This window comes from Rhinoderma darwinii, unplaced genomic scaffold (genome assembly GCF_050947455.1).
Source record: "Rhinoderma darwinii isolate aRhiDar2 unplaced genomic scaffold, aRhiDar2.hap1 Scaffold_70, whole genome shotgun sequence".
Taxonomy (NCBI): Eukaryota; Metazoa; Chordata; class Amphibia; order Anura; family Rhinodermatidae; genus Rhinoderma; species Rhinoderma darwinii.
Genome location: NW_027464260.1, coordinates 1,336,513 through 1,408,601, shown reverse-complemented (window position 1 = coordinate 1,408,601; position 72,089 = coordinate 1,336,513). Strand labels below are relative to the sequence as shown.

At 42.7% G+C, this 72,089-nt stretch overlaps 2 long non-coding RNA genes across 2 annotated transcripts; one reads left to right on the top strand and one right to left on the bottom strand.

Moving 5' to 3' along the window:
- Positions 1–32,722: 32,722 nt before the first annotated feature.
- Positions 32,723–54,811, bottom strand: LOC142728953 (uncharacterized). Its single transcript, XR_012877884.1, has 6 exons — positions 54,554–54,811; positions 43,416–43,561; positions 40,989–41,981; positions 37,618–37,754; positions 36,683–36,974; positions 32,723–34,421 (listed from the first exon to the last, which is right to left on the bottom strand). It is a non-coding gene; the product is annotated as an uncharacterized LOC142728953 (long non-coding RNA).
- Positions 54,812–58,057: 3,246 nt separating this feature from the next.
- LOC142728947 (uncharacterized) lies at positions 58,058–67,246 on the top strand. The gene is made up of 3 exons (XR_012877882.1): positions 58,058–58,090; positions 66,327–66,461; positions 66,986–67,246. It is a non-coding gene; the product is annotated as an uncharacterized LOC142728947 (long non-coding RNA).
- Positions 67,247–72,089: the final 4,843 nt, after the last annotated feature.

Below are 72,089 nucleotides of genomic sequence, written 5' to 3'. Positions count from 1 at the left end.
AAAGATATAATTTACTTGAATGTCCAGAAAATAATATATCATAAGCTAATACTGATTACACCCAAAAAATTGATGGCAGCTACACTTTAAAATGAGGCACGATAGAAGTGTTGTGCACAGCTGATAGCGTACGGGATATTCATCTGAAATGTCGGTTCCCGTTTGGGTAAAGGAACAAAGAGCTGTAATTAATATTGAGTTTGTGCTTGGCGCCCTTGGGTAGGTGTGGGCGGCTGAGGGTAATGGTGGTTGAGACCAGTTGAACTGGAGAAGTACGTTTAACAGAGGTGAATGAAAAGGTTTACAACTTTTTTTTTTTTTTTCCCGTTGACTACATTTGAATAATAAAGAATATGCTTATCTACTTGCCAACTTTTGGAAATGACTTTTAGTGAGATTTTGTACTTTGGTGGGCAATGTTACAACAGTTCAGCTGCCAGAAAGACATTTGTGATATCACAGCATCTTACCCAGCTAAAACATTTTTGGTGATGTCACAGCAGCTTAGATGACAGAAACACATGTGTTACGTTATAGATGCTTACCTGGCAGGAAGATATTTGTGATGTCACAGTAGCTTACCTAACTAAAACCCACTTGTGATGTCACAGCAGCTTATCTAATTCAAAGTTGTATCTGATGTCACTACAACTTGCCTGACAGGAAGATATTTGTGAAGTGACAGGAGCTTACCTGACTGAAACTCACTTGTGAAGTTATAGCAGCTACCTAACAAAAAAACATTGCTGAAGTCACAATAGTTTATGTGACTGAAACCCTCTTGTGATGTCACAGCAGCTTCCCTGATGGAAACACTGACAAATGACACCGTCATAGCAGCTATTTGCACAAGCCACTAAGGGACGATCACAACATAAAGATGTACAATTACACCCCTTGAGTCAAACACTAGCTATATAAATACATATGTAGTGAGCTCCCCCTAGTGGCTGCTGTATACACCCAGAGATATACTGTATATCACAAGTCAGAAAACAGAGCTCCCCAGATATATTATGAAATTTATTGGCACAGAATTTTGGATCCAAAAACATAATAAAGGATGTTACCTTTAATAAAGGTGTAGTACACTTGCTGGAGATCTCAGTTGGACGTGGGACCCATTCTGAGTTTTGCTTTAGGGCCTTAGGATTTTTGCACATGATCCTGGTCACAAGTGTATAACAACCAAGGTAGAAGGCTAAGGGCAGACATATTATTGGTGTTGGGCCCATATACTGTTCAGCTGTCTGTGTCTGCCGCTGTATCAGACATAGCAGCTCTTATAGAATCCAGCATCTAAGGGGTCATCTCCATATTATTAAAGGGGAGGAATAGCTGGGATTCACTGTGCATGATGGAGGGGTGCCAGAATTTTTTTTTTGTGCACCTACAGGGACTGAAAACCATACAAATCATAACTCTCAATTTCCTGGACACACTTGCTGCTGGTGATGATCATCTTTGCAGTGAGGCCCGTTCTGTTTTTCTCCTGCGCCCCATGGCTCCTTGTTACACCCCTGCTTAGGGAGCCACATTTTATACAGTTAGGTCCAGAATTATTTGGACAGTGACACAGTCTTCATGATTTGGGCTCTATTTGAAATGAAACAACTGAGATGCAATTGAAGTGTAGACTTTCAAGTTTAATTCCAGGGGTTCAACAAAAATAACCTGTGAAACGTTTAGGAATTGCAACCATTTTTCTACACAACCTCCTCATTTCAAGGGCTCAAAAGTAATTGGACAAATTAACATTACCATAAATAAAATGTTTTTTTGTAATACTTTGTAGCGAATCCTTTGCAGGCAATGACTGCCTGAAGTCTGGAACCCATGGACATCACCACACGCTGGGTTTCCTCCTTTGTGATGCTTTGCCCGGCCTTTACTGCAGCGTCTTCAGTTGTTGCTTGTTTGTGGGTCTTTCTGCCTTAAATTTTGTCTTAAGCAAGTGAAATGCAGCTCGATCAGGTTGAGATCTGGTGATTTACTTGGCCATTGCAGAATATTCCCCTTCTTTGCCTTAAAGAACTCCTGGGTTTCTTTCGCAATATGTTTTGGGTCATTGTCCATCTGTACTGTGAAGCGACGTCCTTGCTGCATTTGGATGAATCTGAGCAGAAAGTAAATCCCTGAACACTTCAGAATTCATCCGGCTGCTTTTGTCTTCAGTCACATCATCAATAAACACTAGTGACCCAGTGCCTTTGGCAGCCATGCATGCCCATGCCATCACACTGCCTCCACCATGTTTTACAGAGGATGTTTTGTGCTTTGGATCATAAGCCGTTCCAAGCCTTCTCCATACTTTCTTCCTCCCATCATTCTGGTACAGGTTGATCTTAGTTTCATGCTGTTCCAGAACTGGGCGGCTTCTTTACATGTTGTTTGGCAAAGTCTAATCTGGCCTTTCTATTTTTGAGGCTGATTAATGGTTTGCACCTTGTGGTGAACCATCTGTATTTGCTCTCATGAAGTCTTCTCTTTATGGTAGACTTAGATACTGTTACTCCTACTTCCAGGAGAGTGTTCTTCACTTGGGTAAATATTGTGAAAGGGTTTTTCTTCACCATGGAAAGGATTCTGTGATCATCCACCACTGTTTTCATTCGTGGACGTCCAGGCCTTTTGGAGTTCACGAGATTACCAGTGCGCTCTTTCTTTTCAAGAATGTATCAAACAGTTTATTTGGCCACTCCTAACATTTGTGCTATCTCTCTGATGGATTTCTTCATTTTTTTCAGCCTAACGATGGTCTGTTTCACTTACATTGAGAGCTCCTTTGACCTCATGTTGTGGGTTCACAGCAACAGCTTCCAAATGCAAATGCCACATCTGGAATCAACGCCAGACCCTTTACATGCTTAATTGATGATGGATTAACGAGGGGAATAGCCCATGCAGCCCATTAAATAGACAATGAGATAATTGTTCAATTACCTTTGGTCCCTTGAAAAAGAGGCAGCTACATATTAAAGAGCTATAATTCCTAAGACATTCCTCAAATTAGGATGTGAATACCCTCAAAGTAAAGATGAGAGTCTGCACTTTAAGCCCATGTTGATTATATAATTGTATATTCAATGTTTTAAAAAAAAACGCTAAAATGCCAAAACTTGTGTCACTGTCCAAATAATTCCGGACCTAACTGTAACGTAAGACTTGTTAACGAATTGGAGCTCCCGTAAAGCTTGGTTCTTTATCCGAGTGCAGTATTATTCTGTAAATCCAACATTAGTGGGATCTGACAGATCCCAGATTATCAGACATTCTGTACGATTAGATGAAAAATAAACAAGTTTATAAAATGTCCTTGTAGAAGTAGAAATCCGGGAGTCTCATCATAGCTTCTCCCTCCTAGGTCTTCTGCTTCTTGTTTTCTCAGATTCCAGATTATTTTACAATTTGGGGTCGGTTTATCAGAATTTCCAGAATACTGAATTCCAGATTAAAAGAACTTTACTCTTTTTTTGTATTACACACATAAACCAACACTCAATCACCGGTATAAAAAAAGACAAAGACGACAAGAAACAGCGGAACCGTTTATTATAACAAATATCCACAAAAGCAGCAGAAACAGATTCAAAGATCTTACAAATATTTTATAAAGGTCCAAACATGTAGAGAATTGTTATATTTCATACATTACAGGGGTTCTCTGGCCCTACTACAGCATTGTTATATGGGGACACTCATACAGGACCCTTATTAGTCAGCGGGAGCCCAGAGCAGCTACAAAAGACGTCTCTATAGATAGATTATAGTAACTCACATCAGTCCCTGTCCCCAGAGGGGCTCACAATCTAATTTCCTCATCGCACTCACACACCAGGGACCCTTTCACTTCCAGCACATGGGAAGGATGCACCATTTTATAAAAAAGCGACACCCCACCCCATTGTGGCACCAAAAACTAGAAAGAACATAAAATTACTCTATTAATAAAAAATACAATTTCTTTCTTATTTCTGGATAAAGCTAATTTTTCAAATACTAAATTGACCAATCCCTATCAAATCTACACTAATTTCCTTCTTAACAGGTCAACTAGATCACTGCGGACATTGTATAAAGAGGTCTATGAAGAAGAAATTTCAGAAAGATTTGTATAATTCTTCACTGATAGGAATATATTTGAGAATTTCTGTAATTTGCCTTTTCTGTTTATCAGATTCATATCATTTTGATTATTTTTATTGCTTTGTATTTTTGATTTGGATCTGAATAAGGAGCTTTGTTCCTTTCTTACAGTCAGGTAGCTGCTGTAAAGGCCCATTTACATGAGGAGATTATCAGGATAATGTACTTTATATAAAGCATTCTTATAAAAAAAATATTATTATTTGTATCTGAATGTAAATATAACTGGGATAGAATTGTCCCTTATAAATGGGCCTTTACTGATCTGCTCTTTCACTCCATGACTAAAATTATATTCACTACTGGACTTCACATATGGGTTTAAGCTTATAGAAATATATAACAAATCATAAGGTGCTTTTCTCACTATAGGAATATGTATCATCATCATCATCATCATTATCAGAAGTGCATGGTATTAACCCCTTCAGGACACAGCCTGTTTTGGCCTTGTGGACGCAGGCAATTTTTTCAAATCTGACATGTGTCACTTTATGTGGTAATAACTCCGGAATGCTTTTACCTATCCAAGCGATTCTGAGATTATTTTCTCGTGACATATTGTACGTTACGTCTGTGAAAAAATTTGGTCGATAAATTCAATATTTATTTGTGAAAAACACCAAAATGTATAGAAAATTTGCAAAATATTGCATTTTTCTAAATTTGAATGTATCTGCTTGCAAAACAGATATTAATACCACACACAATAGTTACTAGTTAACATTCCCCATATGTCTACTTTATGTTGGCATAGTTTTTTGAACATCCTTTTATTTTTCTAGGACGTTACAAGGCTTAGATTTTTAGCAGCAATTTCTCACATTTTCAAGAAATTTCCAAAACCTATTTTTTCATGGACCAGTTCGGTTCTGAAGTGGGTTTGAGGGCCTTATATATTAGAAACTCCCCATAATTCACCCCATTTTAAAAACTTCACCCCTCAAAGTATTCAAAACAGCATTTAGAAAGTTTCTTAACCCTTTAGGCATTTCACAGGAATTAAAGCAAAGTAGAAGTGAAATTTACAAATGTAATTTTTTTTGCAGAAATTCATTTGTAATAGAAAAATTTCTGTAACACAGAAGGTTTTACCAGAGAAACGCAACTCAATATTTATTGCCCAGATTCTGCAGTATTTAGAAATATCCCACATGTGGCTCTAGTGTCATAATGGACTGAAACACCGGCCTCAGAAGCAAAGGAGCACCTAGTGGATTTTGAAGCCTCCTTTTTATTACAATATATTTTAGGCTCCATGTCTGATTTGAAGAGGTCTTGTGGTACCTAAACAGTAGAAACCACCAAAAAGTGACCCCAATTTGGAAACTACACCCCTCAAGGAATTTATCTAGTTGTATAGTGAGCATTTTAACCCCACAGGTTTTTTGCTGAATTTATTGGCGTTAGTCGGTGAAAATGAAAATCTACATTTCTTCTGAAGAAACATAGACATTTTTAATTTTTGCAAAGAATAAAGGAGAAAAAGCGCCCCAACATTTGTAAAGAAATTTATCCTGATTACGGCAATACCCCATATGTGGTCATAAACTTATATTTGAACACATTACAGCCCTCAGAAGGGAAGGAGCACCATTTGGGTTTTGGAGCTCAACGCCGTGGAGGGACCAAAACAGCGAAAACCCCCCAAAAGTGACCCCATTCACTATCAGAATCCAAGAGAGCAAATGCCTCTTCAGTGGTATATAACTTGCGTGCCATTTTTTACATATTTTTTTTTTTACTTATTTTTTGTAACAGTTTTAATAAAAGTAACAAAGAAAAAGTCCACTAATCTATTGATCAATACATTTATGAACAACCCTAAGGCCCTGTTCACACAGAGTTTATTTAACGAGTTTTTCGGCGCGGAAACCGCTCCGCAAAACTCGTCAAAAACCGCCCGAAAATGTCTCCCATTGATTTCAATGGGAGTTGGACGAGCTTTTTTACCGTGAGCAAAAAAAACGCATCGCGGTAAAAAGAAGCGTCATGACCTATCTTGAGGCGGTTTCCTCCTCCAAAACTCCATTTCAATCAGTCAGAAGGGTAAAAAAAACACCTCGACGAGTGTTTTGACGAGTTTTTGGCAAACCACTGTGCAAAAAATGTCTGGAGCAGTTTTTGCAGGAGGAATTTTCCTCCTGCAAAAAATTCTGTGTGAACACAGCCTAACAATGAATCAATGTATTTAGAATTTACAGACGTGTCAAATATATGAAGAGATTTATATAAGTATATGTGTGTATACATGTACGTATATATCTATTTGATGATATAGATATATAACATCCCTAATTATAAATTTTTAGTATTAACAAATTTCAAATATACGTCTATATATAATATATATTACGTGTGTGTGTGTGTATGTATATATATATATATATATATATATAGAGAGAGAGACAGAGATATATATATATATACACACACACACACACACACACACACACACACACACACACACACACACACACACACACACACATTCTAAGCCCTAATTGATTATTAATTAACTAATTAATTGTCCTAGTCTGAGTACTATCTACCTAAACTATAACTAGCTGCCTACACTAAACTATCTATGTGGAGGTGGTTTTTGTGTGTTTCACAGTCATTGTGTCTTTATACGAGACACACAGCAGCTGCTCGGCACAGCTTCTTCTGCCCCACTGTCTCAGAACGATCTGACAGGGAGGGAGGAGAAACCTTGTAACAAACAGCACGAAAGTTTCTTGCTGCAACAAACTTTGCTGTGATCATCATGATAAGTTTATCATGGTGATCATGTCATCAGGACCGACACCAATCCGGTCCTGATGTCTTCTCTCAGCACTTAGGCTGCTAGTAGCAGCGTGTGCTGAGAGATTCAGAGCACAGGGAGAGCGCTGTGCACGCTGTTCTGACAGCACGTGAATTAACGGGCTGCAGGAGAAAAGCCCAGCACGGCAGCCCGTTAATCTACGTGGGCTGGTCGTGAAGGGGTTAAACACAAGCACAATTCTCAGCAGTGACAGAATACAGCAGGAGAGAGGCAGCGGTGCAGCTGTGGGGGATACAGAGGTCACATTCACAACTGGGCCCTGACATCTTGTGGGCCTATAGTTCACCCAACATAAAGAGGCAGAATTATTAGCAGGAGGAGCGATGATTTCCATTCACATAGTTATATAGTTACATCGCTGGGAAAAGACACATGTACATCAAGTTCAACCAAAGCATCAGAGAGGATGTGGATGAAGGTAAGGGGTAGCGGTACATTTTAGACCATTGTTTCCTCCTACTGATCAAGAGGAAGGAATAAAACAAACTCATATCTGCCCAAAAGGGAAACATTTCCATCCTGATCCTATGTGGTGATCAGACTGGAGAATTGTTCATACAAGAATTCTATACATTTAAGTAAGTGTGGATTTTGTTTGCCGTAAGAAATGATCTTTGCCTTTTTTGAAGCCATCACCTGTCCCTGCTGTGACCAGCTCCTCAGGTGACTATTCCCCACATTCACCGCTCTTACAGTAAAGAAGGCTTGTCACATCTGGAGACTGAACCTTATTTTCTCCAGATGGAGGGAGTTGCCCCTGGTCTTTTAAGGGGATTTTAAAGGGAACAGCTTTTCACCATAATTTTTTATACAGGCTATTTATATACTGATATAGATTTATTATGTCACCCTTAGACATCTCTTCCCAAGACTATAAGGCACAACTTCACACTTATCCACATGAAATCTCATTTGCCAAGTGGATGCCCAAACACTGATCAGGAGGTGATGTGCAGGCAAGCTGTGGACTGCGTACTGCTACTGAAGCTGGCAACTCTGCACTTACTTTGTACGCCACTTTGGCTGGCGGCTCCGGCACATGTAAGACCCCTTACAGAACAGCATTGTAGAACGCATCTAAACCCTGGAGGGCGCCGACTACAAACAAGGAACTCTTCTCCTGTTTTAGGGGTGGCTGCTGGAGGAAATCGTTTACTACTGGAAGGGGTGTCATTGAACCTTTCTTTTTTACCTAATAAGTATTGAGAACCAGTGCAACAAAGAAACTTCTCCATTCCAAAATGCAAGTTACAACTTTAAGGGAGGTTTCACTTTCTTGCTTTAAATCAGTTTACTTTCAGAATTCTCTGATGGGTGGTGGAGGGGTAAAGAAGAAGAACAATTGGGGATTTAACTAAAATAACTGATCCCACACAGAAAGTAAGTTTACAGGAGAGCACAATTTCACAGATGGCGGAAGTAATGGTGGCCTCTAGTACGGACACTCTGCAGATACCGCCAGCGCTAATAAAAAAAAACAATGGAGGTCGTGATGCAAAGGATGATGCCTGAGAAGCGCAAACAAATGAAAATGGATTTTAAAGAAGTAAAAGATGATTTGATCAGTTTGAACACTAGATCTAACCAATTGGAATATCAGACTACATGCATTACTCACAACCTTAATGTCCTTCTAGGCCGTAACCTATTCATGGAGGAAGAGATAAGGCTATATAATAATAATAAACTTCTGGACCTAGAGAATAGGTCTTGTTAGATAACATCCGTCTATTTGGAATACCAGAAAGTAATAAAAATGATCAGCTTGAACGATATATTTGGGAATGACCTTTGCTTTTCTAACAGAGGCAAGTTTTTCGGAATAGACTTTTGAACACACTCATAAAGTGTGGAGATCTCCAGGAGCCCCGGAGTAATCACATATCTGTATGTGTGTAATGTGTATATATGTATGTGTGTAATGTGGATATATGTGTGTGTGTAATGTGGATATATGTATGTGTGTAATGTGGATATATGTAAGTGTGTAATGTGGATATATGTGTAAGTGTGTAATGTGGATATATGTATGTGTGTAATGTGGATATATATGTGTGTAATGTGAATATATGTATGTGTGTAATGTGGATATATGTGTAAGTGTGTAATGTGGATATATGTAAGTGTGTAATGTGTATATATGTATTTGTGTAATGTAGATATATATGTAAGTGTGTAATGTGGATATATGTATGTGTGTAATGTGTATATATGTGTAAGTGTGTAATGTGGATATATGTGTAAGTGTGTAATGTGTATATATGTATGTGTGTAATGTGGATATATATGTGTGTAATGTGGATATATGTAAGTGTGTAATGTGGATATATGTAAGTGTGTAATGTGGATATATATGTAAGTGTGTAATGTGGATATATGTGTAAGTGTGTAATGTGGATATATGTGTAAGTGTGTAATGTGTATATATGTGTAAGTGTGTAATGTGGATATATGTATGTGTGTAATGTGGATATATATAAGTGTGTAATGTGGATATATGTAAGTGTGTAATGTGGATATATGTATGTGTGTAATGTGGATATATATAAGTGTGTAATGTGGATATATGTAAGTGTGTAATGTGGATATATGTGTACGTGTGTAATGTGGATATATGTAAGTGTATAATGTGGATATATGTATGTGTGTAATGTGGATATATGTAAGTGTGTAATGTGGATATATGTAAGTGTGTAATGTGGATATATATGTAAGTGTGTAATGTGTATATATGTATGTGTGTAATGTGGATATATGTGTATGTGTGTAATGTGGATATATATGTGTGTAATGTGAATATATGTATGTGTGTAATGTGGATATATGTGTAAGTGTGTAATGTGTATATATGTATTTGTGTAATGTGGATATATATGTAAGTGTGTAATGTGTATATATGTATGTGTGTAATGTGTATATATGTGTAAGTGTGTAATGTGTATATATGTATGTGTGTAATGTGTATATATGTGTAAGTGTGTAATGTGGATATATGTAAGTGTGTAATGTGTATATATGTATTTGTGTAATGTGGATATATATGTAAGTGTGTAATGTGTATATATGTATGTGTGTAATGTGTATATATGTGTAAGTGTGTAATGTGTATATATGTGTAAGTGTGTAATGTGGATATATGTAAGTGTGTAATGTGAATATATGTAAGTGTGTAATGCGTATATATGTGTAAGTGTGTAATGTGGATATATGTATGTGTGTAATGTGTATATATGTGTAAGTGTGTAATGTGTATATATGTATGTGTGTAATGTGGATATATGTATGTGTGTAATGTGAATATATGTGTAAGTGTGTAATGTGTATATATGTATGTGTGTAATGTGTATATATGTGTAAATGTGTAATGTGGATATATGTAAGTGTGTAATGTGAATATATGTGTAAGTGTGTAATGTGTATATATGTATGTGTGTAATGTGTATATATGTGTAAATGTGTAATGTGGAAATATGTAAGTGTGTAATGTGAATATATGTGTAAGTGTGTAATGTGGATATATGTATGTGTGTAATGTGTATATATGTGTAATGTGGAAATATGTAAGTGTGTAATGTGGATATATGTAAGTGTGTAATGTGGATATATGTATGTGTGTAATGTGTATATATGTGTAAGTGTGTAATGCGTATATATGTGTAAGTGTGTAATGTGGATATATGTAAGTGTGTAATATGTATATATGTGTAAGTGTGTAATGTGAATATATGTAAGTGTGTAATGTGTATATATGTGTAAGTGTGTAAGTGTGTAATGTGGATATATGTGTAAGGTGGATATATGTATGTGTGTAATGTGGATATATGTATGTGTGTAATGTGGATATATGTAAGTGTGTAATGTGGATATATGTATGTGTGTAATGTGGATATATGTAAGTGTGTAATGTGGATATATGTGTAAGTGTGTAATGTGGATATATATGTAAGTGTGTAATGTGGATATATGTATGTGTGTAATGTGGATATATGTATGTGTGTAATGTGGATATATGTATGTGTGTAATGTGGATATATGTAAGTGTGTAATGTGGATATATGTGTAAGTGTGTAATGTGGATATATGTATGTGTGTAATGTGGATATATGTAAGTGTGTAATGTGGATATATGTGTAAGGTGGATATATGTATGTGTGTAATGTGGATATATCTATGTGTATAATGTGGATATATGTAAGTGTGTAATGTGGATATATGTATGTGTGTAATGTGGATATATGTGTAAGTGTGTAATGTGGATATATATGTAAGTGTGTAATGTGGATATATGTATGTGTGTAATGTGGATATATGTAAGTGTGTAATGTGTATATATGTGTAAGTGTGTAATGTGTATATATGTGTAAGTGTGTAATGTGGATATATGTATGTGTGTAATGTGGATATATGTATGTGTGTAATGTGTATATATGTGTAAGTGTGTAATGTGGATATATGTAAGTGTGTAATGTGGATATATGTATGTGTGTAATGTGGATATATGTAAGTGTGTAATGTGGATATATGTGTAAGTGTGTAATGTGGATATGTGTAAGTGTGTAATGTGTATATATGTATGTGTGTAATGTGTATATATGTGTAAGTGTGTAATGTGGATATATATGTAAGTGTGTAATGTGGATATATGTATGTGTGTAATGTGGATATATGTAAGTGTGTAATGTGGATACATGTGTAAGTGTGTAATGTGGATATATGTATGTGTGTAATGTGGATATATGTATGTGTGTAATGTGGATATATGTAAGTGTAATGTGGATATATGTATGTGTGTAATGTGTATATATGTGTAAGTGTGTAATGTGTATATATGTGTAAGTGTGTAATGTGTATATATGTGTAAGTGTGTAATGTGGATATATGTATGTGTGTAATGTGGATATATGTAAGTGTGTAATGTGGATATATGTGTAAGTGTGTAATGTGGATATATGTATGTGTGTAATGTGTATATATGTGTAAGTGTGTAATGTGGATATATGTATGTGTGTAATGTGTATATATGTGTAAGTGTGTAATGTGTATATATGTGTAAGTGTGTAATGTGGATATATGTATGTGTGTAATGTGGATATATGTAAGTGTGTAATGTGGATATATGTATGTGTGTAATGTGTATATATGTGTAAGTGTGTAATGTGTATATATGTGTAAGTGTGTAATGTGGATATATGTAAGTGTGTAATGTGGATATATGTATGTGTGTAATGTGGATATATGTAAGTGTGTAATGTGGATATATGTGTAAGTGTGTAATGTGGATATATATGTAAGTGTGTAATGTGGATATATGTATGTGTGTAATGTGGATATATGTAAGTGTGTAATGTGGATATATGTGTAAGTGTGTAATGTGTATATATGTGTAAGTGTGTAATGTGGATATATGTATGTGTGTAATGTGGATATATGTATGTGTGTAATGTGGATATATGTGTAAGTGTGTAATGTGTATATATGTATGTGTGTAATGTGGATATGTGTAAGTGTGTAATGTGGATATATGTATGTGTGTAATGTGGATATATGTGTAAGTGTGTAATGTGGATATATGTAAGTGTGTAATATGGATATATGTGTAAGTGTGTAATGTGTATATATGTGTAAGTGTGTAATGTGGATATATGTATGTGTGTAATGTGGATATATGTAAGTGTGTAATGTGGATATATGTGTAAGTGTGTAATGTGGATATATGTATGTGTGTAATGTGTATATATGTGTAAGTGTGTAATGTGTATATATGTGTAAGTGTGTAATGTGGATATATGTATGTGTGTAATGTGGATATATGTAAGTGTGTAATGTGTATATATGTATGTGTGTAATGTGTATATATGTGTAAGTGTGTAATGTGTATATATGTGTAAGTGTGTAATGTGGATATATGTAAGTGTGTAATGTGGATATATGTGTATGTGTGTAATGTGGATATATGTATGTGTGTAATGTGGATATATGTAAGTGTGTAATGTGGATATATGTATGTGTGTAATGTGGATATATGTATGTGTGTAATGTGGATATATGTAAGTGTGTAATGTGGATATATGTGTAAGTGTGTAATGTGGATATATATGTAAGTGTGTAATGTGGATATATGTATGTGTGTAATGTGGATATATGTAAGTGTGTAATGTGGATATATGTGTAAGTGTGTAATGTGTATATATGTGTAAGTGTGTAATGTGGATATATGTATGTGTGTAATGTGGATATATGTAAGTGTGTAATGTGGATATATGTATGTGTGTAATGTGGATATATGTAAGTGTGTAATGTGGATATATGTGTAAGTGTGTAATGTGGATATATATGTAAGTGTGTAATGTGGATATATGTATGTGTGTAATGTGGATATATGTGTAAGTGTGTAATGTGTATATATGTATGTGTGTAATGTGGATATGTGTAAGTGTGTAATGTGGATATATGTATGTGTGTAATGTGGATATATGTGTAAGTGTGTAATGTGGATAAATGTATGTGTGTAATGTGTATATATGTGTAAGTGTGTAATGTAGATATATGTGTAAGTGTGTAATGTGGATATATGTATGTGTGTAATGTGGATATATGTATGTGTGTAATGTGGATATATGTATGTGTGTAATGTGGATATATGTATTTCTGTAATGTGGATACATGTATGTGTATAATGTTGATATATGTATCTGTGTAATGTGTATATATGTATGTGTATGTATGTAAAATGTTTAAAGTTTATATACTTCTGCCAATGTCTGTGTAATGTGTATATATGTATGTGTATAATTGTAGATATATGTATATATATATATATATATATATATATATATATATATGTATCTATGTGTAACATGTATGTGTATGTAATATGTATACATATGCATATGTATAGTGTGTATATGCGTGTCTATGTGTGTAATGTATATATATGTATGTATCTATGTGCAACGTGTATGTGTATATATGTAGGTGTGTGTAATATGTGTATATATGTATGTATAAGTGTGTATGTTTGTTATGTAAATATCTTTATAATGTGTATATATGTATGTGTGTATGTGTGTACAATGTGTATATATCTATGTTTATGTGAGTAATGATGGATACGTCTCCCGTAGCCCCTGGGCACAGCGCTACTTTAAGCGCTGAGCCCGGTGAATCCCCTGATGTCACTGTGCATATAAGGACAGTGACGTCAGGGGCTTTAAAATGAATGTAAGGTGCTCTGGCCTGAGACTCTTTACCCTAACTTTAACCCCTTAAGCTTAACACCTTAACCCCGTAATTCTAATCATAACTCTTACCCTAAGCCACCAACCTTCGAACCCTAACCCCCTAACCCTATTGCCTCACCTTAACCTCAACCCCTAACACCCTAAGCCGCTAATCCAAACCCTAACCCCCTAACACTAACCTAAACTTAACCCCAACACCTAACCCAATCCCCTAATACTAGCCCCCTAAACCATAACGTTAACTCCCTAAATTTCTAACTCTAACCTGCTAACCCGCTAACACCTTACTCCAACCCTACCCCTAACCTTCACCCTATTCTTAACCCCCTAAACCTAACATCCCAACCCCCTGAACCAAAAACCATAACACTCTAACCCAAATTCCCTAGCCCTAACCCAATAACTCAAACCCCTAACCACTTAACCCTCACATTCTAACCTTAACTCTTACTCTAACCCTATTCTTAACCCTAACCCCCAACCCTATTGCCTAACCCTAACCTCAACCCCTAACTCCCTAAGCCACTAACCCTAACACTAACCTAAACATAACCCCCTAAACCCAACCCATAAAACCTTGATGCCAAACCTAACCCTATCCCCTAATACTAAACCCCAACCCAAACCCATAATGTTAACTCCCTAACTTTCTAACCCTAACCTGCTAAACCTAACCGCAAGCCCCTAACCCTATACTAAAACCCCCTAAACCTAAGTCCAACCCTAACACTCTCACCCTAACCCTATTCCTAACCCCAAACCCTAACCTCAAAACCTTAACGCTAACTCCCTAACCCCGACCTTTACCACAACACTACCCACTCACCCTCACGTTAACCCTATTCATAATCCCCTACCCTATTTCTAACCCCTAACAATCTAAACCCTTCTCCCAATTCCTAACCCTAACACTAAAACCCTAACACTATTCTAAATCCCCAAACCTAACTTCTAAATCCCAGCCCCTAACTCTAACCCCAATCCTACCCCCCTCATCCTAACCTTTTCCTAACCCCAAACGCTAACACCCTAACCCCCTAACCCTATTCCTAACCCATTATGGCTCTGGCTGGGGATTTTGCTCCTGGAAAAGCCTTAACCCCCATCTCTCTAACCCTAATTCTACCCAAACTCTAACCCTAAACCCCAAACCTAACCCTTTGACCTTAACCCTATGCCTAACTCTAACCCCTAACCCTAACCTCTTAACCCTAACCATATCCCCTAACCCTATTTCTAACCCCAACCCCCTTTCCAAAACCCTAACCACTTACCCTCAACCTATTCCTAACCCCAAACCCTAATCTCAATGCCTTAACTCCCTAACCCCAACCCTAAACCCTAACACTATTCCTAAACCCATAATACTAACCCCAACCCATAACACCCTAACCCTATTCCTAACCAATTACGGCTCTGGCCGGGGATTTTGTTCCCCGAAAAGCCTTAACCCACTATACCCTAACCATAATTCTAAACCAAACTCTAACCATAAATCCCTAACTACAACCCTAACAACCCAACCCTAACCCCCATCCCTAACCTCTAAACCCTAACCATTTTCCTAACCCCCTAACCGTATCACCTAACTCTAAACCATTAATCCAAACTCCAACCCCCTAACCCTCTAACTCTAATCCCAACCCAACCCTTTAGCCTTAACCCTATTCCTAACCCCCAACCCTAACCTCTAAACCCATTCCCATAACACCAACCCTATTCCTAAAACTAATCCTAGCCCTAACCACTTACCCTCGCCCTATTCCTAACCCCCTAAACCTAACACCCCAACCACCTAAAGCAAAAACCCTAACACTCTAACCCTAATGCCCTAACCCCATAACCAAACCCCTAACCCCAGAACCCTAATTCTAACACTTACCCTAACCCTCTAACCCTATTCTTAACCCTAACCTCACAACCCTATCGCCTACCCCTAACCTCAACCCCTAACTCTCTAAACCGCTAACTCAGACCCTAACACTAATACAAACATAACCCCCTAAACCCAACCCCTAACACCTTAACTCCAAATCTAACCCTATCTCCTAATACTAAACCCCTAACCCAAACCCATAATGTTAACTCCCTAACTTTCTAACTCTAACCTGCTACCCCTAACTTCAACCCTACTCGCTAAACTTCACCCTATAACTAACCCCCTAAACCAAAAACTCTAACTCTAGTCCTACTCCTAATCCCCTAACCGTATCCCTTAACTTTAACCCGTTAATCCAAACTCCAACCCCAACCCCCTATCCCTTTTGCCTTAACCCTATTCCTAACCCCGAACCCTAACCCCAACCTCTAAACCCTATCTCCTAACACAAACCCTATTCCTAAAACCAAACCTACCCCTAACCACTTACCCTCACACTATTCCTAACCCCCTAAACCTAACACCCCAACCCCCTAAACCAAAAACCCTAAAACTCTAAACCTAATCCCATAACTCAAAGCCCTAACCCCTTAACCCTAGCCACCTAACCCACTTAATTCTAACCCTATCTTTTACCCTAAGCCTCTAAACCCTTTTCTTAACCCTAACCCCAACCCTAACCCTATTGCCTAAACTCAACCCCTAACTCCCTAAACCACTAACCCTAACCCACAAACACTAACCCAAATTTATACCCCTAACCCCAACCCCTAACACTTTCCCCCTAAAACCATAGCCCCCTAAGCCCAACCATAACACTCTCACCCTAACCCTATTTCTAACACCTAACTTCTAAACTCTAACACAAACCCTATCCCCTAATCCCCAAACCCTAACTCCTTAACCCTAGCACCCTTACCCTCAACGCCTAACCCTTTGACCTTAAACATATTCCTAACTCTAAGCCCCAACACTAACCTATAAACCCTATCCCTGACCCCAACCCACTATCCAAAACCCTACCACCTAACCACTTACCCTCACCCTAATTCTAACCCCCAATTCTAACCTCAAAACCCTAACTCTAACTCCCTAACCCTTACCCAACCCTACCCTACTCACCCTCACGTTAACCCTATTCATAACCCCTAGCCCTAACTGCCTACCCTATTCCACTGCCTACCCTATTCCTAAACCCTACCACTCTAACCCCTTCTCCTCATTCCTAACTCCAACACTATTTCAAACCTAACCTCTAAACCCTAGCCCCAAACTCTAACTCCCTAACCCCAACCCTACAACCTCATCCTAACCCTATTACTAATCCTAACCCCAAATGCTAAGACCCAAACCCCCTAACCTTATTCCTAACCCATTATGGCTCTGGCTGAGGATTTCGCTCCTGGAAAAGCCCTTACCCCCAACTCCCTAACTCTAATTCTATCCCAAATTATAAACGAAAACCCCTAACCCTAACAACCCGGACCTTAACCACTAACCTTTAAACCCTAACCCTATTCCTAACCCCAACACCCTAACCATAAACCCCAACGCTCTAACCCTTACCCCCTAACCCAATTCCTAACCCCCCAACCCTAACCACTAACCCCTAGACTCTAAGTCTATCCCCTAATCCCAAAACCTTAACCTTAATATCTTAACCCATACCCCCTAACAATATTACCCTAACCCCAGCCCCATAACACCCTAACCCTTTAACCTTAACCCTATTCCTAAACCCCAACCCAAAAACCCTAAACTCTAGTCCCTATCCCCTAACGCCAACCTTTTTCCTAACGCTCTAAACCAAACTCTATCCCTTACCCTCACCCTATTCTTAACCCGAACACTGACCCCCTTACCCAAGAGCTTTACAGCAAGGGCTCTGTCCAGGCACTTCTTTCTTGAGAAAGACCTTGGCGTCACTGTTCATATATGGAGAGTGACATTAAGGGATTTGTAATGTGAGAAACCCCGGCCAGAGCGTAGGCAACAATCTGGCCAGGGATTCTGCTCCAAGAGGGAGACCCTGATGTCACTGTCCATATATAAACAGTAACGTTAGGGGCTTTAAGATGCCGGGATCCCTAACGAGAGCTTCAGCAATGCCCTGGCAGGGGATTTCACTCCTGGAATAGCCCTAATTCTATTCCCTAACTCTAACCATAGCCCCTAAACCCAAACACTAACACCACAACGCTAACCCCACAGCCCTAACCACTAACCTCTAAACCCTAAAACTTAACTATCCGCTAACCCTTACCCATTAACCTTGGTACCCTAACACCCTAATTCTAATCCTAACGCGTACCCTAAATCCTAAAACTCTAACATTAACCCTAACCCTATTCCTAACCCACAACACTATCCCCTAACTTTAACCCACACCCTAGCTCCCTAACAACTAACCCTAACCCCCACCCTAACCCTACCCTTAACCCCCAACCCAAACCACTAACCTCTAAACCCTAATCCTAACCCCATAACCCAAGCCCCTTTAAAATAGCACCCCAACCCCCTAACCCTAGCCCCAACCTGTAACTCCCTAACCCTAACACCCTATTCCTAAACCCCAACACTAGCCCCTATCCTCTAAACCCTATCCCTTAACCACAACCCAATTCCTAACCCCCTACCCTCCCACTATTCCTAACCCCCTAATCCAATGCCTAACCCCAACCTTAACCCCCGATATCTAAATCCTAAACCCAACCATATTTTTAACCCCCTAAACCCAACACTACCCCCAACCCTTACACTCTCACCTTAAGCCCCTAACCCTATTTCTAACCACTAACCTCCAAACCCTAACACAAACCCTAGCCCCTAACCACCAAACTCTAACCCCTTAACCCTAGCACCCTAAACCCAACCCCTAACCGTCAACCCCCTAATCCTAACCCTTTACCTAAACCCTATTCCTAACTCTACCCCCTAACCTCTAAAAACTAACCCTATCCCCTGACTCTATTCCTAACCCCTAATCCTAACTCCAATCCCCTATCCACAACCTACCCCCTAACCACATACCCTCACCCTATTCCTAATTCAAGCCCTATTCCTAACCTCAAAGCCCTAACGATAACTCCCTAACCGCCTAACCACAACCCTACACCATCACCTTAACCCTATTCATAACCCCTAGCCTTTACCCCCAACCCAATTACTAAGCCCTAACACTCTAACCCCCTCACCTGATTCCTAACCCCAACCCGAACTCTATTCCTAACCCCTCAACCTAACCTCTAAACACTAGCCCCTAACTACCTAGCCACAACACTTACCCCAACCCTACCCCCTCAACCTAACCCTATTCTAAACCCCCTAACCCTATTCCTAAGCCATTATGGCTCTGGCCAGGTATTTCACTCCTGGGAAAGCCCTAACCGTAGCCCCTAATTCCCTAACCCACTAACCGTATCCCTAATACTAACCCTAAACTCCTAACTCCAACCCTAACAACACAACCCTAACTGTTCATATATGGTGAGTTACATGAAGGGATTTGTAATGCGAGAATACCCAACCAGAACGTAGGCTACACCCTGGCTGGGGATTCCGCTCCTAGACGGAGCCCCTGAGGTCAATGTCCACATAAAACAAAGTAACATTAGGGGCTTTAAGATGCCGGAATCCCCAACCAGAGAGTCAGCAACTCCCTGGCTGGGTATTTCTCTTCTGGAAAAGCCCTAACCCCTAACCCTAGCCCCTAACCCCAAAACCCTAGCCCCTAACCCTAACACCCCAACGCTAACCTCTAAACCCTAATGCTAACCCCCTAACCCTATCACCCTAATTCTAACTCTTAGCCTAAATTTTAACCCTCTAACCTATCCTTAACCCTAACCTTCTAACCCTATTCCTAACCCCCAAACCTATCCGCTAACTTTAACCCAAACCCTAGCCCCCATAACTCCCTAACTCTAAGAACTAAATCTAACCAAACCCTAACACTCTAACCCTTAATTCTATTCCTACCCCTAACCCACTAACCTCTACTTCAACCCCACCCCCTCATCCTAACCCTATTCCTAAACCCATAATACTAACCCCAACCCCTAACACCGTAACCCTATTTCTAACCAATTATGGCTCTGGTCGGGAATTTTGCTCCCGGAAAAGACCTAACCCACTATATGGACAGTGATGTCAGGAGCAGAGCAGGAATCCCAGGCAGAGTGCCAGAAGCGGCTCTGCTCCGGGACTCCAGCTCTGGGCAAGCCCCTGACATCACTGTGGCAGCACCTACAGAGGGCACTGTGGCAGCACCTACAGAGGGCACTGTGGCAGCACCTACAGAGGGCACTGTGGCAGCACCTACATAGGGCACTGTGGCAGCACCTACAGAGGGCACTGTGGCAGCACCTACAGAAGGCACTGTGGCAGCACCTAGAGGCACTGTGGCAGCACCTACTGAGGGCACTGTGGCACTACCTACAGAGGGCACTGTGGCAGCACCTACAGAGGACACTGCGGGAGCACCTAACCCCAACCCCCTACCCTCACCCAATTCCTAACCCTTTTCCAAACTTAACCTCTAAACCCTAACCCCAACTCTACTCCCTCATTCAAAACACTAACACAAACCCCAAACCCTAATCACCAAAACCTAACCCCTTAACCTTATCACCCTAACCCCAACCCCTTATCCCTTTTACCTTAACCCTTTTCTTAACTCTAACCCCTAACCTCTTAACCATAATCCTATCCCCTGACTATATTCCTAACCCCTAATCGTAGCCCCAACCCCCTATCCACAACCCTACCTCCTAACCACTTACCCTCACCCTATTCCTAATCCCAATTCTGACCCTATTACTAACCAAAACCCCCAACCCTAACCTCAAAACCCTAACTCTCTAACAGCCTAACCCCAACCCCACCCCCTCAGCTTAACCCTATACAAAACCCCCTACCCTATTCTTAACGTAACACTCTAACTAACACTAAGTAACTAACACTCTTCCCTAACACTCGAACCCCTTGACCCCATTTCTAACCCCAACCCTACAACCATAACAATATTCCTAACCCTAATCTCTATACCCTAGCCCCTAACCCCAACTCTTACCCTAACCCTACCCCCTCACCCTATCCCTAACCCTAAATCCATAACCCCAATACTAACAACCCAACTCTAACCCCCAACCCTAATCACTAACCTCTAAACACTAAATCTATTCCTAACTGTATCCCCTTATTCTAACAATAACCCAAACCTTAACCCCCTAACTCCCTAACACCTAACCTCAACCCTACCCCTAACCCCAACACCCTAAACATAACCAGAATACTCTAACCCTTACCCTATTTCTAACCCCGAACCCTAACCTCTAGACTCTAACCCTATCCCCTAACCCAAACCCCTCAACCCTAACTCCCTAACCCAACCCCCTAAACCTCTAACCCTAACACTGTAACCTTAACCCTATTCCTAACCCGCAACCCTAACCTCTAAACCCTATCCATTAATGCCACCCATATTCCTAACCCCAACCCCCTCACCCAAGCGCTTTACAGCAAGCGCTCTGGCCAGGTACTCCTGTATTGACAAAGACATTGACATCACTGTTCACATATGGAGAGTGACATGAAGGGATTATTAATGCGAAAATCCCCGGCCAGAAGGTAGGCAACACTCTGGCTCGGGATTACGCTCCTAGAGGAAGCCCCTGAAGTCACTGTCCATACATGTACAGTAACGTTAGGGGCTTTAAGATGCCGGAATCCCCAAATAGAGCGTCAGCAATGTTCTGGCCAGGGATTTCTCTCCTGGAAAAGCTCTATCCCTAACCCCTAAAAGCCTAACCCTAATGCCTAACCCCCTAAAATGCTAACCAAGAACTTTACAGCAAACGCTCAGGTCAAGGACTCCTGTCTTGAGAAAGACCTTGATGTCACTCTTCATATATGGAGTGTGACGGTAAGTGCCTTGTAATGCAAGCCCCTGACATCATTGTCCATATATAAACAGTGATATTGGGGAATTTAAGATGCCGGAATTCTCAGCCAGAGCGTCGGAAATGCTCTGGCTGGGGATTCCGCTTCTGGAAAAGCTGTAACCCTAAACTCAACCACTAACCCTATAACCCCCTAACACTAACCCTCTAACCCATAACCTCTACCCTCTAACCCCTTAAATCTCTAACCACCTAAACCCTCACCCTCTAACCCCCTAACTACAACCCTAAACTCCTAAACCTCTTACTCCCGAGTCCCTAACCTTAACTCCAACCCCTTTAACCCCAACTCCTAAACCCCTAACCCAAACCCTCTAACCCTAACACTAACAAAGTTCTTTACAGAAAGCGCTCTCGCCGGGGACGCCTGTCTTGAGAAAGACCTTGACGTCAATGTTCATATATGGAGAGTGATGTGAGAAGGGCTTTGTAATGCGAGATTCCCCGGCCAGAGCATTGACAAAACTTTGGCCGGGGATTTCGCTTCTAGAGGGAGCACCTGACGTTACTGTACATATATAGCCCCCTAACAACTAACCCTAACCCCCACCCTAACCCTACCCTTAACCCCCAACCCTTACCACTAACCTCTGAACCCCAACACCTAATCCTAACCCGCTAACCAATACCCCTTTAAAATAGCACCCTAGCCCCAACCCAACACCCTAACCCTAGCCCCAAACTGTAACTCCCTAACCCTATTCCTAACTCCCAACACTAGCCCGTATCCTATAAACCCTATCGCTTATCCACAACCCCATTCCTAACCCTCTAATCCCAACCCCCTACCCTCAGACTATTCCTAACCCCCTAACCCAATTCCCAACCCCCAACCTTAACCCCTGATCTCTAAATCCTAACCCCAATCCTACCCCCTCACTAACCCTATTCTTAACCCCCTAATCCCAATACCCTAACACCAACACTCTCACCCTTTCCCCTAACCCTATTTCTAACCACTAACCTCTAAACCCTAACACAAACCACCTATCCCCTAATCTACAAACCTTAACCCCTTAACCCTAGCGCCCCAAACCCAACTCTCAACCCCCTAAACCTAACCCTTTAAACTTAACCCTATTCCTAATTCTACCCTCTAACCTCTAAATCCTAAACCTATGCCCTGACTCTATTCCTAACCCCTAATCCTAACGCCAACCCCCTATTTACTACAATACCCCCTAACCTTCACCCTATTTCTAACCCAAACCCTAAACCTATTCCTAACCCTAACCTCAAAACCCTAATTCTAACTCCCTAACCGCCTAACTCCAACCTTTACCCCAACCCTACACCATCACCTTAACCATATTCATAACCCCTAGCCCGTACCCCTACCCTATTACTAACCCCTAATACTCTAACCCACTCACCCCATTCCTAACTCCAACCCTAACACTATTCCTAACCCCTCAACCTAACCTCTAAACCCTAGCCCCTAACTCCCTGATCACAACACTTACCCCAACCCTACCCCCTCAACCTAACCCTATTCTGAACCCCCTAATCCTAATCCCAACCATTAACACCCTAACCCTATTCCTAAACCATTATGGCTATGACCAAGGATTTCACTCCTGGAAAAGCCCTAACCCCTAATTCCCTAACCCACTGACCTTATCCCTAATTCTAACGCAATCTCTAACCCTAAACTCCTAACTCCAACCCTAACAACCCAACCCTAACCACTAACCTCTAAACTTAAACCTAACATATCCCCTTACTCTAATCCCTATCTCCTAACCCCCTTACATATATGGCCCCCTAACAACTAACCTCAACCCCCACCCTAACCACTAACTTCTAACCCCCTAACCCAAACCCCTTTAAAATAGCAACCTAACCCCAAACCCCTACCATTCTATCCCTAGCCCCAACCTCTAACTCCCTAACCCTATTCCTAACCCCCAACACTAGCCCCTATCCTCTAAACCATATCTCTTAACCACAACCCCATTCCTAACCCCCACCCCCTACACTCACACTATTCCTAACCGCCTAACACAATTCCTAACCCCCAACCATAATTCGATATCTAAATCCTAACCCCAACCCTACCCCTATTCCTAACCCCCAACCCTAACCTCAAAACTCTAACTCCCTAAACCTAACTGCCTAACTCCAACCCTTACCCCAACCCTACACCATCACCCTCACCTTAACCCTAGTCATAACCCCTAGTTAACCTATTACTAACCCCTAACACTCTAACCCCCTCACCCCATTCCTAACTCCAACCCTAGCACTATTCCTAAACCCTCAACCTAACTTCTAAACCATAGCCCGTAACTCCCTAACCACAACACTTACCACAACATTACCCCATCAACCTAACCCTATTCTGAACTCATTAATCCTAACCCAAACCCCTAACACCCTAACTCCTGGAAAAGCCTTAACCCCTCATTCCCTAACCTACTGACCGTATCCCTAATTCTAAACCAATCTCTAACCCTAAACTCCTAACCCCAACCCTACCCTAACCATTAACCTCTAAACTTATTCCATATCCGTATCCCCTTACTATAATCCCTATCCCAACTCCAACCTCATATATGGCCCCTTAACAACTAACCCTAACCCCCAGCCTAACCCTATTCCTACCCTCAACCCCAACCCTAACAACTAACCCCTAATCCTAACCGCCTAACCCAAACCCCTTTAAAATAGCACCCCAACCCCCTACCACTCTAACCCTAGCCCCAACCTCTAACTCCCTAACCCTATTCCTAACCCCCAACACTAGCCCATATCCTCTAAACCCTATCCCTTAACCACAACCCCATTCCTAACCCCCACCCCCTACACTCAAACTATTCCTAACCCAATTCCTAACCCCCAACCTTAACCCTTGATATCTAAATCCTAACCCCAACCCTACCCCCCTAACCCTATTCTTAATCCCCTAACACCAACCCCCTGACACCTAAATACAACCCTAACACTCTCTCCCTAACACTATTTCTAACCACTAACCTCTAAACCCTAACACATACCCTATCCCCTAATCCCCAAACAACTTAACCCTAGCACCCTAAACCCAACCCCCTAAACCTAACCCTTTAACCTTAACCATATTCCTAACTCTACCCCCTAACCTCTAAACCCTAACCCCTGACTCTATTCCTAATCCCTACCCCTAACCCCCTATCCACTACCCTACCCCCTAACCACTAACCTTCACCCTATTCCTAAACCCAACTCTAACCTCAAAACCCTAACTCCCTAACCCTAACCGCCTAACCCCAACACTTACCCCAACCCTACACCATCACCCTTACCTTAACCCAATTCATAACCCCTAGCCCTTACCCCTACCCTATTACTAACCCCTAATACTCTAACCCCCTCACCCCATTCGTAACCCCAACCCTATTCCTAACCCTCAACCTAACCTCTAAATCCAAGCCCCTAACTCCCTAACCACACTTACCCTAACCCTACCCCATCAACCTAACCGTATTAGAACCCCCGAATCCTAACTCCAACCCCTAACACATTAACCCTATTCCTAAGCCATAATGGCTCTGCCCAGGGATTTCACTCCTGGAAAAGTCCTAACCGTAACCCCTAATTCCCTAACCCACTAACCGTATCCATAATTCTAACCCTAAACTCCTAACCCCAACCCTAACAACCCAACCCTATCCCCAACCCTAACCCACTCACCCAAGCGCTTTACAGCATGCGCTCTGGCCAGGTACTCCTGTCTTGAGAAAGACCTTGACATCACTGTTCATTGATAGAGAGTTACATGAAGGGATTTGTAATGTGAGAATACCCGGCTAGAGGGTAGGCAACACTCTGGCTAGGGATTCCGCTCCTAGAGGGAGCCCCTGAGGTTACTGTCCACATAAAAAACAAGTAACATTAGGGGCTTTAAGATGCCGGAATCTCCAACCAAAGCATCAGCAACGCCCTGGCCAGGGATTTCGCTTCTGGAAAATCCCTAACTCTATCTAACCCTAGCCCCTAATGCTAACCCCCAAACCCTATCACCCTAATTCTAAATCACCCTAAATCCTAACCCTCTAACCTAACCTTAACCTTCCAACTTTATTCCTAACCCCCAACCGTATCCCCTAACTTTAACCCAAACCCTAGCCCCCCCTAACCCTAAGAACTAAACCTAACCCCCAACACCCCAACCCTAATACTCTAACTGTTAACTCTATTAATACTCCTAATCCACTAACCTCTATACCCTAACCCCTAATCCTAACCCAAACCCCTAAACAATTAAACTCTAAATCCAACCCCTTAACCCTAGCACCCTAACCCTTTAACTCTATTACTAACTCTAACCCCCAACCCTTACCCGTTACCATGTCGCCTAATTCTATACCTAACCCCAAAACCTTAGCCAAAACCCTACCCACTAATGACTTTCTCTCACCTTATTGATAACCCGAAACCTAATCCTAACCCTCAACCCTAACATCAAAACACTAACTCCCTAACCTAAACGCCTAACCTCAACATTTACCCCCCTCAAAATCATAACACTATTCTTAATCCCAAAATCTAAACTCTAACCCTAGCCCCTCACTACAGCACTTACCTCAACCCTAACCCCTCACCCTATTCCTAAGCCCATAATACTAACCCCAACCCCTAACCCTATTCCTAACCAATTATGGCTCTGGCCGGGAATCTTGCTCTCGGAAAAGCCCTAACCCACTAACCCTACCCCTAGTTCTAACCCAAACTCTAATCCTAAACCCCTAACTACAACCCTAACCCCCATCCCTAACCCCTAAACTTTACTAACCCTATTCCAAACCCACTAACCGTATCCCCTAACTCTAACCCGTTAATCCAAACTCCAACCCCCTAACCCTTTAGCCTTAACCCTATTCCTAACCTCCAACCCTAACCCCTAAAGCCTATTCCCTAACTCAGACCCTATTCCTAAAACCAAAACTACACCTAACCACTTAACCTCACACTATTCCTAACCCCCTAAACCTAACACCCCCAACCCCCAACCCCCTAAACCAAAAACCCTAACACTCTAACCCTAATCCCATAACTCAAACCCCTAACCCCTTAACCCTAGCCACCTAACCCCCTAAGTCTAACCCTATTTTTTACCCTAAGCCTCTAACCCTATTTTTAACTTTAACCCCAACCCTATTGCCTAACCTCAACCCCTAACTCCTTAAGCCAATCACCCAAACCCTATTCCCCTAACACTAACCCAAATTTATCCCCCTAACCCCAACCCCTAACACCTTCACTCCAACGCTATCCACTAATACTAACCCCCCTAATACAAACCCTAACACATAACGTTAACTCCTTAACTTTCTAACCCTAACCTGCTAACCCAAACCACAACCCTGTAACCCTACCCCCTAACCTTCGCCCTAAAACCATAACCCCCTAAACCTAAGCCCAACCATAACACTCTCACCCTATTCCTAAACCCTAACCTCTAAACTCTAACACAAACCATACCCCCTAATCCCCAAACCCTAACCCTAGCACCCTAGCCCTCAACCCCCTAACCCTTTTACCTCAAACGTATTCCTAACTCTAACCCCCAACTCTAATTTATAACCCTACCCCAACCCCCTATCCAAAACCCTACCCCCTAACCACATACCCTCACCCTATTCCTAACCCCCACTCCTAACCTAAAAACCCTAACTCTAACTCCTTAACCCCTCACCTTAACCTTTTCATAACCCCTAGCCCTAACCCCCTACCCTATTCCTAAACCCTAACACTCTAACCCCTTCGCCTCATTCCATACCCCAACCCTATTCCAAACCCCCCAAACTTAATCTCTAAACCCTAGCCCCTAACTCCCTAAATTCAACCCCATCCTTTCACTCTAACCCTATTCCTAACCCTAACCCCAAACGCTAACATCCTAACCCCCTAACCCTATTCCTAACCCATTATGGCTCTGGCTGGGGATTTCGCTCCTGGAGGAGCCCTAACTCCTAACCCGAATTCCATCCTGAATTCTAATCCAAACGCTAACCCTAAACCACTAATCCTAACCCCCAACCACTAGCCTCTAAACCCTAACCCTATTCCTAACCCCCTAAACCTTTGCCCAAACCCTAACATCTAACCCTACCCGTACATCTTAACTATAAACCTAACCCTATCCCCTAAGCATCATCCCCTAACCCCAACCCCTTAGCCCTAACATCCTAACCCATACCCCAATGTCCTAACACTCTAACCCTAACCCCAACCTCTAACCCCTAACCTTTAAAAATATTCCTAACCCCGACCCTGAACTCTAAACCCTATCTGCTAACGCCAACCCTTTTACTAACCCCCTAACCCAAACCCTACCCCCTTACTCTATTCTTAACCCCAACCCTAACACCATCACAAATCGCTTTACAGCAAGGGCTCTGTCCAGGGACTCCTGGGACTGTCTTGAGGAAGACCTTGACATCCCTGTTCATATATGGAGAGTGACATTAAGGGATTTGTAATGCGAGCATCCCCGGCGAGAGCGTAGTCAACACTCTGGCCGGGGATTCCTCTCCAAGAGGGAGCCCCTGATGTCGCAGTCCATATATAAACAGTAACATTAGGGGCTTTAAGATGCCGGAATCCCTAACCAGAGCGTCAGGAAAAGCCCTAATCCTATCCCTTAACTCTAACCATAGCCCCTAACCCCTTAACCCAAACTCTAACACCCCAACCCTAACCACACAAACCTCTAAACCGTAACAACTAACCCTATCCCCTAACCCACTAAACCTTACCACTTAACCCTAGCACCCTAACCCATAATTCTTACCCTAACTCTTACCCTAAATCCCAACCCTGATCTTCTAACCCTAACCACTAAACCTATTCCTACCCCTAATCCCCAACCCTAACTGCTAAACCCTAACCCTTATCCTAACCCCTTTAAAATTGCACCCCAACCCCCTAACACTGTAACCCTAACCATATTCCTAATCCCCAACCCTAGCCCCTAACCTCTAAATCCTAACACCAACCCTATTCCTAACGCTAACAACTAACCTCTAAACCCTAACCCTATCCCTAGCATCCTAACTCCAACCCTTAAAAACAAACCCCTTAACCCTAACACCCTACCCATTTAAACTTAACCTTATTCCTAACCCTAACCCGCAACCATAGCCCCTAACCTCAAAACCCTATCCCTTAACCCCAAACCTATTCCTAACCCCAACCCACTACCCTCACCGTATTCCTAACCCTTTTCGAACCTTAACCCCTAACCCCAACCCTACACCGATTCTAACCCTGTTCCTAACCCCAACTCCTAACATTCTAATTTCCTAACCCACTAACCCAAAACCTAACCCCAACCCCTAACCCCAATCCTACCCCAACCCTTGCCCTAACCCTATTTCTAACACTATCCTCTAAACCCTAACACAAACCCTAATCCCCAAAACCTAACCCCTTAACCCTAGCACCCTAACCCCTTAACCCTTTTACCTTAACCCTGATACTAATCCTAACCCCAACCCCCTATCCACAACCCCTAACACACTAACTTCCTAACCCACTAACTTAAAACATAACCCTCTGGCTGGGGATTACGCTCCTAGAGGAAGCCCCTGACGTCCCTGTCCATACATGTACAGTAACATTAGGGGCTTTAAGATGCTGGAATCCCCAACCAGAGCGTCAGCAATGCTCTGGCCGGGGATTTCGCTCCTGGAAAAGCTCTAACCCTAACCCCTAAAACCCTATCCCTAAATGTAGCCCCTAACCAAGAACTTAACAGCAAGTACTCTGGCCGGGGACTCCTGTTTTGAGAAAGACTTTGGCATCCCTGTTGATATATGGAGAGTAACGTTAAGTGCTCTGTAATGCGAGAATGCCTTGACAGAGCGTCGGCAAAACTCTTGCCGGGGATTCCACTCCTAGAATGAGCCCCTGAAGTCAATGTATATAAATGGACAGTGACGGCAGGGGCTATAAGATGCCGGATTCCTCAGCCAGAGCGTCGGAAACACTATGGCTGGGGATTCTGCTCCTAACCTTAAACCTAGCCCTCTTACCCTAACCTTATAACTCCAACCCTAAACCTAACCCTATTCCTGACCCTAACCACTAAACTCTAAATCCTAATCCTATCCCCCAATCCTAACCCCTAAACCTAGAACCCAAACCCCTTAACCCAAGCACCCTAAGCCCCTAACCCTAACACTATTCCTAACCCCCTAACTATAACCCCAACCCTAACTCAAACCACCTCACCGTAACCCCAACTCTAACCCTCTATCCCCTAACCGAGAGCTTTACAGCAAGCACTCTGGCGGTGGACTCCTTCCTGGCTTGAGAAAGAACTTGACGTCAGTATTCATATATGGAGTGTGGCGTCAAGGGCTTTGTAATGCGAGAATCCAAGGCAATGCTCTGGCCGGGGATTCCGCTCTTGAAAAAACCGTATCCCCTAAATCCCAACCCCTTAACCCTAATGCCTAACCCCCTAACCAAGCGCTTTGCAGCAAATGGTCATGTCGAGGACTCCTCTCTTGAGAAAGACCTTTATGTCACTGTCCATATATAAACAGCGATGTTGGGGACTTTAAGATGCCGGAAATTTCAGCCAGAGCATCGGAAAATGCTCTGGCTGGGGATTCCGCTTCTGGAAAAGCTGTAACCCTAAACCTAACCCTATAACCCCCTAACACTAACCCTCTAACCCTAATATCTACCCTCTAAACCCCTAACACCCTAAACCCTTACCCTAACCCTCTAACACCCTAACTCCAACCCTAACCCGCTAACCTCCTAACCCTCTTACTCCCTAAACCCCTAACCAAGTTCTTTACAGAAAGCGCTCTCGCTTAATATATCCACCTCTGCTTCAGAGGATTAGCAGGCCTGTGTCTGCTGTCATGCAGTGATGACATGATAACTACCTACACATGATTGCTATAACCAATCACTGGCCTCAGCATTGACGCAGCGGTCACGTGCGTAAAGCTGAAATTTCATCACTGCAGGACAGCTAAAATGAGTGGCGAGACCACCGGAGCGGCAGGGATATACCAGGTGAATAATGTTTCCTCGTGTGTAATGGGTAAATGTATTTGTGTAATGTGCATGTGTGCGTGTTTGTATAATGTCGATATATGTTTGTGTGTAGAGTGTAATGTGGATATATGTGTTTGTATAGTGTGGATATATGTATGTGCTTAATTTGAATATATGTAAATGTATCTGTGTAATGTATTTATATGTACGTACGTGTGTGTGTGTGTGTGTGTGTGTGTGTATGGAAGTATGTGTGTGTGTGTATGGAAGTATGTATGTGTGTGTATGTCGTGTGTGTGTATGGAAGAATGTGTGTGTGTGTGTGTGTGTGTGTGTGTGTATGGAAGAATGTGTGTGTGTGTGTGTGTATGGAAGAATGTGTGTGTGTGTGTGTGTGTGTATGGAAGTATGTAGGTGTTTGTGTATGGAAGTATGTAGGGGTGTGTGTGTGTGTATGTAAGTATGTAGGTGTGTGTGTATGGAAGTATGTAGGTGTGTGTGTGTGTGTGTGTATGGGGGTGTGTATGGGGGTGTGTGTGTGTATGTGTGTGTGTGTGTGTGTGTGTGTGTGTGTGTGTGTATGGAAGTATGTATGTGTGTGTGTGTATGGAAGTATGTATGTGTGTGTATGTATATGTGTGTATGTCGTGTGTGTGTCGTGTGTGTATGGAAGTATGTAGGTGTGTGTGTGTGTGTGTGTATGGAAGTATGTGTGTGTGTGTGTATGGAAGTATGTAGGTGTGTGTATGGAAGTATGTAGGTGTGTGCGTATGGAAGTATGTAGGTGTGTGCGTATGGAAGTATGTAGGTGTGTGCGTGTATGGAAGTATGTAGGTGTGTGCGTGTGGAAGTATGTAGGTGTGTGTGTGTGTGTGTGTATGTGGGTGTGTGTGTATGTGGGTGTGTGTGTGTGTGTGTATATGTGTGTGTGTATGGAAGTATGTATGTGTGAGTGTATGAAAGTATGTATGTGTGTGTGTGTGTATGTCGTGTGTGTGTGTCGTGTGTGTATGGAAGTATGTAGGTGTGTGTGTATGGAAGTATGTAGGTGTGTGTGTATGGAGGTGTGTGTGTGTGTGTGTGTGTGTGTGTGTGTGTGTGTATGTGGGTGTGTGTGTATGGGGGTGTGTGTGTCGTGTGTGTGTATGTCGTGTGTGTGTGTATGGAAGTATGTAGGTGTGTGTGTGTGTGTGTATGGAAGTATGTAGGTGTGTGTGTGTGTGTATGGAAGTATGTAGGTGTGTGTGTGTGTGTGTGTGTATGGGGGGTGTATGGGTGTGTGTGTGTGTGTATGGGGGTGTGTGTGTGTGTATATGTGTGTGTATGTATGTGTGTTGTCGTGTGTGTGTCGTGTGTGTATGGAAGTATGTAGGTGTGTGTGTGTGTGTGTGTGTGTGTGTGTGTATGGAAGTATGTAGGTGTGTGTGTGGGTATGGAAGTGTGTAGGTGTGTGTATGGAAGTATGTAGGTGTGTGTGCGTGTATGGAAGTGTGTAGGTGTAGGTGTGTGTGTGTGTGGGTGTGTGTATGGGGGTGTGTGTGTGTATGGGGGTGTGTGTGTATGGGGGTGTGTGTGTATGGGGGTGTGTGTGTGTGTATATGTGTGTGTATGTATGTGTGTGTGTGTATGTCGTGTGTGTGTCGTGTGTGTATGGAAGTATGTAGGTGTGTGTGTGTGTGTGTGTGTATGGAAGTATGTAGGTGTGTGTGTGGGTATGGAAGTGTGTAGGTGTGTGTATGGAAGTATGTAGGTGTGTGTGCGTGTATGGAAGTGTGTAGGTGTAGGTGTGTGTGTGGGTGTGTGTATGGGGGTGTGTGTGTGTATGGGGGTGTGTGTGTATGGGGGTGTGTGTGTATGGGGGTGTGTGTGTGTATATGTGTGTGTGTATGGAAGTATGTATGTGTGTGTGTATGTATGTGTGTGTATATCGTGTGTGTGTGTGTATGTCGTGTGTGTCTATGGAAGTATGTAGGTGTGTGTGTGTGTGTGTGTGTGTGTGTGTATGTAGGTGTGTGTGTGTGTATGGAAGTATGTAGGTGTGTGTGTATGGAAGTGTGTGTGTGTGTGTGTGTGTGTATGGAAGTGTGTATGGAAGTGTGTGTGTGTCCACTTATCTTGTCATTTATTGTCTTTTTAACATTAGAAGCAAGCTTTTTCTAGTTTCATTTTAGGGTTTTTTAATACTTGTTACTGATAAGATTATATTTTACAGTGTAATTACTTAAAGTACATGTAAAGCCTTCCCATGTAGTGTCTGTATATTTATTTGACAATAATTGCCCCCAGTCTATTTCCTGCTGCGCAGCCCTCAACCGGGAGAAATTGGCCTTTTTAATATGCAGTCAGTGTTTTACCCTCCCAGCCTGTTTGCTTTTAAGGTTCTGTTCATGTGGAGTTTTTTGCAGGCAAAAAATTCTGCCTGGAAAAATCAGCTCCGCCTTTTTTTAAGTGTTTTTTTTACCACACACGCTTTTTGACACAGTTTTTGATGCGTTTTCCTACGTTGTTCTTTATGCCCATTTTAAAGCGTTATTTTTATCTCCTTCTTCAACAGGCAAAGGAAAAAAAAAACGCAAGCATTTTTTTTTTGCCTAAAACCGCTTAAAAACGCGTCAAAAACGGTCGCGGCCGTTCACAGCATTTTTCCGTCTCTCATTGATTTCAATAGGGTTTTTTGAGGCGGAAAACGAATCTAGAAAGGTCATATCACATACGTAGTGGAACCATTATACCCTCATGTTTTCTCCTTCTTTAGTAGCGTACAACTCAAGTGCCAACTTCCATTACATGATAGTGTCTCAACAGGACTCTTTCTACAATAGATCTGGGGGTCGGCCAGTGAATACTTTTTCTCTACGTTCAGCTTAACAACAATACCAATGATGATGATGATGATGATAATATCCCTGCCTCTTTTCTATAGTAGTCTCAGTACATGTTTTAATATGATATCATTGATAAATGAATAATGAATTGAGTATTTCTCTAGCTGTGACCATCTCATGACTATCCCCACATATGGAGCATCCTGCGCACTGACTATTACTAAGCCTCTCCATATTTCTCAGCATTTTCTGCTCCTTTACCCTGCGATCATATAGTCAGAAGTAACATATAAGTTCTCTCCTCACTGTTCAGACGTCATGGGTTTTCTGCTAGGATGGACACACCAGTATTTACAATGTGTCTCTTCTTCTAGATGTTTGTAGGAATCTTCTTGTAGCCAGGATCTCCTTCTCTGTGCTGGTTGGTGTCTTCTAGATGTTGAAGGTGGTCATCTTCTAGGTATATGCAGCAATCTTCTAGCTGCTAACTGGGGTCTACGTGTTGTCAGGGCTCTTTAAAATCTCAAAGACTGGGATAAAGATCTCCTGAAAAAGAAACAAGAAAAATATTTTGAGACAAAAAACTACAAATATATAACCTACAAAGAAATTGATGCTACCAAAAAAAAGTGTAGAAAATGAAAAAAATCTTTTTTGGAATAACAATGAAAAGCTACATGTCAATACAATTAAATTAAAAAGACTCCACAAGACTCTACAGAAGAAAAGGACAGCTCATTGTGTGACTCACAAAGAAAATAAGAATTAGATAAGACCCCATGGCTGCACAGACCTGCGTAATGTAGGTCATATAGAAATACCAAATGGTATGGAATAAACAACTATACAGTGCAAAAAAGTAGTCAGCGCATAAGTAAGAGCAAAAATGAATCAACTATTAAACAAGTATGGAGGGATAGAACATACCCATAATAAGGTTGTTCAGGAGCACCAACACAGGGAGTGCCCACCCAGACGCACGTTTCAGCGCTAAATGTCTTCATCAGGGAGTGGCGCTGATAGTACACACAGTATTTAAATGAACGAAAGCCAATGGTACTTAAATATATCCAGGTGATATATATATATATGCCCATAAATCAGATCAGTGCACTCACTGTTTACTATTGGTGGCAATATGTGGTCGAGTACATGGCCGGACTCCAGAAACGGCAACAACGAGACACTGGGGCGGAAACACATCAGCGCGTCACCTGAAGCGGTCACGTGTGTCAGCAACCCAGCGTGTCATGGGTGACGAATCGGAGGCCGGTCAGTCACAACCAATCAGAATGCAACCAGTGATTGAAGGCATGAAAAGCATTCAGAAGGATATTAACCCTGTACGGGCAGTCCAATAGTGATACACTTCATGTCTGCAAGTCTAAACCCAAAATACAGAGAGACAAGATAGTTATACAGATATATTGCACATGTATCATACAAATACATATAAATATATGGCCACAAAGTGATGTGTGATGAAGAGTGTCAACGTGTAGGGAGTAATCAAGTGTGGAACATTATTATCAATTATAATGTGTGAAAAAAGAGCAATATATACGTGCCAAAAGGAATAATCCAGTGCACAACCTGAACATAGTAGGTAAGTGACAGGTAAGAAATGATATTAAACACAATAAAGTGTTGTTTATATAGAACATGTGTAAGTAAAAGAGTGAAAAGGTAATAAATGTATGGTGACAAAATAAAAGAAATACAAAACGAAAAATAAAATAGTGTGAATAGGCGTGTGCGATGAAAAAAGAAGAAAAAAACAACGTGTGTATTATGCATCAAAAAATAAAATGGACTACAAGTGCCATGCACAAAGCAGATTTTAGTTACATGTCGATATATCTAATACAACAAGCCTCAAAGGTGCAGAATATAATATGCAGTGATCTGCAGACAGAGCCCGCTTTTCTATTGTTTGTGAAGATCATCAGAAGTAGGAAATCATTGTTGAGGCTGAAGATCATGACAACCCGAAAATTGCACAGTTGACATAGTCAACACAGGCAGCGTAAACCATATATCTAATCTGTATACATAAATAAAGAAATGTAGATTAAAATCAAAATAAGAACATAAAATCAAAAATACCCGACTAAAAGCTTTGGTAGCAGTCAGAGAAATGCAGCAACACCAATGTTCTCATTGAGACCCCTTGGTTGTGTTGTCTTAAGCCTCCATATCCACTTGCATTCTGATTGCAAAAGCCTCTTTTTACATCTCGTCCTCGCATATCAGTATTGATGTGATCTATTCCCTTCACTCTCACAAGTCTAGAGTTACACGCATGATGTAGGTGAAAATGTTGTGGAATCGTCTTCAGCTGTTCCATATACTCTACTGGTTTGGCATTTTCAATGTCTCTAACATGTTCTCTTACGCGAAAGCGCAATTCTCGGGTTCTCATGCCAATATACATTTTAGGGCAAGGGTAAGTTGCATGATAGATCACACCTGTAGTGCCACATGTAATTGGCCATGTGATCTTAACATTTTTCAACCCACTTGAGTCAACAAAACCTTGATAGCGTTCAATATTAGGGCAACTGATACAGTAGCCGCAAGGGTTACAACCCCACTTAGGACCAATCTTTCCAAAACATTTACCCAGTTTTTCCACTGTTCGGTAACTGTGAACTATTGCGTCACGTAAAGAACGCGCTCTACATGGTGCAACAGCAAGATAATTTGGTAGTACTTTCTGTAGAATTGGATCATTGAGGAGCATCGGCCAAAATGTGTTTGAGGTGTCCCTCATTTCTGACCAAATGATACGTGTTCGTAAGTCTTACCTTAGGAGAAATTCCTTATTTTTAGTTACAGTTTGTAATAGCTGTGCACGAGGGGGAGCTGTGCACATGGTCGTCAATGGGCTTTATTAACATTGCGGCAGCGGCTGCAGCCCTGTTGAGCAAGTCTCTTTCTTAACTCAGTCGTGCGGAATTTCAAATCTTCATGAGTTGAACAAATTTTCTTAACACGCAGTAATCGTCCAGTTGGTATAGCTTCGATGGTGTGGCGGGGATGTGAAGACGTGGCGTGAAGAAATGAGTTTGTTGATGTATCTTTACGATGCAAATCTGTCTGGAGACAACCATTATGGTTCCTTCTAGTTAGTATGTCCAAAAAATCTATCTCAACATGATTCCACTTGCATGTTAATTTAATGTTACGTGTATTATAGTTAAATACACTGATGAATTCCATTAATTCATCCGAAGTCCCCTGCCAGATCATGAAGATGTCATCAGTGAACGGGCCCAGAAAAGGAGCTGGTTCATTCATATCTCATGATCTGGCAGGAATAGGTCCCTCTCCCACAGCCCCAGGAACAGGTTGGCGTATGAGGGTGCACAGGCTGCCCCCATTGCCGTGCCCTGGAGTTGCAGGTAGAAGGACCCATTGAACGTGATAAAAATTGTGTTTGAGAACAATGTCCGATAGGGTTAGCAACAACTCTGAAAAGTCTTTCCTATATTGCTCATATGCAAAAAGGTGGCCACTGCATGCAACCCATCCGAATGCTGGATGCCGATATATAGTGACTCAATGTCACAAGTTACCAAAATATGTCTGCCATCTAAATGAATCTCTTCAATTTTCAACAACAAATCTGCGGAGTCGCACAGATACGAAGGTAGACATTCCACTAATGGTTTTAAATGGTGGTCGACCCATTTGCACACCTTCTGAGTTAACCCCCCGGTACACAATATAATTGGCCTACCTGGAGGGTCCTTATGAATTTTGGGTAGTAGAAAAGGAATCTGTATTGTTGGCTCAGTCACAATCAGTGCCTCCATTAGGGACTTGGAGAGGACTCCGGCATCCATACCATCTTGTAGAATGTGGATCATCTTTGCTCTAAAGGATAATAAAGAATTGTATGTTAACCTTCTACAACAAGTGGAGTTTTTTTTTATTTAGTTTTTTTTTAAATTTATGTATTTTTTATTTTTCCAAACATAACAAACAAGCGAACAACAATTCAACAATATTTCCCATGGCAATAGCATCTCTGAACACATATCATTATTTTGCATATTATATAATCTACAATTTGTATAAATTACTTCAAATGATCCTAGTTGGAGCGAGGACAGAATTAGAGATTTTAGCCCAAAGACAAATTGAAAAAGTGTCAATATTCATAGGAAATGAAACACACTAAATAAACCATAAGGAAGGGGGAAGGGAAGTATAGAGGGGGAGGGGGGAAGAGGATGGACACGTGTATCCCCATCGTTACCGCGATTCAATACAGATATTTAAGGAATCAGATCATGATTGGTGTCACACCAGACAGCTGATGTTCCAGATACCAAGTTGTGGAGACAAAGCATGCAGTTATTGTTTTATATGAAGTGGTAAGAGAGGTATAAAGTTCTCCCACAACTTAAAAAAGGCTTCAGTTTTGTGCTCTTTTCGATGGGAGGTTTCCACCCAATCCATTTGGAAAATATAAGATATATTTTCTAGGGAAATACGATGTGTGGGGGGTGTATTATTTATCCAAACCTGGAGAATGGCCTTCCTAGCAGCCGCAGAGACATAGTATAACAGCTGTTTGTGATGTTTCGGGATAAAGAGCATGGAAGGTGGCAGTATCCCAAAGAGACCCCACTTTTGGGTTGAGGCGCATGGTATGGACAGGGTGTTCGACACAAAATATTGTATCTTTCGCCAAAAGTCAACAATAGTTGGGTATAACCTGAGACAATGTAATTGCGGTGCTCCACACTTTAAACACGAATGGTCAGAGGAGTTACCCATGAGAAAGCCCCTATAAGCGGACACGTCAGCCCTATGGGCTATTGTAAAAGACATCTCCCAGGACATATCTGATGGGAGGTATTTGGCAGCCATAGTTACAGATGATAGGACATCGTCATGAGTTGTTTGATCTAAGTGGTCAACCCAGTAAGATACGCCTGATCTCGATTTAGTGTAGTCCAATGGCTGTCTTAAAACGTTATAATAGGTAGTGATTAGTCTTTTTCGGCATTGATGAAATGGAGTTAAGTGACAGAAGAAGTCATCCCAGTCTTGGTCTTGTAAGTGTCTAATGACCTTGTGAGCATAGCTACAGGCCTGCATGTAATAAAATGGGTGTTGGCCCAAAAAAATCATATTGTATACGTAGTTCATTAAATGAGTATGGACGACGAGTGAGCATGTTAGTTATCTGATTAATACATGTCAACCCCTCCCCCCCAACCCATCCACGAAAAACCACATGGGGTTTGGCATTTTGGAAGTCAAAGTTATGGACCCAAAGAAGAAGTAGGAAAAATCTAAGGTTTAAACCTAAGTGTTGTCTGACCTTGGTCCATGTTTCCAGGAGGACATGACTAGGGGGTTAGCCCGTTCATCAGGTGATAGAGCCGAGTAGGGAGTGTGTAAGAGGCATGTTAAGGAAATGGGTTTTGAAAATTGTTGGTCCAATGTAAAATCAGAAAAGCAGGAGCTGCCGGTTATCCCATCTCCAATCACTCGTAGTTGAGCTGCCATATTGTATAAGTGAATCTGTGGAAAATGAATCCCTCCATTTTCATGATGTTGCTGCAATATGCATAGGCTCACTCTTGGTCTCTTTTGCCTAACATCAACTGGTCTCAAGTATATAGGCAAGGATTGTAGTAAGTATAACAATTTAGGGAAGACAACCATTTTTAATAGATTAGCCCTACCTAAAAATGATAGAGTAAAGTGCCTCCAAGCCATGAGTTGGGATTCCAAATATGCAATAATGGGATTAAGGTTTCGTTGATATAAATTTGATGGTTGTCTCGTGATGCGTACCCCCAAATAGGGAATGTAATCAGAGTTCCATTTAAATGCATTCTTCAAAGACCAGAGTGGCCTGGAGGGACCCTTAAGAATTAGGGCTTCTGATTTTTGTAGATTGATCTTGAAACCTGACAGGGCACCATAAATTGGGATATCCTGGAGGATTGGTTGTAAAGTAGAGGCAGGGTTAGATATGAAGAACAAAATATAATCTGCAAATGCCGATAGTTTAATTTGAGAATCTCCAATTTGTATGCCTTGAAAACATGCTAGGGACTGGAGATGACGGAGAAGTGGATCTAGGGGTAAATGAAACAGTAACGGTGAGAGAGGGCATCCCTGACACGTACCCCTGAAAATTGAGATAGGAGGTGAGTTAAGCCCATTGATGGTAAGGGATGTGGTAGAGCAGGCCTGTGAGCGTGAAAGGAATGTTAGAAAGCGGTCCCCGAAGGCCCGGGACTGCAACACCGCTGTGAGAAATGGCCATGATAAAGAGTCAAACGCCTTTTCCGCGTCAAGTCCCAGCAGCATGGTCACTGGGGAGGAGGGGTCTAGTGCAGACACCGTGGCTGCTACAACCTGACGGATACCTTTAGTGGAATGTCTATTCCTTAAGAAACCCAGTTGGGTTGGGGCAATGATCAGTCGAAACATGGTTTGGAGGCGGTCGGCCAAAATCTTTGTTAGGAGCTTATAGTCTTGGTTTAAAAGGGAAATCGGACGATATGAGGAAAGGAGGGTTGGATCCCTGTCAGGTTTGGGAAGCAATATGGTCCTGGACGCATGAAAGTTAGGCAGGTCAATCTCCCCACTAAATATGGCTTGTAAGGTCCTCGTCAATGTCGGTACAATATCTGGCAAAAGTTTGTAGTATTCAGCCGATAGGCCGTCAGGACCCGGCGTTTTATTATTGTGTAGCTTAGAGATTGCTAAAGCAACCTCCGCCTCCGTGATATCATTATTTAAAAAGTGGAGTTTTTTCAATTGGCGATTTGCTTCATAAATATACATCTGGCGTGGCCAAAATACCACATTTCTGCCTTTATCGGCAGGTTTTACTACCACATCATGCCATGATTTAATCCTCTCCAAGCTCTCTCTCTCTCTCTCTCTCTCTCTCTCTCTAACTCTCTCTCTCTCTCTCTCTCTCTCTCTCTCTCTGAACTCGACAGATTGTCATTCTTAATTTTCCTTGGAATATTTTGCTAATCTTCAGGGACTAATTTGACAAAAAGATCTACTGCGGGGCAAATAGACAACGGGGGGATTTTGTAGATTTGGTTCTAATACAGATATGAATCTTACCTTCTGATATTCCCCCTTCTTGGTGAAAGAGTTTCTCAAATATTCGCAATGTTTCTCGTTCCTCAACTGTGACAAATAAATCGCCTTCCTCTTTAAAATACCATTTCTTAAAGATCAAAGATTGTGCAAAAAATTGCAGATCTTTTACTGCTGAGAAAAGATCAAAACAGGAGGCGGGAGAAAAGGTCAAGACTTTGTCCAACAGTGTGATGTCACCTATAGATAATTGATGCATAGAAATGTTAATGACCTTCTTGTGATGTCTTGGATTTTGTTCCAATCCCTTATTCATTTTTCTCCTACTGTTGGACGACTGATTTTAGTTCCGTTTTCTTTTGTATCTTGGTAAGTCACGTGTAGACCTCACGCTACTACATAATGTCATATCATGGTGACCGCTCTGTGATGACAAAGATCACATAGAAGAGGAAAGACTCAGTGATTCACTATTTTGTCTCCCATTTCATCAATATATTTTCTTCTGTTGAAAATCATTATTATCACATATCAATTTCTTTGTTTTTCTGCTCTCCATTTCTTTTCTCCAGACGAGGCATTGTTGATCCAATTGTGTTTTAAATGTTTCTAAGTCCTCTTTGGACATCTCTGCTTTTCATTTTTGCTGGATCTTTTCCAGCTCGTTATCCCTGTTTTCTAATGAGGTGTTATTGAGTCCAATAAGAAGCTCCATCACTTTAAATGAACACGCACTGCAGTTCTCCTCCCATTTAGATGGAAAATTCACATCTTCAGTTGGAAATGATGGGAAAACTTGTATGTGTAACCCCCTCGGTATAAGGTTCCGTTGGAGATAATTTGCTAGGAATGCTCGGTTCCACCAAACTTTCATTCTTTTATTTACAAGGCTTTTGAAGGAGTTCTGTGGCTCCCTAATATTTCTCTGACTGCCAACACCTGTGGCTGTGGAGTCATCTTTAACCAGCCATGACTGTTCTCTGGCTCTAAAATCCATAGTTGGGTTTCTGGCACTATCTGTAAAAACACAGAAAACAAACTGATAAATAATCCAAAAAGACAGCGAGGATCTGAAATCCCAAATGCAGGTGCACGGCCTTTATTACTAGTAAGGGGGAATCCTAGGGTGAAGTCCTGAGCACATCAATATATATATATATATATATATATATATATATATATATATATATATATATATATATATATGTATAGAAGGTAGAAATTCGAGGCACTCACCGCTGTTTCTGTAACTCCCGACCATGTCATCAAGAAGTGACCAGGAAGCAGCATGAGCACAAAAAGCTATAACTGGGTTTGGGGGCAGCGGCGGATCATCGTTAGGAAGGCTCGGGCAGCCGACCAAGGCTCCCAGGGGGCCAATGGCTGCCAAGCCCATAACATTTATTGGCTGGGCTGCACGGGCCCCCTCAAGCCCATTGGCCATTGGCGCCTAGAACTGGAGGGGGCCCCGATGCTAGCGACAGCCACATTCACTTGTATCTGCATCCTCAGGATGCAGATATGAATTAATGATATGGGCTGCAGGCCAAGTTAGGACTGCAGCCTATAAGGTGCTGGGAAGACTCCCTGGGCAGGCCGCCGTGATGACGTTACTGCATCACGCTGGTATGAGCATGCGTTCTGCCTGGAGACAGTGCAGCGCACCGTCCGTCGCGGGAACGGGGCAAGGTAAGTACAATATTTTGTTTTGGAGGCAATATATGTGGCAATATACAGGGGGGTGATTGCTGTGTAGCACTACATACAAGGGGAGGGGGGATATGTGGCACTATATACAAGGGGAGAGGGGGCTGTGTGTGAAGCTATCTACAGGGGCTGTGTGTGTGGCGCTATCGACAGGGGCTGTGTGTGGCGCTTTCTACGGGGGCTGTGTGTGGAGCTATCTACAGGGGCTGTGTGTGGCGCTATCGACAGGGGCTGTGTGTGGCGCTATCGAAGGGGGCTGTGTGTGTGGTGCTTTACTTTACCTTCTGTGAGTCACTAGATTTATAGAGAATCTGTCTCCTCTCCTGACATGTTTTTTATAGGAAATCCTGGTCTTTCACAAAATATCTTTGTGCAGTCCAGGACTGATAGACAATTGCGTGTTACCATTCCCCTTGTCAGGAGGATGTGTCCCTGCACAGTGTGATACTGTCAGTATGTAGGGACGCAGCCCTTTGACAAGGGGAATCGTAACATCCATCTGTTAATGCTTGCACAAAAAGGTAGTGGCAGGGCGGCGGAGGAGTAGGGGGGCCCCATGTTTGGGTAACAGCCCAGGGCCTATGGCCTACTTAATCCGCCACTGTTTAGGGGGCCTCGTTCTGGAGATAGGCGCCGGTCACAGAGGTGGGACTCCCATCTATCTGACATTTATGACATATCCTGTGGAGATGTCATAAATGTCCTTCATGGGAAAACCCATTGAAGGGGATAGACAAATCTTACCTGTCCATACAGAAGTGACATTAATACATTGGGAGGAGCTTTCAGTTGCCGGTTAGTTGTCCGTTCTACGATGGTTGGAAACCGAACAGTTTCTATGGCGATGACGTAACATGGGAGCCCTGCATGTTGTCCAGTGGGAGCGGAGTCTGTTTAGAAAGAGAGAAATCCAATATTTATTATAATATTACAGGAAAAGGTATAGTAGGGGATAATGTTTTATCCATAGCACCTTAAAAATCCTGATTAGAGCGGACCCTGTCCCATATATACATATAACTGAACAGTACATTATATACAGTATATATGAGGACAGTAAAGAGGGAGTACAGTATATACAGTGAGGACATGTCCTATATATACATATAAATGAACAGTACTTTATATACAGTATATATGAGGACAGTAAAGAGGGAGTACAGTATATACAGTACACATATACAGTACACACAGTATATACAGTACACATCGCTGTAGAAGACTGTATGTACCCGGGAACCGGCGACTGTTCCCAAGTGCTTATTCTAAACCTGTATTTCAGCGTGCGCTACTGCTCATGCGCAGTCACATCGCTGTAGAGGACTGTATGTACCCGGGAACCGGCGACTGTTCCCAAGTGCTTATTCTAAACCTGTATTTCAGCGTGCGCTACTGCTCATGTGCAGTCACATCGCTGTAGAGGACGGTATGTACCCGGGAACCGGCGACTGTTCCCAAGTGCTTATTCTAAACCTGTATTTCAGCGTGCGCTACTGCTCATGTGCAGTCACATCGCTGTAGAAGACTGTATGTACCCGGGAACCGGCGACTGTTCCCAAGTGCTTATTCTAAACCTGTATTTCAGCGTGCGCTACTGCACATGCACAGTCACATCGCTGTAGAAGACGGTATGTACCCGGGAACCGGCGACTGTTCCCAAGTGCTTATTCTAAACCTGTATTTCAGTGTGCGCTACTGCTCATGCGCAGTCACATCACTGTAGAGGACGGTATGTACCCGAGAACCGGCGACTGTTCCCAAGTGCTTATTCTAAACCTGTATTTCAGCGTGCGCTACTGCTCATGCGCAGTCACATCGCTGTAGAAGACTGTATGTACCCGGGAACCGGCGACTGTTCCCAAGTGCTTATTCTAAACCTGTATTTCAGCGTGCGCTACTGCTCATGCGCAGTCACATCGCTGTAGAAGACTGTATGTACCCGGGAACCGGCGACTGTTCCCAAGTGCTTATTATAAACCTGTATTTCAGCGTGCGCTACTGCACATGCGCAGTCACATGGCGGTATAGAGGACAGTATGTACCCGGGAACCGGCGACTGTTCCCAAGTGCTTATTCTAAACCTGTATTTCAGCGTGCGCTACTGCTCATGCGCAGTCACATCGCTGTAGAAGACTGTATGTACCCGGGAACCGGCGACTGTTCCCAAGTGCTTATTCTAAACCTGTATTTCAGCGTGCGCTACTGCTCATGTGCAGTCACATCGCTGTAGAGGACGGTATGTACCCGGGAACCGGCGACTGTTCCCAAGTGCTTATTCTAAACCTGTATTTCAGCGTGCGCTACTGCTCATGCGCAGTCACATCGCTGTAGAAGACGGTATGTACCCGGGAACCGGCGACTGTTCCCAAGTGCTTATTCTAAACCTGTATTTCAGCGTGCGCTACTGCTCATGCGCAGTCACATCGCTGTAGAAGACTGTATGTACCCGGGAACCGGCGACTGTTCCCAAGTGCTTATTCTAAACCTGTATTTCAGCGTGCGCTACTGCTCATGCGCAGTCACATCGCTGTAGAGGACGGTATGTACCCGGGAACCGGCGACTGTTCCCAAGTGCTTATTCTAAACCTGTATTTCAGCGTGCGCTACTGCTCATGTGCAGTCACATCGCTGTAGAGGACGGTATGTACCCGGGAACCGGCGACTGTTCCCAAGTGCTTATTCTAAACCTGTATTTCAGCGTGCGCTACTGCTCATGCGCAGTCACATCGCTGTAGAAGACGGTATGTACCCGGGAACCGGCGACTGTTCCCAAGTGCTTATTCTAAACCTGTATTTCAGCGTGCGCTACTGCTCATGCACAGTCACATCGCTGTAGAGGACGGTATGTACCCGGGAATCGGCGACTGTTCCCAAGTGCTTATTCTAAACCTGTATTTCAGCGTGCGCTACTGCTCATGTGCAGTCACATCGCTGTAGAAGACTGTATGTACCCGGGAACCGGCGACTGTTCCCAAGTGCTTATTCTAAACCTGTATTTCAGCGTGCGCTACTGCTCATGCGCAGTCACATCGCTGTAGAAGACTGTATGTACCCGGGAACCGGCGACTGTTCCCAAGTGCTTATTCTAAACCTGTATTTCAGCGTGCGCTACTGCTCATGCGCAGTCACATCGCTGTAGAAGACGGTATGTACCCGGGAACTGGCGACTGTTCCCAAGTGCTTATTATAAACCTGTATTTCAGCGTGCGCTACTGCACATGCGCAGTCACATGGCGGTATAGAGGACGGTATGTACCCGGGAACCGGCGACTGTTCCCAAGTGCTTATTCTAAACCTGTATTTCAGCGTGCGCTACTGCTCATGCGCAGTCACATCGCTGTAGAGGACGGTATGCACCCGGGAATCGGCGGTTGTTTCCGAGTGATTCTAATTTACTATTTCAGCGTCTGCTACAAGTACTAGGACTGCAGTAGCTTCGCTGTTCAAATCTTAGCCATCACTTGGGAATTACACCTCTGAGTAATCCAGAGCTAGAAACCAGCCTGATAATTATCAGTAATTAATAATAATATTAATTACCAGTCCTCTGATTCCTCCATTGCCGCTGACTGGAGGATTCTATATTTTGCTTCTCTTCACTTATAGACATCTAGAAAAGAAAGAGGTGCTATAATACGTTCCTGGTATATGCTATAGATGTACTGGATCAGTAAAGAGATGTTAGTGTGCCTGGTTTCTGATAAAGCTCAAATCATTTTTAAGGGGCAATTAAATCCGTTCTGGGGTATATTCTGAGGAGCCAAACTAGAGATCCCACCTCAAGTCTTCCTATCCAAGAGGTCGCACCGACCACCCCACCCTGACTAGAAGCCACAAGTATCATAGAATTGTCTCTGACCACAGCCCCTAAATTATTCACCAATCACACCAAAGATCAGATGTCTAGAAGAAATAGCGCTCTCCTTCACATCTGTATAACAGAAAACCATTCTACAATCTATTCACTGGACCATTTACATCTCATTTATAACATGGGCCTAAGTGTGGCCTAGAGAGGACACCGTATATCTAATATCATCCATCAGGAAAAATATTACACATTCAATAGAGACCTCACATGCGCCAAGTTATGACACAAAGTGATATCACTAGTAGTGAAAATAGCCGGACACTGACTTGTGACTTCTGGCCAAATCACTAGAGAGGAAAAGAAAAGGAGACGCGTCAACTAAACTGCGCCATTCACAGGAAAAATATTAAAACCCTGCCCACACAAACCCTACAAAAATGAGCCTTATTTCAGGGGAGACTTTCATGGACACAGCTGATAACCAGAAAGATTGTGTAACATACTGACAAATAAAATATACTGGGCTCGATAACGTCATTGTCATTACACATAGGGATTTCTACATCAGGAACACCTCAAATAATGATGATATCTTGTTACTAGCCGGGATGTAAGGGGCGTCTGGCTGCAACATTTATCACCCCATTCATCGCTACCTTTAATTTGGTGGATCTGACGGCAAGTAGAGTGTCCTTCCTTACCCTGCCACAAATGGAGCATTTTATAGGAGTTCTTCCCATCTTAGACATTTATGGCATACATCAGAGCTGGACCCGCCATAAATGTCTAAGATGGAAAAAACCCTTTAAGCTGCACACTCGTCTGTAAGAGATGAAACACTACTCTATGGCCAGAGGTAGACAACTGACTGTTAGAACGTCCAAACGTCCTCAAGAATATCCTCCAAGAACAAGAACTCCAGAAGAAAACTCTTCTGCAAACAGCAACCAAACCGCATCTGACCGGGGAAATCCAACTCAAAATCACTTTATTACCAGAACTGTATGAATTATTTCTATCACAGCTACTTTACTTAGTCATAATACTTTCTATAGGAATTTTATCAACATTTCGGCCCCATTCACACGGCTGTGCCCATAATCACGGCCTGTGATTGTGGGCACGGCCAGCTGCCGATGGCCGCGGGCCGCAGTTTCGGGCCGTGCTCTCATACAAAGTATGGGAGCACGGCCCATAAAAAAACGAAAAGTAGGACATGCTCCATAATTCACGGCACGGTTCTACGGCACAGACAGCTATCCGTAGCGATACGGAAAGGTTTCTGCGGCCAATAGAACCAGCGTGTTTGCTGCGTGATTTATGCTGCAATTTGTTGTAACAAAAAAATGGCCTTTCTGAGTGCGTGAATAACGCACGCCACTTGCTAAGCACACTGATGCAGAACGCACACAAACTGACCCCATTCATACGCGTTTCTCACGGGCGTCAATCTTACACGCAAGTGTGCATGAGGCATAAGACGGGGCTGGACGAACACTAACCATCACTATGACCCTGTTACCCTCCGCCACCAGGGGCACCGGGAATAGCATACCTGGGTAACATCCAGTAGCTGACCATCGCTAATACTGTGGTGGCCACAGCGCTGGCTCTTATTATTAGGGCACGTTCAGACGTGGCAGAGTTTTTATGCTTCAAATGTTGTTGCAGATTTAGGGGAAAGTACGCAACGAATCTGCACCAATATTTGCAGTTTTGACAGGTAATTCAGACGTTGCAGAAAACACAGCGGACCTGCCACTGATTTCGGTTTTTGCATTGCAAAGGCTGAAATACTTTGTGCCATTCCACTTCTCCGCAACAGACAGTGCATGCTGCGGCCTGAGATTTCTGCACCGCAGCCTATCGTCCGCAGCGGAGTTCCCATCAATGTCTGAACTAACTTGCCTAAAAATGTGTAGAAGGCCTGATTCAGACGAACGTGGCGTTTTTGCGCAGGCAAAACACGTGGCATTTTGCCTGCGCAAAAGCCACTTACCTGCTCCGCGAGGCAGCGTCATATGCGTGGTTTTTGCGCAGCCGCCATCATTATGACACGCCATTTGGATGTTTGTAAACAGAAAAGCACGTGGTGCTTTTCTGTTTACATTTATCCTTTTGACAGCTGTTGTGCAAAACAGCCAGTTCGCACGGAGGTGCTTCCGTGCGGCAATGCGTGGTTTTCACGCGCCCATTGACTTCAATGGGTGCGTGATGCGCGAAAAACGCCGGAATATAGAACATGTCGTGAGTTATACGCAGCGGAATCACGCTGCGCAAAAATCAATGACAGTCTGCACTGCTCCATAGACTTGCATAGGTCCGTGCCACACGTGTCAAAAACACGCGGGTTGCACGGACGTATATGGCGTTCGTGTAAATCCGCCCTTAGGTAGACAGCGCCACTATGATTCCGGTCCACAACGGATTGCTTCATGTCTCTGCCTAGGTCTATGTCCAAGCAAAGCGTGCAGGAGCGGAATCCCCGACCATAGTGGGATTCCACTACTCCGATAAGTTACAATAGCGCTCGGTACAGGTGGGGGGAGGGGTAGTGTGTCATCTATGTAATAAAATGACTCCTCCTCACAACACAAAGTGCAGGAGGAGGAATGGTACATGAAGTACAATAACGGAGGCAGCATTAGGCTAAGTTCACACAGAGTATTTTGACGAGTTTTTTTTAAGCGGAAACAGCGTTGCAAAACTCGTCAAAAACGGCCCGAAAATGCGTACCATTGATTTCAATGGGAGGCGTCGGCGTCTTTTTCCCGCGAGCAGTAAAACTGCCTTGCGGGAAAAAGAAGCGACATGCTCTATCTTCGGGCGTTTACGCCTCTGACCTCCCATTGACTTCAATGGGAGGCAGAGAAAGCGCACTTCGCGTTGTTTTATGCCCGCGGCGCTTAATTGCCGCGGGTGAAAAACGCCACAAAAAACAGACGCAAAAAACAACGCCAAAAAGGCTACGATAAACGCCGCGAAAAACATCGCAAACAAAGAGGCAAAGAACGCCACAAAAAACGACAGGGAAAAAGCCACGAAAGACGCAACGAAAAACCCAGAGAAAAAAAACGCAAACAACGACGCAAAAAAAGACGCGAAAAACGACGCAAAAAAGGCTACGATAAACGCCACGGAAAACGCTGCGAAAAAGACGCGAAAAAAGGCGCAAACAAAGAGGCAAAGAACGCCGCGAAAAACAACTGGGAAAACGCCACGAAAGACGCAATGAAAAAAGCAGCAAAAATAGCCGCAAACAACGACACAAAAAAAGAAACGATAAACGATGCGAAAAAGGCTACGATAAACGCAACGGAAAACACAGCAAAAAACATCGCAAAAAAAGACGCAAACAAACAAGCAAAAAACGCCAAGATAAACTAAGCGAAAAACGACCCGAACAAAGCGGCAAACAAAAACGCAAACAAAGCCGCAAACAGCGCACAAAAAACTCCGGGAAAAATGACGCAAAAATCAACGTGCAGGGAGAGGTAAATCTGCCGCAAACTTCAAGACGGAATTTTGAGGCAGATATTCTTCCTGCAAAAAAACTCAGTGTGAACATGGCCTTAGTGGAGAGAGACATGAGATAGAAGAGGGTGGGCGAGGGTGAGGGTGGACGAGGGTGAGGGTGGACGAGGGTGAGGGAGACACGAAGAGGTTTATAGACCTGAAAAGAGAAAGAAAACATCAATGTGAAAACATAATGGGGGGAGAACGGTCACCATCCTTCAAGAATGTCAGCAAGAAGACAAGTCCAGTGAAGGATGTCAGCGGGGAGGAGCAGGGACAGCTCACGTGAACTCTTGGAAGGTACGTGCACGCTCATTGCAGCCTGCAAGGAGCGTGCACGGGAAAAAAGTTTCCTCACAAGGAAAGATCAACAAACCAGAGCTGAACTGCATGTAAACAAGCTGCGCTAAACTCAAAGCAGAAATGTGCGAAGTAGAATTTTTTTTTTAAATAATGCTTTATTTAGGTTGTCTGTATAAGGGGTAATGTATGACACAGTTTTTGAAAAAATTTTGGGATCTCGGACAACCCCTTTAAAGAGGCTCTGTCACCAGATTTTGCAATCCCTATCTGCTATTGCATCAGATCGGCGCTGCAATGTAGATTACAGTAACGTTTTTATTTTTTAAAAACGAGCATTTTTGGCCAAGTTATGACCGTTTTTGTATTTATGCAAATGAGGCTTGCAAAAGTACAACTGGGCGTGTTTACAGTAAAAGTACAACTGGGCGTGTATTATGTGTGTTACATCGGGGCGTGTTTACAACTTTTACTAGCTGGGCGTTCTGACGAGAAGTATCATCCACTTCTCTTCGTTACCACCCAGCTTCTGGCAGTGCAGACACACAGCGTGTTCTCGAGAGATCAAGCTGTGTCGTCACTCACTTCCTGCCCCAGGTCCTGCATCGTGTCGGCCACATCGGCACCAGAGGCTACAGTTGATTCTGCAGCAGCATCAGCGTTTGCAGGTAAGTAGCTACATCGACTTACCTGCAAACGCCGATGCTGCTGCAGAATCAACTGTAGCCTCTGGTGCCGATGTGTCCTCGCTCGTCCGACACGATGCAGGACCTGGGGCAGGAAGTGAGTGACGTCACAGCGTGATCTCTCGAGAACACGCTGTGTCTGCACTGCCAGAAGCTGGGTGTTGTGAAGAGAAGTGGATGATACTTCTCGTCAGAACGCCCAGCTAGTAAAAGAAGTAAACACGCCCCGATGTAACACACATAATACACGCCCCGATGTAACACACATAATACACGCCCCGATGTAACACACATAATACACGCCCAGTTGTACTTTTACTGTAAACACGCCCAGTTGGACTTTAGAAAGCCTCATTTGCATAAATACAAAAATGGTCATAACTTGGCCAAAAATGCTTGTTTTTAAAAAAAATAAAAACGTTACTCTTATCTCCATTGCAGCGCCGATCTACTGCAATAGCAGATAGGGGTTGCAAAATCTGGTGACAGAGCCTCTTTAAGGTAAAAGTAGATGTTAAATCTACTTTTACCTTAAGAGAAGGTAAGTGTGTACAGTAAAAACTAAACCCAAAAAAACATGGAGGAAGCTCAGTTTTCTCAAATTCAACCATTACATGGTACTTTAAATGGTGCCTAAAAAACTACAACTCCTCTCGCAAAAAAATAATCCTTCACACACCACTCCATAGAGGTAAAAATAAAAAAGTTATGACTCTAGGAAGGTGAGTGACAAATGAAAAATGGCTTGTATAACCTCTTCAGGCCGAAGCCATTTTAATAGACTTTGAGGGCTTATTTTTTACGGGAGGCGTCGTAGTTTCTATTAGTAGCATCTAAAGTACCATACAATGCACTGGTAAACGGAAAAAATATTATTTGCGTGCTGAAATTGGAAAAAACTGCGATCCCTTCATGGCTTTTTGGGTTTCGTTCTTACAAATTTCACCGTGCGGTAAAAATGAAAACGGAACTACATGCTGTGGCTCAATACGATTGCGGAGATACCAATTTATATAGGTTTTCTTAAATTACACTACTTTCAAAGAAAAAAAACTTTTTGGTAACAATTTTTTTATTGGTGTAGCCACATTCTAAGAGCCATGCGGTTTCTATTTTTTCATCGATTGAGCGGTGTGATGCGTATTTTTTGTGGGACGAGCTCTAGTTTTTATAGGTACCATTTTTTGGTACATGAAATTTTTTGATCACTTTTTATTACATTTTTTTTAAGAGCTAAGTTGACCAAAAAACAGCAATTTTGGGGTTTTAAATATTTTTGCGTTCACCATGCGCGTTAAATAACGCTATATTTTAATAGTTCAGAAACAGCTATACCAATTTTGTTAACTTTTTTTTATTTTTTACATTACTTTAGAGGAATACTGGGAAAAGGTGTTTTTTTTTAACTTTTAATTTGTTCTTTTTTCCTTACTAAAAACGATATTTCCCTTTTTTTTGCTAGGGGACATGAAGCAGCGATTGTTAGATCGCTGGCACAATACACTGCAATACTAATGTATTGCAGTATATTGTCATTTCCACAGGCTTCTGTTAAAGTGCAGCTAAACGTTTAACAAACTTCTGACATGTCATAGTGACATGTCAGAAGTTTTGATTGGTGGAGGTCCAAGCACTGAGACCCCACCTATCGCTAAAAGTACGGAGCTGAAGCGCTCGGTACGGGCTCTTAGACTTTCTCCGATACATTGGTTTCCGGAAAAAGCCGAACAGACACGAAGCGGCTGAGCGCTCACACGAGAACTTCAGCTGCTTCATTCTAGCGATTAGTGGGGGTCTCAGTGCTCGGACCCCCACCAATCAAAACTTCTGACATGTCACTATGACATGTCAGAAGTTTCTTAAACGTTTAGCTACACTTTAAGCCCTGCCACATGCAGGGCTTAGGAGAGGCAGAGTGAAGGCAGTCTTGGGGGCCTTCATTAGGCCCTGGGCTGCCATGACAACCATAGTGACCCTGCGATCTCATTGCGGGTGGGGGTGACGAGCTGTCAGAGGGGGCCGCCCCCTCTTTTTAACACCTCAGATGCTGCCGTCGTGACTGACCACAGCATTTGAGGGGTTAAACAGCCAGAAATCAGCGCGATCACTGTTTCTGGCCGTTAGTCCCGGATGTCATCTGTAATACACAGCTGACAGCCGCAGCGTATGGTGCACGCACAGCGCGTGAGCGCTCCGTACATCACCCCTCGCACTATGACATATCTGACACAACATTTTGCGGGAAGCAGTTAAGGGGTTGAACAACAGGAACTGGTTCTTTAAGGTTATATTCACGCACAGAAGATGATTTTTTCCGGAAAACCCAAACAATTTAAAGCTCCTGACCTCTTTAGGGTCCCAATGTATTCTGCTTTCTCTCTTCTGTAATGGCTCATTCTGCTTTTACAGAAAATTCTAAACTGTGCCAGATCTGCGAGGTCCAGCGCGGGCCTCTACCTTGCTATGCCCCATGGAGTGAAATATACGTTAGCGAGGAGCTGGCGTAGATTTCCACTATAATTTATGCCACTTTTCTGGGAGAATCATAATAAATTTGTTGGCTCAGTGGCCACGCCCCTTTCCCCTCGACCACGCCCCATTTCTACAAAAGTGTAGAAAGTGGCGCCAAAAAAGGGCAAAAATTGCAATTTGCATCAAAATGTGACTTTTAATCCCTTTTGCGACTTTTCTACGCCTGGCGTAGAAGAGTTGATAAATGCCCCCCCCCTTAGTGTCTTATGTCTCTGTGTTCTTCTCCTGCCTGTAGTCCTCGCCTTCCTTACAGCTGTACTAGTGACTGGACCGTGAAGTAACAATCATTACCAGATAGAACGTCAGGTCCGCTCATTGTATAATATTACAACAGAGGATGAGGAACGTTTCTTGGGAAGGTCCTTGTATAAACATTACAAGTTGTAGAGTCATTTACTGCTTCACATAAGCTGAGAGACTTTCCTCCGGTTCTGTCCAGATTTCATGGATTTCATGACTAGATGTCACATTATAAAAGCTCTTAGCTGCCATATTTGCGCTCACTTATATATAAACACCGTCAGGGCCGGCCTTAGGTTGGATGGCGCCCTGTGCGGGATTCTCTATTGCCGCCCTCCACAAACCAAAAATTAACCACATATATAGACACATACTGGAACATATATACTGCACATACATAGGAGGGACATATTTAGACAAACAGGCAAATATATATATACACACAGACACACACACACAGGAACATATATACAAACACAAACACACATTCACATACATACCCATATATACACTGTGCAGATAATGTAGTAGATGTCACCTGCAGTCCTATGTAACACTACAGATAACACAGTGATAACTCTCTGATTACAGATAATGTAGTAGATGTCACCTGCAGTCCTATGTAACACCACAGATATCACACTCTGATAACTATACCCACACATATATACACACACAGAGGCACACATATATACACACTAACATAGAGACATATATACACATATATACACACACACACATACTGGAACATATACACACACGAACACAGAGACACATACACACACATAGACACTTACATCTCTTCTTGCTGACAGGATCACAGGTTTCTTGCAGGACGGGCTGTGACGGAGCTTCCTCCTCTGCTCTTGCTCCTCGGCTCTTGTTTCCTCCGTGTGTGTAACGAGGAGGAGAGGACAGAATAGGGGCAGAGCCCAGTGTTGCCCCCTACATGCTGGGAGGGTGCAGCGCCCCGTGCACTCGTACAGGTCACACACACCTAAGGCCGTCCCTAAACATCGTCTCTTACACAGATCTCAAGTCTCTCACTGTCTATTATCCGCTCAACTGACACCTGCAGTTCCATGGAGACGGCTGGTGCAGAGGAGCTCTGAGGATGGGATCACTCAAAGCGTCCAATCAGAAGCTGCCAACTGGTTTGTACCACTAGGTAAACTACAAGGGTAGGCTTGGACCAAACCAATGACGGTTTTTGTGTTTGTTTTAATAAAGCAACAAGCGGTTATATGTTATACATTATATATATATATATCCAAAAAAGAGAACGTGAAGCAGCACTCAAATAATGTGAATTTATTCATCCAACATGGAACCACAACGTTTCACCTCCTCTATGAAGGCATTTTCAAGTCACTTTATTTGAGTGCTGCTTCACATTCTCTTTTTTGTATATCTAACACATAAGGAGAGGTCACGCCTTTATTTTTGAAGCTTTGCACCAGCCTAGTCAGGCATTTGTTCACAGTGCTGCTCCAATCCTCTGCTTATATATATACACATATATATATATATATATATATATATACACACACACACACACAAATAAATGTGTATGGAAAGGAAATGATTCATTCCATCTCAAACAGAAAAATATTGACATTACAGATTTAGGCCCCATGCACATGACCGTAAAAACTCCCGTAATTACGGGCCCATAGACTTCTATTGGTCACGGGCACCTTCCCGTATGCTTACGGGAAGGTGCCCGTGCTGTTGAAAAAGATAGAACATGTCCTATTTCAGGCCGTAATTACGGCATGGGCAGCCAATAGAAGTCTATGGGGCTCCCGTAATTACGGGTGACTACGTGTGTGCACCCATAATTACGGGAGCGTTGCTAGGCGACGTCAGTAAATAGTCACTGTCCAGGGTGCTGAAAGAGTTAAACGATCACAATATAGATAAAGCTGTAAAAATAAAAAAAAAGACGTTCATACTTACCCAGAACTCCCTGCTTCTTCCTCCAGTCCGGCCTCCTGGGATGACGTTACAGCCCATGTAACCGCTGCAGCCAATCACAGGCCAATCACTGGCTGCAGCGGTCACATGGACTGCCGCGTTATCCAGGGAGGTCGGACTGGATGTCAAGAAAGGGACGCGTCACCAAGACAACGGCCGGGTAAGTATGAATTTCTTTTACTTTTATTACGGAAAGGGCTGTCCCTTCTCTCTATCCTGCACTGATAGAGAGAAGGGGCTGCCGATTAGTGCAGTGCAATTTTGCAGCCAAAAACATGCCCGTAAATACGGGTGGAATACGGGTCGAATACGTGTGACCAAGGACCCGTATTTATGCCAGTATTTACGGGTGGACAAAAATACGGTCATGTGCATGGGGCCTTATGGGGTGATTTGGTTTCTTTGAAACGGCAGCGCTTTAAGGGTATGTTCACACGGCGGGGGTCCGTAACGGCTGAAATTACGGGGATGTTTCAGCCTGAAAACATCCCCGTAATTTCAGCCGTACCGGCATGTGCAGGCGCTTGAACGCCGCGTCAATTACGGCCGTAATTAGCGCTGCTATTCATTGGAGTCAATGAATAACGGCTCCAATTACGGCCAAAGAAGTGACAGGTCACTTCTTCTACGCGGGCGTCTATTTACGCGCCGTCATTTGACAGCGGCGCGTAAATATACGCCTCGTGTGAACAGACAAACGTCTGCCCATTGCTTTCAATGGGCAGATGTTTGTCAGCGCTATTGAGGCGCTATTTTCGGGCGTAAATCGGGGCATAAACGCCCGATTTACGTCCGTAAATAGGCCGTGTGAACATACCCTAAGTCTTTTTATTTCTGTCAGCGAGTTAATTGTAAAGATAAAGATTCGCCCAATATCCACGTTTTAATGTTCTGTTAGTGTCTTCATCATACTGGACGGGGGAGATAATGTGATTGATAGAAGATAAGCGGCGGTTTCCCTATTTATGGCGGTATCACAACAGTAACCACATTGGCCTCTCACATTACTAATGAATTGCTGCGAGGCCTCCCCTCCTGAATAGTGGATGTATGTAACGTATAGGGTAAGGGCACACAGGGGGGATACGCTGCGTAAAAGTACACAGCGTATCCGCCATGGGAGCCGCAGGGAATTTCACCAGAAAAACTGCACAGAATTAAGGTGCAGTTTTTCGTTTGGAATCTCCACTGCGGAAATACTGCTAGAAAAATAAACACTTTTTTCGGATTCGTGATTTTTGCAGGCGGAATCACAGCTTTTCCATTGCAAAAATCACAACATTTGCCTATTTGTTGCGAGTTTTACCCCCCATTAAATTCAATGGAAAAAACCTGAAAGAGAAGAGCAGCGATTCCGCAGCATAAAGTGACAGGATGCGGATTAAAAAAACGCACCGCAGGTCAATTTATGAAACGGTTTCTCAGCAGATTTGTTAAAATTTCATCCACTCTGCGGTTACTATAATACGCAATTAAATCAGTTTTCGAAAATCAACAGTGTTTACGCTGAGGGTATGTTCACACGCTAAAGTAAAATCGGCTGTAAAATGCGGATGTTTTTAAGGGAAAACGGCCTCTGATTTTCAGCTGCTTCTTAAGCAAAAGTTTTTGATGCGTTTTTTTTTTTGAAGCTGTTTTTTTATTGACACAATGAAAAACGGCTCCAAAAAGGACTCAAGAAGTGACATGAACTTTTTTTTTCACAAAGCGTTTTTTTTACTACAGGTTGTAATAAGGAGCGTAGATAGGGATGGCAGGGGGGGGGGGGGGCATGTGCCCGGCCATCAATGGCGGATTATCATGGTACATTGTAGTTTTGTCGCGATTTTGCAGCAAATCGCGGCAAAAAAACGCGATGAAACTGCATTGTGTATGTCCTGCAAAAGGACCTTTAGACATAAGGTCACATGACCTCATCTCTCTAGTTCTTACTATTGCTTAGAGACCTGCTGGTCACATGACCTCATCTCTGAAGTTCTTACTATTGCTTAGAGACCTGCTGGTCACATGACCTCATCTCTGAAGTTCTTACTATTGCTTAGAGACCTGCTGGTCACATGACCTCATCTCTGAAGTTCTTACTATTGCTTAGAGACCTGCTGGTCACATGACCTCATCTCTGAAGTTCTTACTATTGCTTAGAGACCTGCTGGTCACATGACCTAATCTCTGAAGTTCTTACTATTGCTTAGAGACCTGCTGGTCACATGACCTCATCTCTGAAGTTCTTACTATTGCTTAGAGACCTGCTGGTCACATCATCTCTGAAGCTCTTACTATTGCTTAGAGACCTGCTGGTCACATGACTGCAGGACTTCAGCAGCAGCAGCAGCGACTCCACAGAGAAGACTGACTATGTAAGTATAAGGGGATTGATTTGTTTAATGGGACTGTATTTAGGGGTCTGGTGTGGGGTCTGTATTTAGGGGGTCTGGTGTGGGGTCTGTATTTAGGGGGTCTGGTGTGGGGTCTGTATTTAGGGGGTCTGGTGTGGGGTCTGTATTTAGGGGGCCTGGTTTGGGGACTGTATTTAGGAGGTTTGGTGTCTATTAGTTTAAGGGGTCTGTATTTAGGGGGTCTGGTCTGTGGTCTGTATCAGATTAAGGGATTTAGGGTCTGTATATTTAGGGGTCTGTGTTAGTTTAAGTGATCTGGGGTCGGTATTTAGGGGGTCTGTTTTAGTTTGAGGTCTGTGTCGGTATTTAGGCGGTCTGTATTTGGGGGTGTGATCTGTATTTGTTTATGGGGTCTGTATTTAGGGGTCTGTATTAGTTTTGGGGTTTTTATTTAGGGGTCTGTATTAGTTTAGGGGGTCTGGTCTGAGGTCTGTATTAAGGGAGTCAGGTCTGGGGTTATTATTAGTGTAGGGGGTCAGGTCTGGTGTCCGTATTTAGGGGTCCGGTCTGAGGTCTGTATTTATTCAGGGTGCTTGTGATGGGGGTCTGTATTTGTTTAGGGGGTCTGGTCTGGGGACTGCAATAGCTTAGAAGGTCTGGGGTCTGTAGGTATTCTATAATCTAGTCTGTGGTCCAATTTTATTAGTATGAGTAAAAGGGGTTGTCCAGGCACGTGGATAGGTCATCAGTATAAAAAACGGTCTGTGCCCGCACCACCCCTTTAATGTATGGTCCTGGGCCTTGGTGTCTAAATTTGTGTGTTTCTATAGGGGCTGGAAATGGCTGCAGAAGTGATGGGCAAAGATGTCTCATCAGGAGAAGTCGCCATAACGGTCTGTGCCAGATGGAGAAGAAAAGAAAACGGCACCCATCAGAGAAACGTCACTGGATCTATAGGGGATCTCCTCTCCTGACATGTCTGTTGCAGGTAATTCTTGTATTCTACATATTTCTGTGTACCCAGAGCTAATAGACAAATGCGTGTTACCATTCCCATTGTCAGAAGGAGGTGTCCCTACACCGTGTGATACTGTCAGCGATGGTTGGAGACTGTCAGTATGTAGGGACACAGCCCTTTAACAAGGGGAATCGTAACAACCATTTGTCAATGAATACTGGGAAGACCCCAGCAGTTGGCAGGCACGTAATAGATACAAAAAGGAACTAAGTGTACCAAGGTACACTGAAAGCCAATTTCCCAACTGCTGACTGATATTATTAAAAAATAACTTTTAATGATTTTACCACTAAGAATGTCCAGGTGGACATAAACACTGTATATGAACAATTTAAAAGTTATAGCCGATATTGCTGCCACACACGCTCAGTTTACACTCTGTCTGCATGTATTGCCAGACAGAGCACAGAGTGCTAGAAATTGTCCAGTGACAGATATGACAGCTGGATAGCTGCAGACTGCCGTACTGGGACGGATACAAGTTAAATTCAAAATTGGATTCGTGTGCTGGATTTGCTAGACAAATGGGCTGTTTAAAACAATGAATTTAGCCCCCCCGACATGTTTCGCTGTCAACACAGCGTCCTCAGGGGATCAAAATGGGGCTAGTAAGCGCGTGTACGTGTTGTTACTTCCTTTAAAGACTTCCATTTCGTAATTCACAGTGTCCACCTGTGTCGGAACCAATGGAGTGTCGATTACGAGGACGAGCCTCCACATCCTAAGATTGACATGGGAATTAGCCAATGTGAGGGCTATATCAGTGTAGCCAATAAGAGTGCGCCAAATGCGCATGGGCACTGTGTCCAGAATCGGACACAGTAAAATTAGCTACTCCTCTGGTTCTCTTAGCGGCGCATGGGCACTGTGTCCAGGATCGGACATAGTAGAAATTAGCTACTCCTCAGATTCTCTTGGCGGCGCATGCGCATTTAAAGACCGATCGGACTTAGTCAGTTTTGACATTTATGGAATACTCATTTGGTTCTCTTAGCGGCGCATGCGCATTTAGAGACCGATCGGACTTAGTCAAATTTGACATTTATAATATATGTAAGCATATGTCCGATTCTGGACACAGTGCCCATGCGCATTTGGCGCACTCTTATTGGCTACACTGATATAGCCCTCACATTGGCTAATTCCCATGTCAATCTTAGGATGTGGAGGCTCGTCCTCGTAATCGACACTCCATTGGTTCCGACACAGGTGGACACTGTGAATTACGAAATGGAAGTCTTTAAAGGAAGTAACAACACGTACACGCGCTTACTAGCCCCATTTTGATCCCCTGAGGACGCTGTGTTGACAGCGAAACATGTCGGGGGGGCTAAATTCATTGTTTTAAACAGCCCATTTGTCTAGCAAATCCAGCACACGAATCCAATTTTGAATTTAACTTGTATCCGTCCCAGTACGGCAGTCTGCAGCTATCCAGCTGTCATATCTGTCACTGGACAATTTCTAGCACTCTGTGCTCTGTCTGGCAATACATGCAGACGGAGTGTAAACTGAGCGTGTGTGGCAGCAATATCGGCTATAACTTTTAAATTGTTCGTATACAGTGTTTATGTCCACCTGGACATTCTTAATGGTAAAATCATTAAAAGTTATTTTTTAATAATATCAGTCAGCAGTTGGGAAATTGGCTTTCAGTGTACCTTGGTACACTTAGTTCCTTTTTGTATCTATTACGTGCCTGCCAACTGCTGGGGTCTTCCCAGTATTCATGCTCCTATTAGGTTAATCACCTACCTTCTGACCCCTTGTCTGTATTCTATTGAGAGATCCTGCTGTTAATATCTATATCAATTCCCCACTCTGGGTGATGGCAAATTTCTTATCTAGAAAACTTAATCCAGATGATTTGGCGTCTGAAGCACTATTTGTTTTTTCTACGGAAAGCATACCACTGCATCAATTTGACGTGCAGACGGCATTTAAAGACCTCCAAAAAACGTACAAGCAATATGTTAGATCATGTTGGGAAATCACGAGCTTGGAAACCTACATCCAACAACAAATAATATACAGAGGTCTACGCATCAATCTAATCCCTAATCTATATCGTAGTGATACAAACTTCATTAAGGGATGGGAGCAAATACTAACTGAAAGCTCCCTACGTCTAATGCAATACCTTTTGGACTTTGAGAAAAAAGACCTTCTCAAAGTAGGCTCACAGTTAGAAAAAGAAATTCATGATATTCAGAGTTTCAGTTCAACTCCAGAATATAGTGAATGTGAAATAAAGTTACAAAAAAATATTGAGTACCTACAGAGAGAAATAAAGGAGAGAAAGCATAGAAAATATATCAGAGACCGTAGAGACTTTGACACAGGCCAAATATATACATATCGCAGTCGTGCCCCTCCTGCTCCATATCAAAATCGTGATAACAGATCTATAGACATCTCCGAGTCGGATGTGTCTGGTACCGAGGAATCCAGGATACCTCCTGACGATAATAGACTGGGAGCGAAACGGAAATTAAAAAATAGAAAATATAATCCATCGAAAAGGACATCTATTGGTCCTAAGGGAACCTCTACATTATGGCCAGCATACAACGGGCAACGGACTGCTTCCTCTTTTACCTCCTCTGCACAGGCTACCTCCTCAATATCATCAGCATCTCACATACCCCCAATAGGGACACCCAATACTCCATTTCCCGTAGGGAAACATATAGACGGCCCTTTGAGGAATACTGTGAATGCTGGAAATATGGGCCTTCAGATCTCAGCACCAACCAATACTTTTCCTGTGATTCCTTTTTTAGGAACGCACAAGACACCGTGGAGCCAGACCAAATAATGCATAGCGGCACATGCCGCCCAGATGATATGCAAGTAATAAATCTATCAGAATTCCAACTGAATCCGCAGCAAAATCTATTGTTACACAAAGGTCTATCGTACACTCCCACTCCAAATTTTGACGAATTTATGTGGACAAAAGACATTAATTTGTTCGCAAGAAAACTTGCCTTACATAAATTCTTTAAGTACAAATTCGATGACACCTCATCTTTAAATTACACTGAACTTACCACTCTACGTGCACTAGAAGATTTGTCGAAGGAAAATGAATACACTGCCGATAGGGCCACGGGCCCCTTTTCTACACTACGACCCAAGTCACGATTAACACCTCCCATCTCACAATATCCACATATTGATATATTCGTCAAAATGGTCAGTGCAGACTTAAAGAAACTTCAACTGAGTAAACCAAAAATCTGTAGCAATCTCAGTAAATCAGAGAAAATAGCATTGGAAGAACTTAGCAAAAATGAGGAAGTTATATTTAAACCTTCTGACAAAGGGGGCAATATTGTCATCCTTAATCGATTAGACTATGTCGCCATGGTCCACAGACTTCTCAATGATGTATCTACATACAAAATACTGGACGGTAATCCGACTGAACGATACTTATCTGAATTACATATCCTTCTAAATGATGCAAGAGATAGTAGTTTGATTTCACTGGAGGAATTTAAATCTATGTATAACTCTACCCCTACTTTGGCAACTTTTTATGCCTTGCCAAAAATACATAAAAATGCGACACCATTGCCTGGTAGACCAATTGTCTCCGGTAATGACAATTTAACGCAGGGCATTAGTACATATGTCGACGAAATTTTATCTCCTTTTGTTACAGCCCTACCTTCATACTTACGAGATACCAAAGACACCCTCACCAGGATACAGGGTATTAATGTCTCTTCCACGACACTAATAGCCAGCATTGATGTCGAGTCATTGTACACGAACATCAATCATGATCTGGGCCTCAATGCTGTTCGACACTTTTTGAGCACTAAGGGGACTCAGTTTCAGGCACATAATAATTTCACACTATCTTTATTACAATTCCTACTTACACACAATTATTTTCTTTTCGACAACAAATTTTATCACCAACTTAAAGGTACAGCCATGGGCACTGTTTGTGCACCCACATACGCAAATTTATTTTTAGGGTGGTGGGAGGACACTTTAATTTTTAACGATGATTTACTTTTTTTCACTTGTCACATTTTATTTTGGGGAAGATATATAGATGACATACTTGTTTTTTGGGAGGGGGACCCCCACCTTTTCTCTGACTTTATGGACATCATTAATAACAACCAAATCGGGATGAAATTCACTTATACTATACACACAAAAGAAATTAATTTTTTGGACCTAAAAATTACCCTGGATCCTGGTGGGGCTGTTCAAACCCAAATTTTTAGAAAAGAGACTGCAACCAACAGTTTCTTGCATTGGGGAAGTTTTCATCCTCCGGCCCTCAAAAAAGGCATTCCTATTGGGCAATATTTAAGAGCTAAAAGAAATTGCTCGGAAGAAGCTACCTTCCAACTGGAATGTGATATCCTATACAATAAATTTCTCGCACGAGGATACCCAAAAAAAACTCTGCATAGAGCTTATGCTAGAGCTAGGGCAACGTCTAGGGATGAACTACTTCATGGTACAAGGGAGACTAATAAATCGAAGTCCGTTAATACTGAACCATCTTCCCTTATTAGATGCATAGGGAACTTTGATAACTGCTCACATCAGATTAAAGACATTCTTAAAAAGCACTGGTCTATTCTGCAGACAGATGCTGACCTCTGTGATATTATTTCTAGTATTCCCAACATTACCTATAGGAGAGGCAGGAACCTCCGTGAACATTTGATACATAGCCACTACTCCAAACCTTCCACGTCACACACGAGTTGGCTTCCACCCCCAGTACAGGGATCCTTTCCATGTGGCAGGTGTTCCTTCTGCCCTTTAATGCCGACAACCAAAACTTTTGTAAACCCAAGTGACGGCAAGATGTTTACTATCAGACAATTTATAAACTGTCAAAGCAGTGGTATCATTTATGCAGCACGGTGTCCCTGCCCAAAACTATATGTGGGTAAGACTATTCAACAACTCCGTAGAAGAATTTCCAAACATAAAAGTACAATTAACACAAAAGAAGATACACCTTTATCTAAACATATTAGATTCCATCATCAAGGTGACATTAATGCCCTGAAATTTTGGGGTATCACCCAAGTTAAACTGGGCCCCAGGGGAGGCAACCTTGATAAAAAACTTCTACAAGAAGAGGCCAAATGGATCCATAGGCTTGGATCATTGAGCCCCAATGGACTAAATGAGGGCTTCACTTATGTTGCCTTCCTATAGTCTTTTATGATCTCAAATGTCAGATAGATTACTTTCTAATCACCATCACTCGCTAGATAGCGAATTAGAAATCCTACATTTTTATCTATTAAAATGACAGCTTATCTCTCCACATACCCTTCTATTTTACATGCCCTTTTGTACCACTATTTATCTTCCTTTTCTCTTCTTTTCTTCTTCCTAAGAAACCACCCCTTTGGACTTATACAAGCATCTGGACATTATTCTTACACACGTATCTGGAGTGTAGACAATGCATACACATATATTGGAATACATACCTGATTCCCATTCGATCTCTTATCTAGGCATCCAGAGACGTGCACTTGTCCATATATCCGTTCGATTTGGTTAAGTTAAGTTAAATAATGAGACTTATCAATGTTGCTATTTATCCAGATCTGTAGTACAAAATTCATCTAAGTCCCTCCATGTCCCCAGTGCGCAAATGCGCTCCACGTTACCTCCTCTGTAAGCTATGCGATCCAAGACATATGCTTACATATCTTATAAATGTCAAATTTGACTAAGTCCGATCGGTCTCTAAATGCGCATGCGCCGCTAAGAGAACCAAATGAGTATTCCATAAATGTCAAAACTGACTAAGTCCGATCGGTCTTTAAATGCGCATGCGCCGCCAAGAGAATCTGAGGAGTAGCTAATTTCTACTATGTCCGATCCTGGACACAGTGCCCATGCGCCGCTAAGAGAACCAGAGGAGTAGCTAATTTTACTGTGTCCGATTCTGGACACAGTGCCCATGCGCATTTGGCGCACTCTTATTGGCTACACTGATATAGCCCTCACATTGGCTAATTCCCATGTCAATCTTAGGATGTGGAGGCTCGTCCTCGTAATCGACACTCCATTGGTTCCGACACAGGTGGACACTGTGAATTACGAAATGGAAGTCTTTAAAGGAAGTAACAACACGTACACGCGCTTACTAGCCCCATTTTGATCCCCTGAGGACGCTGTGTTGACAGCGAAACATGTCGGGGGGGCTAAATTCATTGTTTTAAACAGCCCATTTGTCTAGCAAATCCAGCACACGAATCCAATTTTGAATTTAACTTGTATCCGTCCCAGTACGGCAGTCTGCAGCTATCCAGCTGTCATATCTGTCACTGGACAATTTCTAGCACTCTGTGCTCTGTCTGGCAATACATGCAGACAGAGTGTAAACTGAGCGTGTGTGGCAGCAATATCGGCTATAACTTTTAAATTGTTCGTATACAGTGTTTATGTCCACCTGGACATTCTTAGTGGTAAAATCATTAAAAGTTATTTTTTAATAATATCAGTCAGCAGTTGGGAAATTGGCTTTCAGTGTACCTTGGTACACTTAGTTCCTTTTTGTAACCATTTGTCAATGCTCACACAAAAAGGTGGTGTTCACTATAGACACGGCAGAGCGGCGGTAGGGAAGGGGGGCCCAAGTTTGTGGAACAGCCCATGGCCTTTGGTCTACTTAATCCACCACTGCCGGCCATTCAGCCAGCGCCTTTCTACAAGTGAAGCGGCTCGATACTTTGCGCCACTTGCATCGTTGAAAGGCGCTGATTGACAGAGAAGCGTTCAACCCCAGGAGACCTGCGCAGAAGAGAGCAGGTCTCCATTGCTGCCGGACGGCGTGGGAACGGGATTAAGGTGAGTTTGAATAGTTTGTTATTTTATCGTAATAAAAAAGTGTGTGGCATTATCTATGGGTGTGGATTTATCTACAGGGGGGGGCTATATACTGGGGTGGGCTATCTGTGGAGCACTATATACAGGGTGGGCTATATCTACAGGGGGCTATCTGTGGAGCACTATATACTGGGGTGGGCTATACGTGGAGCACTATATACAGGGGTGGGCTATCTGTAGAGCACTATAGGGGGAGCTATATGTGGGACACCATCTACAGGGGGCACAGTGTGTGTGTGTGGGACATGGTGTATGGTGCTATTATAATTAGAGGTGCAGTGTATGGCGCTATTATATTTAGGGGCGTAGGGTGTGGTATAATGAGAACTTTATCTTTGTTTATAGGTGTAGAAATGTAGGAAAAGTGAGAAGCTGAAGACATCTGAGAAGCAAACTGCAGAAATGGGTTGTGACCGGGAGAAGTCATCATAGAGGTCTGGACCGGATGGAGAAAAAGAACTAGAATCTGAGACGTCACCGGTGAGTCACTTAATGTAAATGTTCATTCTGCCTCTAATCAGCACTGTAGTCACTGTATGATTTGCAGCGAGATGATGGGTGGTGTGATTTTTTTTTTTTATGAAACAGCATCTCCCAGCATATCTTTACCATTGTTTGGACAATGCTGGGAGCTGGAAACAATTTAGTGTGAACCTATACGTCAGGGGTTGCACTAAATTGAGCTGTATTTGTGCTGGTGCTTTATATATGTACTGAGCTTGGTTCTGGGGCTGTATTTATGTACTGAGCACTATTCTGGTGTTGTGTATAGAACTATATTGCTTGTAAAATGTACAAATGTTTTTATGCTCGAGTTACATAAAAAGAAATGTGGAAAATAAATGACACGTCGACTGGTAGAGAAAACAAACATTGCGAGGGGGAAGGAGATGTCGGGAAAGAGGTTGGGGGGGGGGGGGCACCAAACTGAATCTTTGCCCCGGGTACTGGAGAATCTAGCTACGCCTCTGGTGTAATACTGTCTCATGCCTCCCATCCAGCAGATGGCACCGCGGGAGCGCCATGAACACCCACCCCTGCAGCCGCACCATCCTGACCTGCCTCCGGTCCCCTGGACGAGCTCCAGGCGGGCTCTCCAGGTGAGCTTGCCGCGCTGGAGGCAGAAGAAGACGCCTCCGTCTGCTGAACCGCCAATGAAGGAAGCCTTTCTTGCCGACCGGGCCCATGTTGCTCTATCGGCCTCTTCATTCGACTGCGGTCACACAGGCCGACTGCCCACCGCACGCTGCTGGATGCCAGGGGCCCGACCGCTCCTTCCTGCTGCCCTCACCCGCACACCGGAAACTGCCACAATCTCTCCCACCGGCCTCGGACCGTCCACTCCACTGCTCCCGGCCTCCGGAACCTCCACAGCAGGTAAGGGGGGGGGGGGGGGTCACACTCTGTCTGCGCCGTGGAACCGGTGATGTAGGGCTGAGGCGCTCAGGCGGCCTGGAACGCAGAGCCCTGGGGGGACACCCACAAGGGCCCCTAACTGCTCCTGCACCCACCCTAGCCCCTTCTCCACTGCCTGTACCCTAATCCTCTCCAGCAACTGCTCTAAGCCCTCCATCTATAGTCTAGGCCCTAAACTGACACAAAAACTGATGGCTACCCTGACACTGGCTGCAAACACCTTCTCCTCACAAACTTTTTCAAGCCATAAAATGGCTTCCTTGCCTACTACCTATATATATATATATATATATATATATATATATATATATATATTCCCTAACTCCACCCCCAATACCCCCAGCCCCCCAGTAACGTTCCTAACTTAAACCCACCCACCAATCTATAATCACAATACCCCTCTACTTGACCCCTTGCAGGCCCAGAACCATCATGACCGCCCTCTGTCCAGCTTTGCTTAGCTCTGGGCTCACAATAGCGACTGTGGCATCTGAGGTGTTAAGAAGAGGGGTGACCCCCTCTAATAGTCCATCGCCCAACTCAACGGCGCGATCGCAGGCTGCCGATGATTGGCATGGCAACCTGGGGCCCTAATGAGGGGCCCCAGGTCTGCCATCTCTGCACTCCTATTAAGACTTGCCTCCGGCAGGGATCACGATATACTTCAGTACATTAGTAGTGCAATAGTATCATGCAAGCGATGCAATGATTGCTGGGTCAAGTCCCCTAAGGGGATGTAAAACAAAGGTTTATTTTTATGTACACAAAGTTAAAAAATAAATAAATTACCCTCTAAAGCAGGGGTTTCAAGCAAGCGGCCCGCATGTGGCCCCTGATGCTGTCATCTGCGGCCCGTGGGACACAGAGCCGCTAGTGCAGGCTCTGCTCCGGGATTCTGTGGAATTCCCTGACATCGATGTCCACATATGGACAGCGATGTCTGGGGCTTCCCCAGAGCCAGAGTCCCACGCAGAGCGCTAGTATAGCCTCTGCTCCGGGACTCTGCGGAATTCCCTGACATCGCTGTCCATATATGCAGAGTCCCGGGCAGAGCGCTAGTATGTCTGGGGCTTCCCCAGAGCTGGAGTCCCGGGCAAAACGCTAGTATAGGCTCTGCTCCGGGACTCTGGGGAAGCCTCTGACATCGCTGTCCAGTATCTACAGACGGCACTGTGGCATTATCTACAGACGGCACTGTGGCATTATCTACAGACGGCACTGTGGCATTATCTACAGAGGGCACTGTGGCATTATCTACAGAGGCACGGTCTAAAAAGGGACTGCCCAATCTTGACATGTGTCTGCCAAACGCTGCCAACTGAGCCGCCGGACTGCATTTAGCGACACAAACTGGAAAACTGAATTGTTGAAATAAGCACGTGCAGAAATATCTAAAAATGTTAAACCTAGCGGTATTATTATAGTAATGTAGTATTATAGTAATGTAGTATTATTATAGTAATGTAGTATTATTATGATAGTAATATAGTGTTATAGTAGATCAAATAACTAATTGATCGACAATTTTGTATTGTATCAAATTAAGTAATGCGGCCCGTCAACTTCCCATTTTTTCTATATGCGGCCCACTTACCCGGCCGAGTTTGAGACCCCTCGGATAGACAGTGAGAACAGTATACAGGGAATATAGGACATATAATGAGGATAGTATACAGGGAATATAGGACATACAGTGAGGACAGTATACAGGGAATATAGTACATATATTGAGGACTGTATACAGGGAATGTAGGACAGACAGTGAGAACAGTATACAGGAAATATAGGACATACAGTGAGGACAGTATACAGGGAATATAGTACATATAGTGAGGACTGTATACAGGGAATGTAGGACAGACAGTGAGAACAGTATACAGGGAATATAGTACATATAGTGAGGACTGTATACAGGGAATATAGTACATATAGTGAGGACTGTATACAGGGAATGTAGGACAGACCGTGAGAACAGTATACAGGGAATATAGGACATACGATGAGGCAAGTATACAGGGAATATAAGACATACAGTGAGGACAGTATACAAGGCATATAGGACATTAAATGAGGACAATATACTGGGAGTATAATATAGTACATACAGTGAGGACAATATACAGGGAATATAGGACATACAGTGAGGACAGTATACAAGGCATATAGGACATTAAATGAGGACAATATACATGGAATATAGGACATACAATGAGCCTAGTATACAGGGAATATAGGACATACAGTGAGGACAGTATGCTGGGAATATAGGACATACAATGAGCCTAGTATACAGGGAATATAGGACATACAGTGAGGACACTATACTGGGAGTATAATACATATAGTGAGGACAGTATTAAGGACATACAGTGAGGACAGTATACAGGGAATATAGGACATACAGTGAGGACAATATACATGGAATATAGGACATACAATGTGCCTAGTATACAGGGAATATAGGACATACAGTGAGGACAGTATGCTGTGAATATAGGACATACAATGAGCCTAGTATACAGGGAATATAGGACATACAGTGAGGACAGTATACTGGGAATATAGGACATACAGTGAGGATAGTATACAGAAAATGTAGGACATACTGTGAGGAAAGTATACTGGGAATATAGTACATGTAGTGAGGACAGTATACAGGGAATATAGGACATACAGTGAGGACAGAATACAGGGAATATAAGACATACAGTGAGGACAATATACGGAGAATATAAGATATACAGTGAGGACAGTATACTGGGAAAAAGTACATAGCGTGAGGACAGTATACAGGGAATATAGGACATACAGTGGGGGCAATATACAAAGTATATAGGACATACAGTAAGGACAGTATACAGGCATATAATACATATAGTGAGGACAATATACTGGGAGTATAATACATATAGTGAGGACAGTATACTGGAAATATAGTACATATAGTGAGGACAGTATACTGGGAATATAGGACATACAGTGAGGACAGTATACAGAGAATATAATACATATAGTGGGGACAGTATACAGGGAATATAAGACATACAGTGAGGACAGTATACTGGGAAAAAGTACATAGCGTGAGGACAGTATACAGGGAATATAGGACATACAGTGGGGGCAATATACAAAGTATATAGGACATACAGTAAGGACAGTATACAGGGCATATAGTACATATAGTGAGGATAGTATACCGGAAATATAGTACATATAGTGAGGACAGTATACTGGGAATATAGGACATACAGTGAGGACAGTATACAGAGAATATAGTACATATAGTGAGGACAGTATACAGGGAATATAAGACATACAGAGAATATAATATACAGAGTATATAGTACATACAGTAAGGACAGCATACAGGGAATATAGGACATACAGTGCAGACAGTATACAGAAAATATAGGACATACTGTGAGGAAAGTATACTGGGAATATAGTACATGTAGTGAGGACAGTATAGAGGGAATATAGGACATACAGTGGGGACAGGATACTGCGAATTTACTACATATAGTGAGGACAGTATACTGGGAATATAATACATATAGTGAGGACAGTATACAGGGAATATAATACATACAGTGAGGACAGTATGCTGGGAATATAGGACATACAATGAGCCTAGTATACAGGGAATATAGGACATACATTGAGGACAGAATACTGGGAATATATGACATACAGTGAAGATAGTATACAGAAAATATAGGACATACTTGAGGAAAGTATACTGGGAATTTAGTACATATAGTGAGGACAGTATACTGGGAATATAGTACATGTAGTGAGGACAGTATACAAGGAATATGGTACATATAGTTAGGACAGAATACAGGGAATATAAGACATACAGAGAATACAATATAAAGAGAATATAGTACATACAGTAAGGACAGCATACAGGGAATATAGGACATACAGTGAGGACAGCATACAGGGAATATAGGACATACAGTAATGGCAGGATACTGGGAATTTAGTACATATAATGAGGACAGTATGCAGGGAATATAGGACATACAGTGCGGACAGTATACAGGGAATATAGGACATACAGTGCAGACAGTATACAGAAAATATAGGACATACTGTAAGGAAAGTATACTGGGAATATAGTACATGTAGTGAGGACAGTATAGAGGGAATATAGGACATACAGTGGGGACAGGATACTGCGAATTTACTACATATAGTGAGGACAGTATACTGGGAATATAATACATATAGTGAGGACAGTATACAGGGAATATAATACATACAGTGAGGACAGTATACTGGGAAAAAAGTACATAGTGTGAGGAAAGTATACAGGGAATATAGGACATCCAGGGAGGACAGTATACTGGGAATATAGAACATACAGTAAGGATAATATACAGAGATTATACTATATACAGTGAGGAGAATATACAGAGAATATAGTACATACAGTAAGGACAATATACTGGAAATATAGGACATACAGTGGGGACAGGATAGTGGAAATGTAGTACATATAGTGAGGACAGTATACATGGAAAACTACATATAGTGAGTACAGTATACAGTGAATATAGGAAATACAGTGAGGATAGGATACTGGGAATATAGTACATATAGTGAGGACAGTATACAGGGAATATAGGAGATACAGTGAGGAAAGTATACTGGGAATATAGTACATGTAGTGAGGACAGTATACAG